The following is a 72,089-nucleotide window of genomic DNA, read 5'->3' as shown; positions in this document are numbered from 1 at the left end:
TAATTTTTTGCATTTAATTATTTTTCCATTTTAAGTAATTGGTTACTTCATTGGCATGAACTTTTCTTAAGGGTAATCTACACAATAGAATGAGATGACAAAAGTCACTGGATAACGTTATGCACACACACACACACACACACACACACACACACAGATGGCGATAGTATCGCGTACACAAGGTACAAAAGGGCAGTTCATTTGCACCCAGGTGAGTCATCTGAAAATGTGTCCGACGTGATTGCGGCCGCACGACGGGAATTAAGGGGCTTTGAAAACGGTGTGTTCAAAGTCTGAAGATGGATGCGTAGGACAGTCCATTTCGCAAATCGTTAGGTAATTCAACATTCCGGGATCCACAATGGTGAGAGAATGCCGAGAATACAAAATTTGAGGCATTGCCTCTCACCACGAGATCAACGCAGTTGCCGAAGTCCTACATTTAACGACCGAGAGCTGCGGCGTTTCCGTAGATTGTCAGTGCTAACAGACAAATAACACTGCGTGACATAACCGCAGAAATCAATGTGGGGGGGTACGATGAACGTATGCGTTAGGACAGTGCGGCGAAATTTGTCGTTGATAGGCTATGGCAGCAGACGACCGACACTAGTGCCTTTGCTAACAGCACGACATCGCCTGCAGCGCCTCTACTGGGCTCCTGACCATATCGGTTGGAAACTAGACGACTGGAACACCGTGGCCTGGTCAGATGAGTCCCGAGTTCAGTTGGTAAGTTGGTAAGCTTGTGTGTGGCGTAGAGCCCACGAAGCCATGGAACCAAGGTGTCAGCGAGGCACTGTGTAAGCTGATGGTGTCTCCATAATGGTGTGGGCTGTGCCCACAATGGATGAACAGGGTTCTCTGGTCCAACAGAACCGATCATTGACAGTAATGTTTATGTTCGACTACTTAGAGACTATTTGCAGTCATTTGTAGATTTCATGTTCCCAAACAAGGATAGCAATTTTATGGATGCCAAACGCGCCATGTCAGCAGGCCACAATTTTTCGCATATGGTTTGAAGAACATTTTGGACAGTTGCAGTGAATGGTTTGGCCATCCAGTTTTTCCGACATAAATCCATCGAACATTTATCGGACGTAGTCGAGAGGTCAGTTCGAGCACAAAATCCTGCACCGGCAACACTTTCGCGATTATGGACGGCTACAGAGGCAGAATGGTTCAGTATTTCTGCAGGTGAATTGTAACGACTTGTCGAGTTCATGCCACGTGAACCTCCTGCATTACACTGGATAAAAGGAGGTCCGACACGATAACAGGAGGTATCCTATGACTTTTGCCTCCTCAGTCTGTAATGTGCTAGGTGTGTAATCAACCTTTTTTTCAGTTAGTGTCTTCGTGGTGTACGAAACATATCAGGATTTTTTCTTTCTTCAGCGTCCATGTGGGCGAGCAATAATGAGGTTCCTAGTAAGTTTTGCATAATTAAGAAAAATGGTGTAATAATTTACACCTCCTGCTCTAGGCGCACCCCGTTCTGCTTTAAGCAGTCCGTCACAGTGGCATTGGCGATGTGCCGCTCTCGTCCACGCGAGCTCTCACATACGCAATGTGGATACCGAGCGAGAGACAAGCGCGCTGCTGTTGAGTGCGGCACGGAGCGGACGTTTATAACGGCTGGTTGTCGTTGCGCAGGGCTCAACACACACACAGCCGGCTTCCCCGAAGTTAACGGCCCATTACCAAGCCAGCGGCTGTCGCTACTGCGCCACCTTATGACTGCACAAACGCCAGCACGTCAATGTAGCAGCAATACGCGCATACTGGGCACTATGCCTAAAGCTCTGAATTCATGAAAATAATGTTAATCGATCTCCCGGCTAGTTGGGCATAACTTCCGTACAAAACCTGTACAGATTGTTTCAAAGCACGTTTTTACAAGTTCGTATGTGTTAGGTCTACAAAAACTAACGTTTGTAAAAAAAAAAAAAGGACAGAAGAAGCCTCAGGAAGGTAGCACACAATGGAGGTAACTTGTAAAAGCTTCGACTGATATTACACTCCTGGAAATGGAAAAAAGAACACATTGACACCGGTGTGTCAGACCCACCATACTTGCTCCGGACACTGCGAGAGGGCTGTACAAGCAATGATCACACGCACGGCACAGCGGACACACCAGGAACCGCGGTGTTGGCCGTCGAATGGCGCTAGCTGCGCAGCATTTGTGCACCGCCGCCGTCAGTGTCAGCCAGTTTGCCGTGGCATACGGAGCTCCATCGCAGTCTTTAACACTGGTAGCATGCCGCGACAGCGTGGACGTGAACCGTATGTGCAGTTGACGGACTTTGAGCGAGGGCGCATAGTGGGCATGCGGGAGGCCGGGTGGACGTACCGCCGAATTGCTCAACACGTGGGGCGTGAGGTCTCCACAGTACATCGATGTTGTCGCCAGTGGTCGGCGGAAGGTGCACGTGCCCGTCGACCTGGGACCGGACCGCAGCGACGCACGGATGCACGCCAAGACCGTAGGATCCTACGCAGTGCCGTAGGGGACCGCACCGCCACTTCCCAGCAAATTAGGGAGACTGTTGCTCCTGGGGTATCGGCGAGGACCATTCGCAACCGTCTCCATGAAGCTGGGCTACGGTCCCGCACACCGTTAGGCCGTCTTCCGCTCACGCCCCAACATCGTGCAGCCCGCCTCCCGTGGTGTCGCGACAGGCGTGAATGGAGGGACGAATGGAGACGTGTCGTCTTCAGCGATGAGAGTCGCTTCTGCCTTGGTGCCAATGATGGTCGTATGCGTGTTTGGCGCCGTGCAGGTGAGCGCCACAATCAGGACTGCATACGACCGAGGCACACAGGGCCAACACCCGGCATCATGGTGTGGGGAGCGATCTCCTACACTGGCCGTACACAACTGGTGATCGTCGAGGGGACACTGAATAGTGCACGGTACATCCAAACCGTCATCGAACCCATCGTTCTACCATTCCTAGACCGGCAAGGGAACTTGCTGTTCCAACAGGACAATGCACGTCCGCATGTATCCCGTGCCACCCAACGTGCTCTAGAAGGTGTAAGTCAACTACCCTGGCCAACAAGATCTCCGGATCTGTCCCCCATTGAGCATGTTTGGGACTGGATGAAGCGTCGTCTCACGCGGTCTGCACGTCCAGCACGAACGCTGGTCCAACTGAGGCGCCAGGTGGAAATGGCATGGCAAGCCGTTCCACAGGACTACATCCAGCATCTCTACGATCGTGTCCATGGGAGAATAGCAGCCTGCATTGCTGCGAAAGGTGGATATACACTGTACTAGGGCCGACATTGTGCATGCTCTGTTGCCTGTGTCTATGTGCCTGTGGTTCTGTCAGTGTGATCATGTGATGTATCTGACCCCAGGAATGTGTCAATAAAGTTTCCCCTTCCTGGGACAATGAATTCACGGTGTTCTTATTTCAATTTCCAGGAGTGTATATATTGCTATTCCCTTTATGGTCCTGGGTAGAGAAGATACGAAGAAGACCAGTGCATTCCTTCACGTCTTTGTTTAGCAAGCACTGTAGCATACGGAGGCATTTATCCAATTCCAGTGTAGAAGCTACAAGAGTAGTTTTGTCCATCACGGCGTGGTTTAACGATCGTTCCTAGAAGGGTTATCCAGCATCTTGCTGCCACCTACATATATTTCATGAAAACATCACGAAGGTAAAATTAGAGACATTCGCGTTCACACGGAGTTTAACCTACATCTGATCTTACTTCGAACAATAACGCGAGAAATGGCATAAGTACACGAAGAGTCTTCCAGCACACACTACGGAATGGCTTGCGGTGTGTAGAGGTGGTAGATGTAGATCGAGGAGGATAAATGTGATATAAATAAGCTTATGCAAGTGACATAACAAAAGTAATCGGATTACAAAATTGCGCATGATCACGGACTTCGAGAATTCAGTATGAAGTCACCAGGTGTAACAATCAAAGCCTCTAATGGTTCTGACGTGGAATCAGAAGGACCTCTGGGCACATTTCTGAGGAATCTCCCTCCACACAATTTGTAAGCAAATCAAAAAATCAACAGTGATCGACAGAGAACCGTCATGAACAAGTTGCAGACAAACCATAACACGAACACGACAAAACATAACACGAACTTTTATATGTTCGATAGATGAAGGTGCAGATCAGGCAGTGGTAATCCCTCATAATTTCAAAAATTCAAACATACCTCTTCACATGTGGCCGATCGTTGTTGTGATGAATATATCTCATGCGGAGTGCCCTGAAGAACTGAATATTTCACACATAACGATCGCTGTTTACATTACTCTTCAGACACAGTGGCCCAGGTCCCGTGGTGTATCCAATGTCGTAACTGGCTTTTGCCGCTATATGCCGGTCAGTAATGCGGCTGGCATATTTGTGGTCATCACTATACAGCAGCTCCAAGTGGGACCGGTACGGAAACGATATACTGGATGTCTGAAACAGATTGATCCGATTTCCCAATACTGTATCTTCCACGTGCATGAAGTAAAGGAACTTGGGGAAATTTTAACTTACGCATAGGACTACCAAGTTTTTATTCAAAAGAACCATCCGATTTTACAAGGGGGTGTCTTTTACATGCATCCATCTAAAACGTTGAGCTACTCCTTGTAATTAGGCTAGCCGGCCGGGGTGGCCGAGCGGTTCTAGGCGCTACAGTCTGGAACCGCGTGACCGTTATGGCGCAGGTTCGAATCCTGCCTCGGGCATGGATGTGTGTGATGTCCTTAGGTTAGTTAGGTTTAAGTACCTCTAAGTCTAGGGGACTGATGACCTCAGATGTCCCATAGTGCTCAGAGCCAATTGAACCATTTTTGTAATTAGGCAACTCATTTATCGATAACAAATGTTCAATGTACAGTTTACCGGACGCACGATACATATCCAGGCGTTAGTCAAACTAGTCCCTTACGTTTTCGAGCATGTCTGGTAACCTTCGTGACGAAGGGTGCAATACGAGATCCGTAAGTGCTATCGTCATATTTTAAGATGTAGGAAGTGCAGCGCCTACTCTGAACGAGCATCACACCGTACAGTTGTAACTGATTTTTGTATTGAAAAAGAGAACGCAAAACGACATTTGTTGCAGTATTATCGCCATCTCAACGTAACTCACGCTGCACAATGAACGAGCTACTACCGGCAATTATCTGAACCAGCAGCTCATGACCGGGGCAGAAACAAACTTCTAGTTTCGATGCGTATGTTAAAATTCACTCCAATTTTCGTTCTTCACTCGTGCAGAATATACAACTTTGTGAATTCGCAACTATTCGTTGAGAAACAGCCTGTATTTTGCTACACAAGTCGCCAGAGAGGACCTTTGTGTACTCTTCGCAGTCTTAGATGGCCCTGGTTTCTAGAAACTGGGGGATGAGGAAAATGTGTCTACACTTCCAGTACAGCGAATCACGCTAGGCCTGCGTGTATGCCATTCCATTAAAATTCTTCTCACTTCTAACTTGAACATTTTTCTATATATCAGTCAATTTCTGATTCATTCAGGTAACTATTTCTGAGTGTTGCACCTTTCGCAAACGTTACTATAAAACTTAAATTGAATATCAAACGACTGACGATTCGTTCTGAGTGTTATTTTTCCATTCTCAAGCGTAAAATTTCCGTTTCGTGAGAAGTTGCTTAAAGGGTGCTTCTACATCTAAGGTTTGTGATTTGAAAGAAAAGTGTCATCTCTGCGGACATCATGGATCTACAGTTGACTCGTAAAGTGTCATCTCTGCAGAGAGCGTGGATCTACAGTTGACTCGTCACTCCGAGTGCTCTCTGGCATATAAGAGGCGCACTAGTAGACCTGCAGGAGCGCTGAAGTAGAACCGAATAACGCCGTGATCGCTACCGTTTGAGGAGCGTGGTCACATAGATTTCCAGGGTCACATCAGAAGAAAATAGTCGGATGTCATGGCTCCTTATCTGGTCTTTATAAAATAAATAAAAAAAATGCTTCAAATAAACGGTGTACTCGTATATTGTGTTCAAAGGGGAAACTACAATAGACAAGGAGCCCAACTATAAGAATAAATCATAATGTTATTAAGATGTATGTTATAGAAGGGAATCTGGTACTACATAGCGAGAAAGAGCAACATATCTAAATTGCTTACCACTGAGTTCTCACAAGGAACCCCTGGAGTGCGAGGTCGCTGAAGGCCATTGATGTTTACGGCGTTCGACGCCCCGCATGTTGTCTATCATGCAACCACAACATTGGGTGCCAATGGCAACAGGGGGTCGGGACTGGAGGCATCCAATGGAGAGCACTTCCAGAGTTGCCAACTGTCTGGTTTTTTAAATAAAAACTTTGGTGTCCGGTCGAACGTCCCGACCGGATGTCAAAAGTTGGTTTTCGGGTCCCCTTAAATTAGGTTAAGTTCATATTTACAAATTACATTTTTTTAAAATTTTTACAGAAGCCAAATAATGAAAATGGAGTCAGTTAAACTTTTCAGTTTGAGTATCCTTTGGTTTCAATATTTTGCGTCAGATTGTGTCACGACTTGGGAGCATTGTGGATTTGTCGCAACGAATTGCAACGTATTTTGTTGGCACGTTCACTTGTTCGAAAAACAGTCAAAGAGGTAAAAAAGACTTTGTATTTTTATTACACCGCGGTGTCCGTTGTCAACTCATTTGAAGACCGCTTCAGTAAGAACAAACTGGGAAAGACAGACTTACGATAGCTGCTTGTCACTTCCACGTGGACAATAAAGTTGAGTTACAATATCAGATTATGACTATTTGTTCTTCTACACTGTTATATTATGTAGCGGCAAAAACAACAAACAAAACAAGCTGTGACAATGTTGCACTTTCGTTTTATTATCGGTGCTTCCAATAAAGACCTACTAATTTTAAAACGAATACCACTGTCGAAGAAATGAACGCTCCAAGTACATCCATTGTTTCGCGCCTCTGATTGTTGCAATGAAGTGTATTGTCGTGGCAGTATTAGGTGAACCGCACGTGGCATTTGTTTAGTCCAAAAGGTAAGTGTTTAAGAACGGCATTGTAGTGACTGAGTGATAGCAGTACGTAATATAACATCGTCTTATAGTGAGCTTCTCAAGCCGGCCGCTGTGGCCGAGCGGTTCTAGTAGCTTCAATCCGGAACCGCGCGACTGCTCCGGTCGCAGGTTCGAATCCTGCCTCGGGCACGGATGTGTGTGATGTCCTTAGGTTAGTTAGGTTTAAGTAGTTCTAAGTTCTAGGGGACTGATGAACTCAGATGTTAAGTCCCATAGTGCTCAGAGCCATTTGAACCATTTTGAGCCTCTCGAATGCAGCAGGCTAAGAAACAGCGCCGTGAGTGGCATTTCGATGACAGATGGCTGTAAGAAGCAGACTTTTCGGTGTGGTTTTCGAGACAAGATGAATATACCAGATATTGTAAAACATGTCGTGTAAATTTTACAGTGAAAGCCGTAAAGCATCATGCCAGTGCCAGGACTAATACTGATAAGGGCAGGATGTATTCGAAAACTCCACTCTCAAAGGTATTTTTTGCCAGCAGCGACTAGTCAGGAAGAGAAAGCGTCAGCAACGGAATTAATATTAACACATCATTGAGTGAAGTATCATCAGAGTCATCTTTCACGAGACTGTGTTTCAAGATTCGTATCATCGAAAATTCACTGTGGACAGACTAAAGCTGAAGATATAACGGAGAACGCATTGACTCCTCATTTTCTGCAACAAATTCTCAAAATCTTTGTTACAACTGCATTCTCGACTGCATGGGATGCTTCAACTAAAGAAAATATGAAATTATTTCCAGTTACTATTCGGTACTTCGACCAGGAAATGGGAACGACTTCAGCTTTTATAGATTTTTACGAAGACAGTGAAGAAACACCAACTTTTACAGCCAAGAAGCTTAAAGGGAGCCTCATTAAGACTGGCTTTTCAGGATCGCAACGTGTTGCTTATGATGCGGACATCCGTTCCGTCAGTTACGGGAGAAACCAATCTGTTTTCGTGGAGTTGAAAAAAAAATCTTTGAAGCATCACATCCTATTGCAGGACATCGTCACATGCATATACTGCACAATATACTGCGAAATATGAATTAACACTACTGTCATATGATGATGGATCGTATCGGTTAAGGTATTTAATGAGTTTTCTTGAAGCGCGCAGTAGGTGATTGAGCTGAAGAACTTTTTTCAGTTGCTGCAGTAAGTGTTTTCCACACTACTGCGCCATCTTGCTACGTGGTTTCCGACTCTTTTTTTCTGCTGTATATAGAGTGCTTCAGTAGTGGCCATAGTTGGAGTCCTATTTTCCAAGCCAGGGTGAACACAATACTTATTTGGACATCCGCAGCGCACGAAAATGACAATGGAGTGGACAATGAAGTAACACTCCCAGAGATTTACATTTATTTCGTCCACAATGTTATTTAATACGAGTATAAAACGGTGGAAAGTGATTATATAAAGATAACTGAAATATATTTTGCATTCCTGAAATTTTATACAGAAATTATTAATGGATAAACAAATAATTTCTCTGGATCAAGATATTACAAGAGCTGAAAAAATATCCGCAATACGAACAAGAAAAATTTGTCAGAGAAGCTCAGCAAGTCTATACTAGGTTTTGGAATATCTAGAAAAGTGGTTTTATTTCAGTGAAGATTCAATTTTTAAGCTTAGCTCTCAGTTAAATCTTTAAGAGCCACTTAAAATAGAGACTATAATGAAATTTTATAGATTATTTCAACATAAATATAAACGGTGATAAATTATTTTGTGAAATATGTGCACTGCATAACGTCTTACCATTTATTAAGGACTTAACAGACTTAAACATTTCAAACAAATGGGTGACTTTTTTAAGAAATGCAAAGCACATAACTTGCTCAAAGTTGCTCAACATGTGCTAGAAGTGCCACCGTTCAGTGCGTTTTTAGAACGGATTTTCAGTGTGATGCAAAATATCTAGAGCAATGAAAGGAACAGACAAAGTGGAAATGGTGAAAACTGAATTACTTGTGAATTTTAACTACCATATGATATGTGCTGAATTAGCAAAATTTGTCAAATTCAATAAAGGGAAAGAGCCTGATAAAGCTGTGAAGTCAGCAAACAAGTGTAACTTAAAAATATAATTAGCAACGAAACTTTAGGCTCAAGAAATGGCTGTATTCGCAGTATTAATAGCGAATATCTTGCTAAATAAATACATGTTTCCAGTTGTAGCATCTATTATGTATGTATTGTGTAATGTGTTATGAATAATAATAATAATAATAATAATAATAATAATAATTAAAACAGTAAAATAATAATAACAATAATAATACTTTTTTGAGTTGTCCAGTTTTGGCTCCAGTTAAAGTTGGCGACTCTATGCACGTCGTGAGGCTATGGAGCGTAGTTGAACTGCGTAGTCGACGAGTAACTCACAACAAAGCTATAGTATTAGTGGTGTTGATACAAAACTAAGCAATGGCAACAGTAAACAAAGCAAACGTTGGATTATATCTACAGCCCGCATCTCGTGGTCGTGGGGTAGCGTTCTCGCTTCCCACGCCCGGGTTCCCGGGTTCGATTCCCGGCGGGGTCAGGGATTTTCTCTGCCTCGTAATGGCTTGGTGTTGTGTGATGTCCTTAGGTTAGTTAGGTTTAAGTAGTTCTAAGTTCTAGGGGACTGATGACCATAGATGTTAAGTCCCATAGTGCTCAGAGCCATTTGATTATATCTACAACAACAGTGGCCGAAGTCTATATTTCGTCAGAAAGGAACCCAAGGAATTTTGCAGAGTGAGAAAGCAGTGGCAGATTAAATATTAGCGTTTCTGCAACATGAGCCGTTGGAATGTGTGGTGTCGTATATAGTCGACTGTGCGAACAATATATTGTACATGAGGAGCACAAGGAGGACGATAAGTGCTTAACAAGTGAAACTGCCATTGGAACAGGTATCGAGTCATGTTGTTCATCATCTTTGTCGGACAGTGAGCCGAAAATCCCGTCTCCAGTAAAACGCAGTAAAGGACAGTGGCTGTCCAACGAGCAGCTACTAAACATTATTACGCACATGGAAGATCACCCACAGCATAGCAAAAGACAGTTACGAACAGATTTCGAATAAGTCCGCAGCAATATGACTGGGTAGTGCATAAGAAAATCTACGGATACTCAGCGGAGGACAAGGCGCACTTGTTAGAAAAGTTGATGTTTTGCGCCTTTTACGGATGCTCGATACAATTTATGGGATGTGCATGACAGAGACCTAGTAAGATATGCATGTCAAACTTCGCGCGTCATGGATTACAGTGATTTCAAGGGAAGTAGTGGATGGTTGCATAACTTCGAACAGCGCTATGTGATTGGAAGACGTCAGATAACGAAATATCAAACAGACGATACACAGCAAACTGCGGAATCTGCCTGGAAATTTAATAAACAAACTTATTCCATCGTTCAGTAAGGAATTTTTCAGCTCCGACCAATCGGGATATGAAGAGGAAATGCATATGAAGGGAACTCCGGAAATTACAGGTACCAAGAGAGTAGTATCAAGATCGAGTAAAACCAATGCCTTAATGCATCCTTATACAATTATACCTAATGTTAATCTGTATGGTAAATTGGCTGTAAAGTTATTTATTGTGCTGCGAGAAGTTGAAGGTGCTCTGTCCCCTACCATTCTTCCTCGTGTTCGTTATCTTGAAATGGCAGTAGGGAATATTTACGTCACGGCAATCAAAAGTGGGAAAATAGGCGTTAGAGAACTACAAGTATGGTATGAGCACTGCTTTTGGCTGGTCAAAATAACTTGCTTCTGCTTGATTCCTGCTTTTCGAAGAAAAGTCATTCACCTTTAGAGGAAATTATCCCCCCTGAGACGTGTATGACATTGCAATTCATACCATCTGGAACAATTGGGCTAATTCAGTCTCTGGATGTTTGTTTTTCCCATGCCTATAAAATATAATATTGCACTATCTGCAGCTACGCCTTAAGGGTAGCCAGTTTCACGGTAAGCTCCATAACAGACTGTTTCGAATTTTGTTACATTTCATCACATTCTATCAGTTCTTATCACTCGTTATACCTATATGATTCTATTGCATTCTTTATGAGTGGGTACCCAGCTGACGCCCTGCACAGTTTGTAACTCCCCAGGAGCTCACATTCGGTCTCGATGGTGCGAACCTTTGCGATCAGTGTGGGACGCCATTTTTATTCGGTGTTAATGGTGCAAGTTAATGGTTTTTTTGAGCATTTCTTGAATGTCGACGATGCCCATTATGTGAAATGTAATACACGCGTCCCATAGAAGGTTGATCTCTGCACCTCCCGGACACTCATTTTCTGTTGCCCTCCTGATGCACAGGTAGAGTCATTAGCAGCGAATATTTTCCCCCTCATGATCGTTAACACGACGCTTTCAAATGAGCTTTATTAAAGATTGAACTTGCAACTACGTACTCAAGGGACTCCTTGTCGGTCTCATGAAGAAAACTGTTACAGTTAGTCAATATATGTTTCATCTGTCTCTAGAAATAACCAGGTTGTGTCAGGAAATCATACTTGTCGCCTCAGTAGGCTACGCTTCAAGTGTATGGGTGCGCGGGGTAAGATTAGTATGGCTAAACTATAGAGGAGAACACTATTGATGTTTACGGTAAGTGTAGGGCGATATCTGCGTAAAGTTTTCGTAATGTTAGGACTGTCCCCCTTTGACCTTCTCACTGAAAATGAGGTTACCCGATACTACACAGAAAGTAGAGACGCAGGAGACTCGTGATAAATAATACGATTAAGAGCAGACTCCAAGGAAGAAACTATTCTGCAGACGACGCTAGTACGGCAGGACGCATAGTATGCCGGTGCAACAGAATGATGGGTTTCTAATGGCGAGCGAGGCGGGGCAGACCTCGGGCTCTCAGTCGGCAGGACGGCGGTTCAATCCCCGCCCTGCTTCAGTTTTATTTTTCCGTGGTTTCCCTGAACTGCTTAAGGGAAATGCTGGACTGGTTCCTTTGGAAAGAACACAGCTGATTTCCCTCCTCATTCTTTCCCTACGCGAGTTTAGGCTCCACTTCTAACGAGCTCGTCGTCTGTCGGACATTAAACCCTGACGTTCCTTCCTTCCTTTACCTGTGTCTGTGATTTCTTCTCGAACTAAGAGACGCGCTTCAAACGAAAGTACATTTTCTCCTCATGAGATATGTTTCATTTTATTACGCATCTGGAACAGAATAGGACGAACACATAGTAGCAATTGTGGCTGCGGAGACTTTGGAATGCCAGGAGACGTTTTTCGGCACTTATTCGTTTGCGAGAATAGGGACTAGATAAACAATGTAGCTGAGGAGATACTCAAGAGCGATTGGGATATTTACTTTGAAAGACACAATAAGAGGAAGAGCTGTGAATATACAGAGACAGTAATGAGATATGTAAAAAGTATGCTGTAAGAAACTGTGTCGAACGTTGTAAAGAACGTCGCCCTCTAGCTATCGTACTACGCATTATCGTTTTACGGGTGCGAAATGTATGGGAATCAACGCCCCATGTGAAAGAGTGGTTTTATTGACGCCCTTCATACAACCCCCTGTGGCCTTTTCACGTTGATTCTGAGCGGTGGTGTGTCTGAAACGTTTTCCTCGGCCACCCATAAGAAAACCGCGTGATTTCAGCGTGGGTAGAGGTGGTTTCACCTCCATAGCTAAGGCGTCAAAAAAATGAGGCAGGGCAGGGATGAGACGACATTCCCATCGTGTGCCACGTGCATGGTGACGTTGGACAGAACTGTGATGCAATATGGTGCCCAATGTGCCATAATTAACCCAGTTGACAGCTCACATGAACTTGTCAGCTGTGGCCTTTTTCTCCCCTCATGTGTCGACCGCAATTTGCTGTCTGAAGCGTAGCCGATCCCGAGGCTGACGTCTCAGGGCGCAGTGGCTTTGCACCATTACAGAGGAAGGTTGTATACATCTTTGAGCCAAATTTCAAACCAGTGCGTCCGAATAGCAGTTACGGATTTAATTGGAAAATATATATCTGAAAAAAGTTACTGCGTAAATATATACAATAACAGTTGTTACAAAAACTATCTGGTTTACTATATATGTATCAGCAATAAATAAACAAATAAATAAATAAATTTTTGTTTTGGGGTCACGAGATAAAGCGATACCCTTTTGCAACCAGACCGCCAGTGACAAATAGTGTTAGACTTTCGCATTCGAAACACTAGCGCCACGAAAACATGTCATGCAAGTATGCGGTATCACTTTAGACACAGGAAGTTTCCAAATTCAGGATGAAAAACGTGCACTTCTGGATCAGGTTGGTTCAAATGGCTCTGAGCACTATGGGACTTAACATCTGAGGTCATCACTCCCCTAGAACTTAGAACTACTTAAACCTAACTAACCTAAGGACATCACACACATCCATGCCCGAGGCAGGATTCGAACCTGCGACCGTAGCAGTCTCGCGGTTCCAGACTGAAGCGCCTAGAACCTCTCGGCCACCGCGGCCGGCTTCTGGATCAGGGATGTGAACTGATATGCAAAGGCGAGACAGTTGAAATAGGCGTGAGAAATGAGTTCACTGTTGACACGGGTAAGCCAAGCGTCCAAACTTTTCCGCAAAAAGGGAATATACCGACTTTCAGCCCAAGGCTGAGGTATCTTACGAAGCCCGAAATCTGTGAATTGTTCGCACACCTTTGTGATAAGTGTGTGTCGTGGGTCGCCTAATGGCATCACTGTGAATAACCAGGATGGGGTAATGTCTAATAGGCACAAATGTTATTACCAGTCCCCTATCCCCTCTCCGCCGCACCGCCCCCCCCCCCCCAGCCCATTTTCATTAACGATCATTGTACGCTGACAATTGATTTGCCCACATCTTTGCCGAAGACTTTCACCTCATATATTAATGGCAAGTGGAGGACATTGTCCCGAAAGTGTTTATGCACAATGCTGCCATAAGTCCACTAACGATTCACTCTCGTAGCGCTGTGGTGAGTGCTTTTAAATATGATCTCCGCGTTATATCCACAGCAGCAGTGAAATAAAATAATATAGAAATCAGTACCAACTGCATAGAAATTGACCTACAAACTACTGTCCACATCCGTAAAATTAAATTTTCGTACGAAAATAATCAAGAATGCCGGCCAGTGTGGCCGAGCGGTTCTAGACGCTTCAGTCTGGAACCGCGCGACCGCAGGTTCGAATCCAGCCTCGGGCATGATTGGGTGTGATGTCCTTAGGTTAGATAGGTTTAAGTAGGTTTAAGTTCTAGGAGACTGATGATCTCAAATGTTAAGTCCCATAGTGCTCAGAGCCCTTTGAACCATTAATCAAGAATGTCATAAAAAATAAGAAACAAAACAATGGCAATAGTGAAAATGGAAGAGTTGTATCAGCATGCAGATCAATAAAATATTCACACTACCGTAAGAAATCTGGGCTTTCAGTTGGGGGAGGTAGTAGAGGAGTTCCAGCACGGATCAAATCTTTGTAACTGAAAGCCGAAGTGCGTGCCACGCCAGTAGGGGAAACGGTACCAAACACATCACTGCCATATTCCAACAGAGACTACAGCAACAATTCTACCATGGACAGTGAAATTTCGCAGATGAGGTAATTTAAGACACATTCCTTGCGGGCTTGGATGGTTCTAGACATGATATTGAACCGGACTGGGAATACGTGTAACAAATTCATAGACGCTTCTAAATAATGCCCTCGGAAATCAATCCCTCGAGGCCGCAGGTTCCGTAACTCCTGGGAGACACACGAGGAACAGTTGGTACACAGCGCACGTTGATGTCTTCGATGAAAATTGTTATGGTGAAGACTCTGTCACCTGTTCTCATTAAATTTCGTGTAAGAAAAGGAATAGATAATTTAAATTTACGAAAAAGAATGAACAGGTCCTACACCCGACAAGTATAAGCAAAACGAAGGATAAACGTATACGTTATAAATCAGAGTAATAGATTCATAATGGAGAAGTCTGAGTCTATGTGCTACTAAACGTCTTATTTTGGTCGGCATTGCTCGTTCAAAATTTGGAGAAGGAGGCGCTGCGTCAAAACAAGCGATAAAAGTTGAAATAGTCGAATCACATCTGTTACACAGACATTAACTTCTGTATCCGCAACTGTAATCAACAAATCAATATAAGGTTCTTGGCAGGAGGTACAGCAAATTGAACCAAATATTACGATGATACAGCGAATGAATGATTGCTTACATTCCATGCTCGTATTTGCTAATCCTCTCTGGACAGCGATTTAAAAAAAATTAGATATGGGTTTTTCTACAATGTTTAGACGTTTTTTTTTGTGTGTATGTGTGTGTGTTTGTGTGTGTGTGTTTGCGCGTGTGTGTGTAGCTTTAGATTTGGTTTTCCAGCAAACTTTTCAGCGAGTCATAGAACTCTTACCTACTGGATATACATTCTATGTTCTCAGTGACTTCGACTTGATATGATTCCAATTTCTTTCGTTAACGTACTGCAGTTTCCCTATATTGTAACTAACATCGAAGCTCGTTATTTACTCTACGTAATACCGAGTTTGTCTGCACGTTTTGTTACTCTCGGATTTTTGTTGGCGTAACTGTCTCCATTGATGAGTCATTAAACGTATGGTCAAATGTTTTACAAATTGTTCAAATGGTTCTAAGCACTATGGGACTTAACATCTGAGGTCATCAGTCACCTAGACTTAGAACTACTTAAACCTAACTAACCTAAGGACATCACACGCATCCATGGCCGAGGCAGCATTCGAACCTGCGACCTGTAGCAGCAGCGTGGTTCCTAACTGAAGCGCCTAGAACCGCTCGGCCACAGCGGCCGGCAAATGTTTTACAGTTATACGTCTGTTGAAGTACGGAAGTTTGCGTTTTTCTAGATTACGATCTAGTTGCCAACCTTTGTACGGGACTGGTGTTTTGTCAAGGCCTGGCCGGATGCTGGCTAAATTCGTACTCTGCATCTGCATGGCTACTCAGCAAATCACATTTAAGTGTCAGGCAGATGGTTTCTCGAACCACCTTCACAATTCTCTATTATTCCAATCTCGTATGCGCGCGGAAAGAACGAACACCTACATCTTTCGATACGAGCTCTGATTTCCCTTATTTTATCATGGTGATCGTTTCTCGGTCGGCGTCAACAAAATATTTCCGCATTCGGAGGAGAAAGTTGGTGATTGTAATTTAGAAGATTGCTCCGCAACGAAAACCGCCTTTGTTTTAATGATGTCCATTGCAAATCGTGTATCATTTCAGTGAAACTCTCTCCCCTATTTGGTGATAATACAGAACGTGCTGCCCTTCTTTGAATATTTCGATGTACTCCGTCAATCCTATCTGGTAAGGATCCCACACCGTGCAGCAGTATTCTAAAAGAGGATGGACAAGCATAGCGTAGGCAGTAGCACTCATGTGGATGACCTCGGTTATCTTTTCTAAATCGTACTCGATTGCAGTTCTTCAAAGGAAACCACGACATATGTGAAAAAACTTATACTGTAACCTTCCACCACGCGTAAGTTGAAGTTTTAGAAGTGTTTTTTGAGAACTTATGCTCCCGCCCCCCTATCCCTTACACAAGCGTCGACATACGCGAAAAAATTCCGATTATGCCCCCCCCCCCCAAATCCCTTCACACAGACTCACGACACAACATTCTTTCTACATAGGTCGCCAAAGAGACTGTATTAGGATGCAGGGAGAGCCAGGGATAAAACGAGTTTACTAAAGAATTAGCTATCTCTATATGTGCAGAAGAATTAACGACCTCCCAGTTGCTGCAGTGCTGGTAATGTAACTTGTGCTCACAAAGTAAACTTATCGTGTCGTGCCAAAACACTGTAGGTGTATTGCCGTAGTGTTTACCCCAATGTGTGTGTTGCGCCATACTCAAGTTAATGTTAATTTTTTCACCCTCTCTACAGAGTTACGTTTGTCTGTTATTTAGTGTCGAATGAATTTATTTAATTGAAAATGGTTTTCGTTGTGCATCTGATAAGAATACTTAAACAAATGTGTGGTTTACAAAATGTCTACTCGCACCTTAATAAATATACACTCTGTCTATACAAAATGCGATACATCCAGCGATACAAGAAGTGACAGAAGATGAGTAAGCCGTTCTGAGCCGGCAGCATATCAGGGAAGACGTCCAGCTGTTAGTCTGGAACCCAGAGATAACCTCTACAGTGGTGGTCCGTCGAGTAGAGCGCCGAAAGCGGAGATGGCGGCTTCCTTTTTATTTACTCTGGTGTCGGAGGCACGCACGCGGCCCGTATCGGCGCTAAAATGGTTACCCATTCGTCTCAGCTCCTCTTATACATTTTTATCCACTTTCCTTAACGCGTCCCCTGCCGGCTACGTCGGTATGCGTTGGAGAGTGGGCCTAGTGTTTGGCTCGTTACACTATACGTTCTGATACAAGGCGATAAAACGATAAATTAAGTAATCTTTACCAACTGCTTTAGGAATTTTGACATAATCTTCATCTAATACACGATTTCTTAATGTTATGCGACCAGCAACAGTAATTTTTTTGCTATTAATTGAGCAGTAGCAGGTTTCTCCATATATGCAGCTATCGTGGTAATGTTTGGTAGCCTTGATTCAGGTCCTTACCTATAGCAGATTCACGTGGTTGCTCCACTTCAGCGTCTGATCTTACGTACATTGCATTTTTGCTGGTATTTAAATTCAACTGTTACGGTTACTGAGTTCTTGTAATGTTGATTCCGCAACAAGAGTTAGCGGTGCGACGTACTAAATGATATAAAATGTACAATAAATACTAGCAGTCAAACATTCCCCTGATGATAATAGTTTCTTTTACAATTAAGCTTTTCCACTGATGATGGCACAGTGGGTTCCACCTCACAATAAATTTTTAATCTAATCAAGTATTTCATTGAATATTCCACCACCTAGATCGTTTGTAAAGGATGTCGCATAACTGTAAGTAGTGAATGATACTTCATAACTTTTAGGTAAATATCATAGTAGTCTGGTGTTAATTTTCATGTTTGAACACCGATTGAGAAAAGTAAAATTTTCCCATCCATACCATCGATACAACGATACATCTTAACGAATTTCACGAGAAGGTAACAAGCTACTTCATTCGTTCACAAGCTACAAGTTGCCTCAGTTTATCAGTGACTTTGTTGCTAAGGCATCCTATATAGAATACTAATAATAGATCAGTCCGACAGGAGGCATAACAAATCTACCGGTGATCATTTATGAGCATAAATCCGCTTCACTGAGTCTGTATGTTATCGAAGGCGGAAGCAAATGGAGTGAACTGTTCTGTTGGATTATTCTCGCAAGGCATCATCTGAACGTTGATAAACGTGAGAGGTCAGTTGGTCAGCTTGAAGGGGATCAAAGAGTTATCATTGCTGTGTTACAGAGGTGGCACAAAGTGCATGAGTGCAGAATGCTGCTGTTCCCAGAGAAAAAGCTACAACCAAGCATCAAGAGCGGAGTGCTAGTTCTACAACAGGCAGAGAAAATTGGTGCAACGGCAGGGGAACGAAAGGAAAGGTCCGCTACGCCTCCACAAATTGCGATCAAGCTAGCTACAGTCACGTACATTTCCTACAAAGGTATTCGCGGCGACGCCTTAGTATCTGGCGGTACACTAGAAGCATGGGTCAGATTGATTGTGCCAATTGCAAGGGTATGAGTTAGGTTCGGAGACAAATTTCGATCTAATGGACTGAGAGATAGTTTAGTGAGGACTACCTGCTGTAAAGACCCTGTTACGATACCCAGCACTCAAGCGAATGTGCAGATTGTCGTCCAGGGGGGAATTGTATTGTAGTGTACTATGTTATTGTACCGATTCTTTTCCGTGTTGCAGTGAACAGTGATTTCAGTCCCAGGGCTGACAGTCCGTTCAGACAGTGGGGAGTAAGAGCACGCTGCTTATGGACCGATATGTATATTTACCGGATGCGAATCTCGTACAATACGCACGGACCGCTGTCAGAAGACAGGGGTGAGCAGAGGATATTACCCACAGTGAAGTGTATGGTTGTACAGAGCGAGAGGGTATTGATAAATTCCACATCAACATAGTGGTGGGCCTCCCATAAGTATGCACATCGTGCCCTGCTATCGGCTATGTGTGTAATATTCGTTACTGATTCTCTGTACAGATGTAGTGTCAGTTTCTGTTACAGCATGATAATGTACCGAATGACCTCGAAGTCGAGGCATGTAGCCTTTTGCTCCCAGGATCCAATTCAACAAACCTATGATACCGTATAGCAATCGTATTTACGAATTACCAAGCGGCACACGAGTAAGTTTAAGCGTCCAATCCTCTATAGAATAAATTTCGGATCTTTTAGCTGAAATCTATATTGAATCGAAAAGTTTATCGTGAAATGTTCTTGGAAAAAACGACGTTTCAGAACCACCATCAGCTGCTGATGCAATAAACCCTCGTTAACTATCTGTTACGATTCAAGAAACATTTTCGGGTATTATAAAATTATTTACATCAGCCTATACGGCAATGTTCATAGCGCGGCGTCAAATGTAGAAGAAAAAAAAAGGAAAAAAAAACATCTCACTGAAATTGCTACCGAAAACATTTTTGATTTTATTTAATTTTCTAAACTTTCATTTTCGATGCCATGGTAAGAACGTTTCCATACAGGCAGATGTAAATAATTTCGTAATACGTCGGATGGTCGGTTGATAGTCACTCCCTGTGAATAAAAGTGTTTCGTAAGCAACTCTTAGTGGTTTAGAAATATTCATTTTTTTCAAATATTTATGAACTATGCGTCCCACTTGCAGACAATATATTTCAGTTACATTTTTGCGCAGTACTGAAAGAAGAGGCGGGAGAATAACAAGAATGTCATCGAGAAAAACCACCACTGCCAGAGTATTTTATCACTGGACCTAGCTCGTTTTAAAGTATTATGACAAAAATTTTTAGATGCCAACAACTGGTGTCTAATTTTACGTTTATGTCTCAGAGAAACGTAACCGCACTGCACCTAACGGTGAAAGCCTGTAATAGCAGTACAACCGCAGCTTCCCAAGCGTCTGGGTACCTACGGAGAGAAGATTGTTAAAATTTGACAATCGGCAGTCAGCTACAATAGTAAACACTCAATAGGAAAGCACTTTTAATAATTGGCCACCGTACATATTAGTATGATAAAGTAAGCAATTATTTAAATTAAGCTGAATCTCTAATTCTACCGCAGTAATTTTCACCATATCATTGATGTAAGATATACTCAAAAGACTTTGCCCCAAGAACGCAAATACATCTGGACATCAGTTTACTTGCTGAAAACCAATATTCGGGAGTTGAACGGACCTTGCCAGTTTAAATGTAAATGACACGAGAAAGATGTTTACAGTGGTATAAATGCGAATTGTTAGGGCGGCTGGGATGAGTGGAGTGCTGGATTGGGCCAGCGGTCTACTGCTGGAACAGGTGAAGTGAGGTGCCGCGTCGAGAGGCGAGGTAGCGCACCCCCCCCCCCCTTTCCCCTCCTACGCATCCCGTCCCCACCACCCACGCTCAGCCAGGACGGAAAACAAACAGCACCGGCGGCCCGGGCCAGCTCGGCACGCGCGAAACGCCCGCAGGGTCGACGAACTCTGGCCGCTGTCGTAGCCGCCTCCGCAGTCGCTGCTGGGACGCCCACCGGCGCTGTCGCTGGCTGCACGTCGCAGTCGGCGCGACAAGTAGCGCTTACCTGGCTGGACAAGCGGGGCTGCAGGTGCTCTATTAACTGTGTTGGCGCCTCATCTTATCTCTCCTTGTTACTCCTATCCTACTTCTGAATAATTTTATTTCACATGCCTGTAATCTGCTGTAAGAAGTGTATATTTCTATTGTCTCTTGTCAAACCACAATTTATGAAAGATGTTTATATTTTATTAATAGGATTAAGTAGGAATAATTAATATTTGTCGTGTTGGAAATAATTGTGGTAGCAGGGAATGTCTGCGCCAGAAAGCATTGTTGGCAGGAGAGACCGCACTTTAGCGTTCGTGGGAAGTCAGTAGTAAGCGAGATGTGAAGCGAGTCAGTAGCAGGTGTGAAGCGAGAGGTTGAGAGGAGCAGTGTGCCTGCCAGCCACCAGCTATGATTTACAAGAGATTATAAACGGATGTATAGAGACATCAGCTAACTATTATCATAAGAGGAACTAATATTATTGAATTAGTTTCTTTGAGAAACTCAAGACTACTGAAGGTAGGTTTGCGCAATGCTAGTTGTAAGATTATTGTAAAAAGTAAGTCCCATTTGAACGTTTGTAAAATAATTTCATTACCAACAGTAAATATTTGAAGCGTTTTCAGAATATAATTAAATTTTGCCAGCAATGTTGCATTACTGATTATAATCCATCCCAAAAACCATCAACGTAAAACTTTGCAAAAATTTTATTGTTGTCAAGAAAAAGTGTAACTATGAATGACGTAATTAATTCAAGAATAACGTCAGCTTTTCTAATAAAGAATAACGTCAGCTTTGGTAATAAATACAGCCACTTATTATGGCAGCCCACCAGCAGTTAATAGAGTATAGTAAACCAGAGTTAGTATATTCATGTCGCAGTTCGATGTAGCAGTCAGATGGCGATCCAGTAACAGTAAAAAAAAAAAACGTAAGGAGCAGTTTTGGGTTATTGCAGATAACGACTGAGGGCCACGACGACGACACATTCTATGTTTCGCCGAATTAAGCAGAAAATCACTTTTAATAAGCAGCAATTAAATTTGTATGCGAAGATTGAGAAAGAGAATAAATTTCAAAGGGAAGATTTCATTTGTTATTATTAGAAATCCTAAGGGAAGGATCATAGGTTATTGTAAAAGGGAAGGTTATCATTAACAAAAGAGGTATAGAGGAGACGGGAAGGTTTCACTGCTTACATCTTGTCTCTTCGTTACCAATGTTTCAGATGCTTAGGTCAGTACTGGGACGTAGTAACTTCTATATATTTCTTCTTTGTTTTTCTGTGGGACGTCTTTGCTCAAACTAAGCTCCTAACAATTCGCAGGGATGCTTCTTCCTTTCTGCCACATTCCCTGCTCTCTCATTTCTTCCATTTTCCTCTATTACACTTCCCAGCGATTTGAACTCTCCATCTTTTCAGTTGTTCATCTCCAATAGTTATTCCCCAAGATGCTCTATCTTTCTTTCTACTTGTAACCAGGATCTCACATTAAATTTCATTCCACACAGTCTCCACAGTTTCTTCCCAACCATCCGGCTGTTCCTGAATCTAATCCTCCCTATTTCCACAGATCATCAGGTCATCCGTGAACAACTATGCTTTCATCTTGTCTTCTCCAGTTTTTACTGTCGCCTTAGTCATTATCTTATCCAAGACAACAATGAAGAGGAGAGATGACAATGCACAGCCCTGTTTCACGCCACTTGTTTGTTGGAACCAATCGATCCTTTCATTTACCACTTTCTTAGAACTGAGCCTTCCACAGTGCATCTCATTCACTCTGCTTGCTGCCTCTTCTTCCACTCCGGTCTTTTCTAGAGCTTCCCAGACCGTTTTCGTACAGACGCTATCAAATGTCTTTTTTATATAGAGAAAGGCCATCACAAGGTCTTCACGGAATTCATAGTGGTGCTCCTGGAGCTGCCTCACTGCAAATATGAGATCAACAGTTGACCTCCCAGGTCTGAAGTCATGCTGTTCCTCACTCTACTTGTTTTCGACCCTAGTTAGGATTGTGTTCTCCAGGATTTTCACATGTACCATGGCACAGAGTTATATCAGTGTGACTCCCCTGTGGTTTCTACAATCCTTCCTACTTCCTTTCTTGAATATAAGGACAATTACTGCCCTATTTCAATCTTCTGGAGTCTTCTCATTCCACACCATCCTCATCAAATGATATAGCCACTGTTTTCCAACCTCCCCTGCTGCCTTTGCCATTGACACACTTACTTGATCCATACTTGGTGCCTTTCCTCCTTTCATTTTGTCCAGTGCCATCTCTTTCCATGTCAGGTCCTTTTCCCCCAGAATTTACTTCTATCTCCTTTATTACCCTTATCTCCATGTCCGTTCGGATTTAGTGTTAGACATACCAACTATGCTAAATGGTCCAGAGCATTTTAAAAATAATTTTCAGTTTTAATAATTATTTCACTAATGTAACTTTCACTCTATTTTCCTAAACGGTCAAAAGTTTATCGAATCCGCTCGTATAACTTAAGGTGCAACCCGCTAGTTTCCGAGACAAGGAGATTCGAATCCGCTCGCATAGCTTAAGGTGCAACCCGCTAGTTTCCGAGACAAGGAGGTTCAGGAACGGATCGAATCAGCGTGACGGATTAACGATCATTGGTTTGGTATATCAGCCAAACTGAGAGTGGTTTTTAGGTGGTTTTCCACGCTCGTTTAGCCAAATGCCGGGCTGGTACATAATTCCCGCCTTAGATACTGTGTTTTGAGTTCTGATTGTGACTCATCAGTGTCGAAAGAGATTAACTGTAATATACATTGATGAGTCAAAAAATTATGACCACTTGTTTAATAGACCATTATCCAACAACAAGCGGAGAATTAAATATTGGGAAATGCTAATGCGTACCACAACACAAGAAATGATCAATGAACAGACTGTGTGGAAGAGGGACGTAACTGTGACTGTACTGAAATAGAAATGGAAGTAAACGAGACATGTAGCGAAGTGAAAGGATGGCGGATGGAAGGGAGTTCTTTGTTGTATTAGGAAAGACCGACTCGATGACTTAATAGAAGGTGGGTGGATGACATCACAAAATATGCGTGAACGACCTGGGTGCATGTATCTGAAGGCCGCAATACATGGAAAAAACTAGAAGAGTTTCTAATACAGCAGTGGGTGCCAAATGTCTGATGACAATGCCCATGTCAAAGCATAGACTTGCATGTAGGTGTGATATACACTGATGAGCCGAAGCATGACGACCTCTCCACTCCGCGAGAATGAATACCGCCAAGTGGCGTTGCGAGCACGTGACAAGCTAATACATGAATGGGGAATCATTCTAGTGATGATACGGTTTGCACATAGGAAAACCCACTGACTTAAGGAACTTTGATAACGGGGTATTGTTGTAACCTGGCGCGTGGGAACGAGTATCTTGAAACATAGAAGCTGGTCGGCTGTTCCCGTGCCGCTATTGCGAGCATATACGGGAACTGTTCGATGGACGTAAAAACCAGGAGTAGACGAAAAAGTGCTCGACGTCCACGCGTAACCACAGAACGTGGAGGTCGGAGGTTTGCCTGCTCTGTAAGGCAGGATATGTGGCGACCTGTGGCGGATCTGAGGACAGTGCACGATGCTGGTTAGTGTTTGATAGCAGGTTGTTTACATCTCCATCTGTATCTGTACTCTGCAAACAAGGGTGAAGTGCATAGCAGAGGGTACGTCCCACTGTATTAGTTTTTAGAGTTTCTTCCCGTTCCATTCATGTATGGAGCGCGCGAAGAATGACTTTTTGAATGCCATCGTATGTGCTGTAATTAAGCTAATGTTGTCCGTACGGGAACGATATGCAGGAGGTTTTACTACATTTCTAGAGTCATCATTTAAAGCCGGTTCTTGCAACTTTGTAAATAGGCTTTCTCGGGATATTTTAGTCTATCTTCAATAGTCTGCCAGTTTATTTTCTTCATCATCTCTGTAACACGCTCCCACGAATCAGGCAAACCTATGACTATTCGTGCGGCCCTGTTCTGCGAACGTTCAATATCCGCTGTTAATCATATTCGGTATGGGTGCCACACGCTTGATCAATATTCGAGGAAGGGTCGCACGAGTGATTTATAAGTAGTCTCCTTTGTAGACCGACATTTCCCTAGTATACCACCAACAAACAGAAGTCGGCTACCTGATTTATCACGACTGAGTCTATGTAATCGTTCCGCTTCACGTCTCTACTGCGTGTTACACCCAAACATTTGTAGGAGTTGACAGCCCCAACTGCAACTCACTAACATTATATTCATATGATACTACTTTTTTCGTTTTGCGAAGTGCACAGCTTTACAGTTTTGAACCTTTAAAGCAAGGTGCCAATCATTGCACTACTTTGAAATCTTCAAAAATGTTCAAATGTATGTGAAGTCTTATGGGACTTAACTGCTAAGGTCATCAATCCATAAGCTTACACACTACTTAACCTAAATTATGCTAAGGACAAACACACACACCCATGCCCGAGGGAGGACTCGAACCTGCGACCGTAGCAGCCACGTGCTTCCGGATTGAAGCGCCGAGACTTTGTCACGGCCCGTGCTGCTCCCCCTCCCCCCGCGGCGGAGGTAGGAGTCCTCCCTTGGGCCCTCGGGGACGTGTGTGTGTGTGTGTGTGTGTGTGTGTGTTAGTTTATTAGATTCAGTAGCGTAAGCTTGGGAACCAATGATCTCTGCAGTTTGGTCACATAAGACCTTACCACGAATTAAAAAAAAAATTCTATATCTGTTGATGACTCTCCATCCAAGATAACATGCTGCGTTCTCTCTCCCAACACCCAATAAAGTGTTACACCTTAGTATTTGTATGAGTCAATCGATTCCAAGGGTGATTCACTGGTACTGTATGAACAGTCATACGATAACTACTTGTTCCGTTTTGTGAAGTGCTCAAGTTTACATGTCTGAGCATTTGAAGCAAGCAGCCAATCTTTGCACGTATTTGAAATCTTATCAAGATCTAAATTAATATTTATGCAACTTGTTTCAGATAGTACTTCGTTATAGATAACTCCACCATTTGCGAGAAGTGTGAGGTATCTGTTAATGTTGCCCGCAAGGTCTTCAGTATACAGAGTGAATGGCAAGAGTCCCAATACTTTTCCCTGTGCACACCCGACGTTACTTCTGCGTCTGTCGATAGCCCTCCATCCACGATAGCATGCTGTGTTCTTCCTAACAAAAGATTCTCAATCCAGTCGCAACTCCGCTCACGACGACTCCGAGTTGTTTCCCTGATGACGCAATTACATCGTCAATTACGACTTCATTGGGCAGCAGGTCATCGAGATTGGACTGTGGATCAATAGGAAAATATCGTCTGGACGGATGAATCACGTTTATTGTCACAACAAGACGATGGTCGTGTCTGGATACGCCGTCATCCACGCTAATCATAATCGAAAAATGCTCCTCTCCACGGATGCAGTTCGGTGTAGGCAATGTTATGTTATGTGGGACATCCGACTGGGCTTCCACGGGACTTGTGGTTGTAATCGAAGACTACGTGAACGTTACTGCGTATTACTTGCATTTCTTCACATTTGATATCTTCCCCATCAGGGGTGACAGGTCCGAGCAGGATAACTGACCGTATCACAAGGCCAGAGTTACGTTACAGTGGTTTAAGAAGTGTGACAGTGAATTTACATTAATGGCTTGGTCAACAAATTCGCCTAATCTGAACCATTTGGAACACTTCTGAAACGCTATCGGGCGCCAGCACCACAACCAAGACCCACCGGTCAGTAATTTAGGGGAACCGTGTGATCTGTGCGTACAAATCTGGTGCCAGATACCTCTGGAAACCAACTAAGGAGCTGTTGAATCTATACTACTCAAAGTTGCCGCTGTTTCCAACTGAACGCCTCAGTAAGAGCTCTTATTTCCCTTATCTTTGAATGGTGATCATTATGCGATTTGAAAGTTGGTGGTAATAATATATGCTGAACATCCTCGGTGAAGATCGGATTTCGGAATTAAGTGAGCAGCCCCTTCTGTTTAGTGCGCCGTCTATCTGCAAGAGTGTCCCACTTGGAACTTTCTATGAGATTTGTAACGCTCTCGCGATGGCTGAATGTACCAGTCACGAATCTTGCCGCTCTTCTTTGGACCTTCTCAATCTCTTAAATCAGATCCAACTGTTATAAGTCCCACACAGACGAACAATACTCCAAGACTGGACGAACTAACGTATTGTAAGCTATTTACTTTGTTGAAGGACTGCATCGCTTCAGGATTCTACCAATAAACCGCAATGTAGAGTTCGCCTTACCCGTTACTTCTGTACTCTGATCATTCCATGAGAGGTCATTTCGAATAGTCACATCCAAATACTTGGCGGACGTTACCGCTTCCAAAGACCGGGCATTTATTTTGTACTCGTACATTAATGGGGATTTTGGCCTTGTTATACGCAGTAGGTTACACTTACTAATATTGACAGATAACTGCCAGTCATTACACCACGCGTTTATTTTCTGCAAATCCTGATTTGTTCACAACTTTCGTGTGATACTACTTTCCTGTAGACTACATCATCATCGGCAAACAGTCTAAGGCCGCTGTCAATACCATCAACCAGATCGTTTATGTAAATCGTAAAAAGCAGAGGACCTATTGAAGGTGGACCAACATATTATTGGGCAGGTGGTAATAAAGGCTTGATTCATCAATGTGTATCCATTAGGGTAGAGTATTAGAGAACGCGTATGGAAGAGATTTGGTGGGAGGCTTCTGGAGTACATCTATAAAGGAAACAGTTTGTAAGACAGTAGTGCAATCAAGTGTTAAGTATTGTTCCAGCGCTTGCAGTCCTTAGACAGTATGTATGACACCAGATGTCGAAAGACATCAGAGATTCGCTTCAAAGATTGTAACAGGTTGGTACATCCCTATACCAAATTGTAACAGATATTATTTATGGAATTTTTCGTCGCTTCTTGACGCAACAGAAACATATTAATAACTTGAATACAAGGTATTTATTTAATAGCTCGTTATGAACCGGCTTTCGGCTTCTTGAGACATCGTTAGATAACTTAATACTGAACAGATAATTCACACAACTTCAGCACGAATTCATAGCTCTTCAAATATTCTTGTACAAATATATGTGACATTTTATGACTGTGTTGTTGTTGTGGCCTACAGTCCTAAAACTGACTTAATGCAGCTCTCCAAGCTGCTCCATTCTGGACGAGCCTCTTCATCTCTAAATAATTACTGCAACCTACATCCTTCTGAATCTGTTTAGTGTATTCATGTCTTGGTCTCCCTCCACGATTTTTACCTCCCACAACTCCCTCCAATACTAAATTGGTGATCCCTTGATGCCTCAGACTGTGCCGACCCCTTCTTTTGGTCAAGTTGCGACACAATTTTCTTGTCTTCCCGATTCTACTCGGTACTTCCTCATTAGTTACGTGATCTTCTCATCTAATCTTCAACATTCTTCTGTAGCACCACTTTTTCAAAGCTTCTATTATCTTTTTGTCTAAACCGTTTATCGCCCATGTTTCATTTCCATTTATGGCTACACTAGAGACAAATACTTTCAGAAAAGCCTTCCAAACACTTAAATCTATATTCGATGTTAAAAGATTTCTCTTCTTCAGAAATCCTTTTTTCGCCACTGCCAGTCTACATTTTATATCCTCTCCACTTCGGCATTATCAGTCATTTTGCTTCCCAAATAGCAAAATTCACCACCACTTTAGGTGTCACATTGCCTAATCTAATTCCCTTAGCATCATCTGATTTAATTAGATTACATTCCGTTATCCGCGATTTGCTTTTTTTGATGTCAGTCTTGTATCCTCCTTTCGAGATAACATCCACTCGGTTCAAATGCTCTTCCAAGTTCTTTCTTTGCTGTCTCTGACAGAATTACAATGTCATTTGCAAACCTCCAGATTTTAATTTCTTTTCCCTGAACATTAATTTCTACTTCAAATTATTCTTTGATTTCCTTTACTGCTTGTTCAATGTACAAACTGAATAACATCGGGGATAGGCTACAATCCGTCTCACTCCCTTTCAACCACGGCTTCCCTTTTATGCCCCCTCGACTCATATAACTGCCGTCTGATATCTATGCAAGCTGTAAACAGCCTTTCGCTACCCATATTTTACCTCTGCTACCTTCAGAATTTCAAAGAGAATATTCCAGTCAACACTGTCAAAAGCTTTCTCTAAGTCTGCAAATGCTACAAACGTAGGTTTGCCTTTCCTTAACCTATATTCCAAGACCTGATGTCCCCCGAGCTCGGCTTATACCAGTTTTCCATTCTTCCGTAAAGGATTCGTGTTAGTATTTTGCAACCGTGACTTATTAAACTGATAGTTCGTTAATTTTCGTACCTGTCAGCAACTGCTTTCTTTAGAACTGGAATTATTACGTTCTTTTTAAAGTCTGGGGATATTTCGCCTGTCTCGTACATTTTACACGCCAGATGGTGGCGTATACATTCATGTAGTTTTAATATTTGAATATACCGTAATATAAGTTTTATTTGTTCATTGTGTCTTTAGGTATTATTTATCCTTGTATTTTGTATCTATATAGTCATAAAATGTCACATATCTTTGTACAATAATCTTTGCACAGCTATAAATTCTCGTTGATGCTGTGTAGGCTAACTGTTTAATATTAAGTTATCTTACTATGGCCTAATAAGCCGAAAGCAGGTTCATAACGAACTATTAAATAAATATAATTATGGAACATTAATACTATGTAGTCAAGTTAGTAATATGTAACAGGTATGTTCAGGCATTTTGAATGGGAATATTTGATATTTATGCAATTTCGTTTTCAAGAAACCCTGTTGGGTAAATTTAAAGGATGTGTATTCAAGAATGATTTTGCGACGGTTATGCTTTCGCCTTTTATATTTTGCGTAGGGATCATTGGAATGAGGTAAGAGAGATTAGGGTGTTTACAGAGGCATAGAGACAGTCATTATTCGTTCTCTCAGTGCTCGAATTGAACAGAACGGAAACTGGCTAATACTGACAAAAGGGTTATCAGTCACAGCTCACACAATATACTTTATTGGCTAAACTGGTTCGACAGCTCTCGTAGGCCATATTACGTCTTAAACGATGGTCGTTTTATAACCTAGTAGGAGCGGGCATTTTCTCAGGTCTCGCACTACTTAATGAAATGCCCACTCCTACTCTAAGCTATAATATGGACTACCAAAACTGAGCGCAGTGTCTAAACCGGTTTAGCCAGTAAATTGTGTTGTATGAGCATTGATTAGTACCCACTGTAGACAAGTTTTTGTAAGCTCACAGACGCTCTACAAGGCTACATGGCAAATTTGAACAAATGGTAGTGCGAAGTATTCTCCACCACACACTGTTCAATGGTTTGTGGTGTACACGGCGTCATGTTTCGATGTGCGGGAGAAATCAAATGATGTAGACATATTTCAGAAAGGAATAAAAAAAATTATGTACCTATTTCCACGCAAACCAATGGTTAAGGGCCTTTCGCTAATTTTCTGTGGCTTGCAAACAAGAAATCAGAACAGCATAAAACTAACTAGAGTCTATTCATATGTAAAATGATCACATTATTAAGGTTTTTTGGAGATGGTTCCAATGGCGCTGAGCACTATGCGACTTAATTTCTGAGGTCATCAGTCGCCTAGAACTTAGAACTAATTAAACTTAACTAACCTAAGGACATCACACACATCCATGCCCGAGGCAGGATTCGAACCTGCGACCGTAGCGGTCGCTCGGTTCCAGACCGCAGCGCCTAGAACCGCACGGCCACTCCGACCGGCTTTCTTGCAGATCCTTCGTGTAAACGGAGTTCTTTTTCTGTGTAATGCACAAAAATTTCACTAATGAACCAAGTGAGAGAGGGTCATAACTTCGGAAATACCGACTTTCCTCGAAGCGTGACCAGCAGAGCTTATTCGTGAACGTCGTCGAGGGAACGTGGCGTACGTTTCCTTGTACGCATCCACCACTTATTGCTAACATGAAACGGGAAATCTTTCGTACGGCTGCCTGCTCGGGCCAGAGCCGGTTTACACGATTGTTACTATAAACAAGAAATGTTCACGTTATTTCTTGAACAAACCGTTAGCCAAACGAAAAACAAGGAAGAGGAATGTACGTCTCATTTAAGTGTACTTACTGTATCTGAGTTTCTGTGAGCTTAGAAAAGTCAACCTGAACATTTACGTGTAGATGCAGTATAGAGATATTTGCGGAAGATTACGTATTATGGAACAAAATAACGGTTTGGATTTTGGCGTTAGGATGGAGACTCAAGCAAAAACTCTAAATGGGTATTCAGAGAATATGTATAGATTGTGGCCTCTGGATAAAAGTAGATTATGAGGCAAACTCTCGGTTACAATCGAGTGTAGTGGCGTAGCGGTCCAGACATAAGGCTCTTTTCAGTATGAGCCATATTCATCTCCCTGTTGGGACTCTCGGTTTACCTCTCCTGTGGATTCTATAATCCACTTCACAAAACTATCAAAAGCCCGCACTGACTTCCTCTCCTATTCTTATTTAACGATTCTATTGAGTTATTTTTTCGCTGGCAGCTTAACAAGCTGGATTCTTCAGCAAAATTAGAAATTCCCAGGAAAATCCTTAAAATATAGCTGCAGCGTCGCCAGACCAGCAGCTCATCTTAATGAAAAGCTAGCCGGCTATTCAAGGAAATGAAATAATGACTTGGAGAGTTATGTCTCTCGGCTGTTAAATATGATTGAGCATGGTACGTCTGCACACTTCAGTGCACGAAGAAATGACAACAGAGTGACTTATAAACCGTCGAACTTTTCCACTTCTATCCAAGTAGATGAGCTTTTTGTTCCAGTAACAGCGATAACACCAAAATGAAAGCTGCAACGACCCTGCATAGTGAATATGATTACCGTATTACCGTTACTAATGCATCAAAAGCTATTGTACTGGCCGACATTCATGCGTAGAAAAAGTAAGAAAAGTGAGTCTATTAATAATATCAGTTGAGAATGGCTCGACAGATGGCGGCCAGCACAAGGCGCAGAGGCGAAAAAGAGCCTACGTTGCCCGCGTCAAAGGGGCAATCAATCCTCGCGACGTGACCACACAAAGTGATGAGAAAAATGAAGAGACGGGCGCTAGCCACTTGTCATACTGATCAGCCGCTTGTTAGAGCAGAGATCTTTATCAAAGCAGCTGTCACCGTACCACGCTCTGGGCGTTCCCAAACAGTGAAAACAGAAATTCTGTCCTGTTTAAGAATATAGCTTCATTTTCACAAACAGAAGAAGCCATAAAAATGAAAGAATAGCGTAGGAAGAAATTTCATTCAATCGCTTGGTTACGAAAAGAAACCTACCAGAAGAAATAAGCCGGCCGAAGTGGCCGTGCGGTTAAGGGCGCTGCAGTCTGGAACCGCAAGACCGCTGCGGTCGCGGGTTCGAATCCTGCCTCGGGCATGGATGTTTGTGATGTCCTTAGGTTGGTTAGGTTTAACTAGTTCTCAGTTCTAGGGGACTAATGACCTCAGCAGTTGAGTCCCATAGTGCTCAGAGCCATTTGAACCATAGAAGAAATAAAACGTCGAAGTTAGCGGGCTTGTGAGCATAAACACGAGACTTAACATCTGAGGTCATTAGTCCCCTAGAACTTAGAACTACTTAAACCTAACTAACCTAAGGACATCACACACATCCATGCCCGAGGCAGGATTCGAACCTGCAAAGCAGCGGTCGCGCAGTTCCAGACTGAAGCGCCTAGAACAGCTTGGCCACACAGGCCGGCACAGCAACATTAGGACAAGACTGAAACTTCCTGGCAGACTAAAACTGTGTGCCAGACCGAGACTCGAACTCGGGACCATTGCCTTTCGCGGGCAAGTGCTCTACCATGTGAGCTACCCAAGCACGACTCACGCCCCGTCCTCACGGCTTTACTTTCGCCAGTATCTCGTCTCCTACTTTCCAAACTTTACAGAAGCTCTCCTGCGAACCTTGCAGAACTAGCACTCCTGAAAGAAAGGATATTGCGGAGACATGGCTTAGCCACGGCCTGGGGGATGTTTCCAGAATGAGATTTTCACTCTGCAGCGGAGTGTGCGCTGATATGAAACTCGGTCCGGCACACAGCTTTAATCTGCCCACGAAGCTTCATATCAACGCACACTCCGCTGCAGAGTGAAAATCTCATTCAGGACGAGACTACTTAAAATATAAGGGACAAACATGCATGGCATGAGAGCTGTTACTCTCACTTTCTAAAATCTTTCTCACTCCAGAGACATTTTAATGAGAAAATAAAGAATATAGGTGTTAAATTTTACTTTCCAATTACGAGATGATTAGAGACGGAACGCAAGCACGGACCGGATCAGGTTGGGTCATCGACATCTGCTGTACCTTTTCAAAAAACGTTGCAGCAATCGAGCACTCACTTTCAATGATTTGAGGAAATCATGGAAATGCCCAGTCCCATTTCCAGACAGGAAAATGATTACTGCTTCTCCCGAATTTTCTGCGTGAGTCGCCACAACTGGAATTCCACGTACATAACTGTAAATATTTGCTGTATCACTGACTGCGTTAATTTTGGTGCGCCAGCGTGTTATTTAGTCATGTATTTCTGTGCACGACATTTATGAACTCGCAATATTTAAAAAATTCAAAAAGTAAAATTACATTTCAAATGAAATAGCATTTGATACAGTTACCATGATTCTTGAAATTTTCGACCGTGTTTTGCATAGATCTCGTCTCGTGGCATTAGTTTCTCCAACAAGCATCGATACTCTCGTGAATCCTGGTAAAAGCCGAGTCCTTTCATAGCAACTTCTCACAGTATTTATTTTTTAACTATGTATCTTTCTGGACATCAGTAAATAAATATAGAGCCTTATTTCCATCCTGTCGTGTCATCTAGTGCCTTTTCTGTTTTGTTCGCACATAAGATTTTTCAGTACGATTACTGGAGTTTTTCGCCTGTTTCGAAGGTTCATATTTTTGATATTTGGAAGGTGGACAATCCGTTTCCACACCTTCAGCTGATTCATTTATTTCTGACACTGTTTCACAACGGGGAAAAGATGCCTCTGCTTTCTTCAGTGGAAAAGCCTCGTGGATCGCTTCGGCAGCCGTATAAATCATCTCCTTCTAGAAATGAAGACTAATAAAAAATGTTATGTATCCTTTGTAATTTAATGTCAGTCCTCGAAAGTCTGTAGGTTATTAAATTTTGGTATAACCCGAAATGTAATGTAGAGTGCTAACTTCAAACTGGTTATCATGTTATTCCTTCGAAAACCATTTTGTTCATGTAAGTACGTGCATCTGTTTACCAAGAGCAACATAATGTCATTTAATTCCACGAAACGCCAAACGTGGACTCAAGACCCATAAATGAAATTCGAGTAAACTATTTCTCCGAGGAGGCCGGCTAGATTTGTCTACCGATTATATCGATTTCTATCTTAGCGGAATATTAATAGCAGCCGTCCGCCCCCGGTAGCTGAATGGTCAGCGTGACTGATTGTCAATCCTCTGGGCCCTGGTTCGATTCCCGACTGGGTCGGGGAATTTTCTTCGCCCAGGGACTGAGTGCTGTGCTGTCATCATCATCCCACTGCAGGTAGCCGAAGTGGCGTCAAATTGAAATACCGGCACCCGGCGAACGGTCTGCCCGACGGGGGCCCTAGCCATACGATAAGATAAAATGAATAAATAAATAAATAAGCAGCAGAAAAAAGCACCTATCGGAGCAAAAAAATGCGAATATGTTATTGTATATTTAAAACTTTCTGCCTGGAAACTTTGGTACTAGCTGCTTCATTCTACCTTCCTCAGCACCTTTAAAAGTTTTCCCAAAAATTTTGGCATGCGAACACATTCGCGCTTTTTTTAACTTGCAACTCACCTCGAAATCCCACAAGCTCCCCTAACCGCAGCTCACTCACACCCACTACTCCATCGCTGTAACTCGCTCACAGCCGTCCACTTCCAGATGCCCGTATCACTCCTTCACTCATTCAGCCCAATTCGTTGCCGTTATCTCTTTGCGTCTCTCCGTCATATTCTTCTGTCACAGCTACAGTCCCCTTCGTTCTGTTCTGCTACTGCAGTCAGTCTCCATTTTGCTCTCTCTTACTGCTGATATCTTATTGCTTCCTTCTAACTGCCGCTGTCTGTTCTCACTGTCACTATCTCTCCCTTCCTCGTTGTCATTGTCATATACTATGTCTGTCATTATCACTGGCTCTCACCCACTTCACTTTCTGTTTATTTCCCGCCATCCCCGTGGCACTGTCTCCTCACTCTTTTCCTAGCACTGTTTCGCCACGGTCAACTATTTCCATTGAGTTCCACTGCCACTGTGTATCTCTCTTTCTCTCTCACTGCCATTGTCTCCTTTGCTGTTTCTATAACACAAGCACTGGACCAGTACTTAATACTTTTCAGTCTCTTTCGCGTGGCAAAATTTCTAGAAAAATTGTTAAAGGTATTGAGGAAAAAAGAATGTGGCAGTTGGTATCCCACTTTTCAGTTACAATGTTTCAAATAAACAGGAACATATTCATATGAATAACATGCAGAGCAAGTATTGGTTTACCTGGTTTACTTATGTGAAACTGAGATAATGCACGATTAGTTTTACGCTTTAGGTGGCTTTAGTACTACAACATGGAGTTCCCAGATGATAACGGAGACATTTTTCAATGTATTTCACCGTGATCGTCACTTTATAAAATACGTTTCACCCCACACCGGATTTTACGTGCGTATCTTACGTGTACGAATAGGGTATATTTGAACCTCTGTATCTCGGAAAGGGGTGAGGGTATCAAGAAAATTTTTAAGATTGTTCGAGATCAGGAACTTCGGAACATATTGTAAAAATTACAGCCATTTTCTGTGCATAGCCGTCTTCGAATCCTCGGCTGCGTTTTGGTCCGCTGGTGAAGGCGAAAATATAGTAAAAAGGCTCTTTTCTTGGAGTTTTCCGAGGAGCTGCCCATGAACAAATGATACCTCCATAAATCAAGTCCAATGTAGACATCAAATTCAAAAAGAACCAACTGATTTGCTCCATTTGCCTAAGCAAGAGGGAGTGTGTAATATTAGGAGTTTGACACTGTACTGTGGTATAGTGACACTAAGATGATCCTTTTGTTGGGTATACAAAAGGCTCCTAGCTTAAGGGCTCCCCAAAACGCTCGACACAGTCTTTTTTTTATCACTAATAGAACCCGAGGTATGAGCACCGGAAAATCCCGTTATCATGCGCGAAGTTTTGGAAAATATTAGGTACGCATGCTGCCGCATTCATACGTATTTCTGAAACGCGCTAATATAAATTCAAATGACTTGCGAGTGGGTAAAACTACAATGGCACAAACAAAAGCAATTTCTCTTCATGGATGTATTGTTAGCCTTAAGACTTCTGTTAAACGTCGTATAGCCACCATAAAACACCTCTACTTCACCTTTCAATATCGTTGCTCAACTGCTATACAACTACTCGTCGTTGTTTGTTTCGAGAACTGGATTTAGAAGTGGCATATTTTCCTATCTCGCCTACGCACTCATTTCGAAATTTTAGCTCTCTCCAGCCACGAAAAACTGCGATTAGTGTGTGTGTGTGTGTGTGTGTGTGTGTGGCTAGCAACGCGGTTACTCGAGCGGCGAGGTACGATACCGGCTGGCGGCGGGTGGGTTACGCAAAGGGTGACGTCACGTCAGGTCACCGGATGACATCACGCTGGCACACATTGGCGGCGAGTATACGCTGCGCGCCGTGGGAATCGTCTCGTTCCACCAAGTATTCTACGCCCTAGCCGAAGGAGGCTACTGTCGCTGACTCTCGACTGTTGCCGCACATAAAGGCATCCGTAAAGGGGAAAATTTTTTTGCCAAAATTGCCCTTGTTATAGCCACGGATTTGTCAAACAAGCCCTTACATGTACAAACAGTTTGTCAGTTTAACCGTGCTTTGAAGTACGTGGTGTTCGTGCGTATTTTGTCAGTAGAAAGAATGCCCACAAATGCATACAAAGGAGTTCTGCCATTGACACTGGCAATGCGTTTAAAAAACAACAAGAACACGAGACGCTGGCCCAGGGAATGTCTTAAAATGAGAGAGAAATTTACCCATGAAACTCTGTGAAAGGAAATATTACACTCCGAGCCCGATGATTACAGCAGCTTCCTGCAAATGGGCAATGAAACATTTAATAACTTGTTAAGCCCCTCATAAAAGAGCAAACTTGTTTGTCAATTCGCTCTTATCTTGCCACGGATGTGTCAAACAAGCCCTTACCAACAAAATTTGTTAATTTAATCTCAATTTTCAAGCAGACGCTTTTCATGTGTGGCGTATTTTGGCACTGGTGGGGATTGGTTTACAAACGCAGATAAAGCATTTCTAACATTGCCTCTGGCACTGTGTTTGAAGAAGAGGTAGTAAGCAAGACGCTGGTCTAGCGAATGGTTTAAAATGAGGGAGACATGTACACATGAAAACTTGTTAAAGGAAATGTTCCACTCAGAATCTGATGATCAGACCAACTTTTAATAACTTATTTAGAGTTATTCGTCATACTGAAAAAGAAGACACAAGTATGCGAAAATTTACTCTCTTCTACTTCGTTCCTCATGACAGTTCACTTAAAATACTACAACATGGATACATATAGCCGACATTGTCCGTGGAACAATCGGAGAACTTCGATATTTTTTTATTTCATTGTACTCCCGCTTGTATGGTATGCGTAGAATATTTATTTTCTTCGCAAACTCTTCATGCATAATATGTGGCTGGGAAAGATGTAACACTGCTACCATTTGAATAACTGCCATCGATATTTTATTTTTATCCGTGATCATAGTTCCCATAGTTGCAGGAATTCACGATACAGTGAGATAAATTGTATTAAAACTATTTTTCACTAAACATATGCAACAAACCATAGACACAACGTCCGCTCTCTTTTCAAACTTTCCGTCAGTCAAAATTTCTCGCAAACACGGCAAGCACGAGCTATGCTTGACAAAGACGCTAAACATCACCGTAAATTGTCAAATGTTTGGCAAACATAGTAAAGTTCGACAGATTGTTTGATCGTACACGGAGAGCTTAAGATTTTAGTAAACTTAGATCAGATGGCACAAGGTTTCCAAGACCAGAGGCTGTGAATATTATAATACCAATTAGAGGTCTGTGTTATTCTCATCTGTGTTGCACAGGTAGTGCAGATAACCGCATGACAGCCTTCGTAACTCTAACTCCATTTTCTGCTATGTGCGCAAGTCACTCCTCTATTTACACTTGCAGTAAAAATGCAGGAGGCACAGATGCACTCGCCTTTAGTTTCAAGCAAGAGAGAGTTCGAAATCAACAATTTGTCTCAAGGGTCAAAGACTTATTAAGACTTTTTGAACTGTTACTTTTTTGTATGGACATTTATAAATAATAAAAAAGAAAATGCTGTTTTTTGGATGATAAATGAATTTCGCACCGGTGTGTGTTTTTTCGTTTTCTTCTTCTTGTGTCATCCGTCTTCCGACTTTTGATACGGGCCCTCACGAATTCCTCACCTGTGCCAACCTGGTTATCTCAGAGTAGCCCTCTCACCCAAAACACCTCCAGTATTTGTTGGGATATTCCACTTTCTGCCTTCGCCACAGCTTCCTTAAGTACAAAGAAAATTATTCCTTGATGCTTTAACACATGTCCTGCCGTCCCGTCTGTCTGCTAGTCGATATTTTCCCCGTGTTCCTCTGCTGGCCGATTCTGTTGTTGCTTCGAAGGTAGCGGTGTCCTTTCACTTCGTCTGCTTCGTGTGTGTTACACTAGCCAAAACAGAAATTCAAGCAGCCTGACGCACCGTGCGCCTCGGTACCCAGCGGAAAGACACCTCCTTCGCCGGCTTTTATAGGAGGAGGAGGGCGTCCTGGATATTGTGGACTACTTTTTATGCTAGGTACAGGAGTTGGAGAGAGTGACTGCAAGTGAATGGCGAGTCATTAGCTCTTTATGTGTTAGCACCACTGTCTTTTTGTATCACTAACCAGCAGTGAGATATGCAGAAAAAGTGTTCCGTCTTAGCCGGCCGATGTGGCCGTGCGGTTAAAGGCGCTGCAGTCTGGAACCGCAAGACCACTACGGTCGCAGGTTCGAATCCTGCCTCGGGCATGGATGTTTGTGATGTCCTTAGGTTAGTTAGGTTTAACTAGTTCTAAGTTCTAGGGGACTAATGACCTCAGCAGTTGAGTCCCATAGTGCTCAGAGCCATTTGAACCATTTTTTTTGTTCCGTCTTACGTTAGCTATTAGGCTCGATGTAACTTCAGCAGTCGTTTTCCTTAATTGGCTGGGTCACCATCTTGTAATCTTATGTCCTTTCCAAAACTGTCTTTATCAATAGTGCGTGGCCAATAACAATAACCCTCCTCTTAGTTATCACCTTCTATAGTCCAACTTTCACTCTCCACCTTGCCAACATTTCTTCGTTGCTTTTCTGTCTATCTACGACATTTTCAGCATTTTCCGATAGTACCATTGCACAAGTGCAACAATTCTTTTCTTTTGCTTCTATCCCGGGGTTCTCACTTCTTTTAGCTTTGTGCTTCGTACAGACACGTTGTAAGTAGGCTGTTCAGGTTTTTATGTTGGTAACGTCACCTAGCGCTCTGTATGAAAATCACGCACTGTGCTGTATGCAGTTTGTGGCTGGTTTGCATTGTTGGAATTTGCTATTGTAGTGTTGGGCAGTTGGCTGTTAACAGCGCGTAGTGTGGCGCAGTTGGAGGTGAGCCGCCAGCAGTAGTGGATGTGGGGAGACAAAATGGCAGAGTTTGAGAGCGGGTGATCTGGACGTGTGTCCATCACAGACAGTAAATTTGTAAGACTGGATGTCTTGAACTGCTATATATATTATGAATTTTGAACACTATTAAGGTAAATACATTGTTTGTTCTCTATCAAATTCTTTCATTTGCTAACTATGCCTATCAGTAGTTAGTGCCTTCAGTAGTTTGAATCTTTTGTTTAGCTGTCAGTAGTGGCGCTCGCTGTATTGCGGTAGTTCGAGTAACGAAGATTTTTGTGAGGTAAGTGATTTGTGAAAGGTATAGTTTAATGTTAGTCAGTACCATTCTTTTGTAGGGATTATTGAAAGTCAGATTGCGTTGCGCTAAAAATATTGTGTGTCAGTTTAGTGAGTTCCTAGATAACAGACTGCAGCACGTCATTCTCAATGGAGAGAAGTCTTCCGAAGTAAGAGTGATTTCAGGTGTGCCGCAGGGGAGTGTCATAGGACCGTTGCTATACACAATACACATAAATGACCTTGTGGATGATATCGGAATTTCACTGAGGCTTTTTGCAGATGATGCTGTGGTGTATCGAGAGGTTGTAACAATGGAAAATTGTACTGAAATGCAGGAGGATCTGTAGCGAATTGACGCATGGTGCAGGGAATGGCAATTGAATCTCAATGTAGACAAGTTTAATGTGCTGCGAATACATAGAAAGATAGATCCCTTATCATTTAGCTACAAAATAGCAGGTCAGCAACTGGAAGCAGTTAATTCCATAAATTATCTGGGAGTACGCATTAGGAGTGATTTAAAATGGAATGATCATATAAAGTTGATCGTCGGTAAAGCAGATGCCAGACTGAGATTCATTGGAAGAATCCTAAGGAAATGCAACCCGAAAACAAAGGAAGTAGGTTACAGTACGCTTGTTCACCCACTGCTTGAATACTGCTCACTGGTGTGGGATCCGTACCAGATAGGGTTGGTAGAAGAGATAGAGAAGATCCAACGGAGAGCAGCGCGCTTCGTTACAAGCTCATTTAGTAATCGCGAAAGCGTTACGGAGATGATAGATAAACTCCAGTGGAAGACTCTGCAGGAGAGACGCTCAGTAGCTCGGTACGGGCTTTTGTTAAGTTTCGAGAATATACCTTCACCGAAGAGTCAAGCAGTATATTGCTCCCTATTATGTATATCTCGCGAAGAGACCATGAGGATAAAATCAGAGAGATTAGAGCCCACACAGAAGCATACCGACAATCCTTCTTGCCACGAACAATACGTGACTGGAATAGAAGGGAGAACCGATAGAGGTACTCAGGGTACCCTCCGCCACACACCGTCAGGTGGCTTGCGGAGTATAGATGCAGATGTAGATGTAGATCAGAATAGGTAAAGAGCGAAATGTCAGTACGTTCAGTTCTGCTCAGCTGTTTGAAAATCAAATAATGTAAGAGGTTTATCAGCACAGTAATTCATTAATTTTTCAAAGGGGACGTTTCAACGTTCTTATATCAGTTCTGAAATTGTATGAAGCAAATAATTTTCTTTTGTTGTGGGAAGCTAATTTTGCTTGTTGTATTCTACTAATAATTACGTGCGTGGAAACATCTTCTCCGTATATGTTATAATCTCTACTAGCTACGATGCATTCCTCCAATCGTGTCATACGGAAATTGGAAGTTTTCTTGGGAACTACTACTCTACGATACTTCCACTCATAGTCATAAATGTCATCAAGGGACTTCACCGATTATGTAGACCGGAGCAGACGCTGTCCACACGTGGTGTACATGCCTGGTTCTCGTGCTGGCCACCAACATACTGAAGAGAGAGTTAGGTAAAGGACGTTATCCTACTGGAAAAAAGTATCTCCCTGACAAAGTAACCGAAAATACGGGTGTCTAACACTCTTTATTGGCTACAATTCCACGCAAAATGAAGTTCCGAGTTAGTAAATACATACACCGGTAATTGTTGTTCTCCTATTTGATGGCAGACCCACAACCTGGCATCGCTGAATATGGTCCTTTCGTACTAATATGAATTAATAATCTCAGGATAGAAACCGACCTGGCTCACGCCGGTCTGAACTCAGATCATGTAAGAATTTAAAGGTCGAACCAAATAGTGTGCGCCATCCATCATCTTCCCACGAGGTCGGGGAAGGGGGCGGGGTGGGAGCTGGTGGGTGGGGGGACGACCGCAACGTATAACGCAACATTCTATAAGTGGTTGCTTATGGTCCTATCAGACACCCTCGATACCGTATTTCTTCTAACTGTGGTGTAGTCGTCGTACGTTCAGCAAACTTGTGTAATGCAGCTGTCCAGCTGTTAATTTGTATGCCGCTGCCATCTGGAATCATGGCTACGAACAAACACACATACCTCGGACCACTAAAATCAGCGTTGATGCACAGCTGGCACCTCACGTTCGTTGAACCACAATTACTTTCCGCTGAAATTCAGTGGGTTCCTCTAACTGTGCTCTTCGGCATTGTCCTGGTATGTCTACAAAAAGCGTTACCCACAATGAAACTGTAAACATCCTGTAAGTCTTTCATGCAATGTGACTAGTTGCCATGGGATAGTAATGAATCATTTGCTAACGGCTGTAGAGCCGAATTGTCAAAGTATGCAAACTGAAATAAAAGAACGTTTGTGGTGCTACACCTCGCTTGCCCACTACTGCTGCTAGCTAGTGCATCCGAAGGGAGGTGATACTGTACCGTGAGGCCTCGGAAGTGTCTGACGAGATCCTAGTCCGCAGCTCGTGGTCGTACGGTAGCGTTCTCGCTTCTCGCGCCCGGGTTCCCAGGTTCGATTCCCGGCGGGGTCAGGGATTTTCTCTGCCTCGTGATGACTGGGTGTTGTGTGATGTCCTTAGGTTAGTTAGGTTTAAGTAGTTCTAAGTTCTAGGGGACTGATGACCATAGATGTTAAGTCCCATAGTGCTCAGAGCCATTTGAACCATTTTGATGAGATCCTAATTACAGGCGTGAATCAAGCGCTCACTTAAAGATCGATTATTCTAAGCTTATCATGTGGGTATAGGTGAACAGGGAGGGCCATACCATAATCATAACAATAGGAGGAGGCCAAGAATGTATTTGCTGATTTACAAATAAACAACAAAACGAACACTAAGCATTTAGCCGCGCCGGATTAGCCGAGCGGTCTCGGGCGCTGTAGTCATGGACTGTGCGGCTGGTCTCGGCGGAGGTTCGAATCCTCCCTCTGGCTTGGGTGTGGGTGTTTGTCCTTAGGATAATTTAGGTTAAGTAGTGTGTAAGCTTAGGGACTGATGACCTTAGCAGTTAAGTCCCATAAGATTTCACACACATTTGAACTAAGCATTTAAATCGCACGGATTCAGTGACAGGTTTTTTATGTGATCAAGTGCCAATTGGAAATAAAATTTCGAGCACGATACCAAGAAAGTTACTACAGAGTCGAGACAAGCGCGTGTGAGAAATGCCGGATACGAGGAGGAACAGTGGAGCATGTTCGCGCTTTGCCTAGCCTGTAGGCCTTAGCCTCTCGCCATGTTTTGCAGACGGCAGCTTAGAGTTGCTTCCGATCGTCTGAATCACGTAGATCATTTACATCTCGCGAATAGTAAACGTCATACTCGATTTTGAAAGGCTCTGAATACTCTCATATGCCTCTGTGGCCTTAGAGCCAGGCTTTCGCCAACGTGGTGCCTACCACAGCTTCCTCTGTGATGGACACCGACTATGAGGAAACTACTTGTTGGCTCACAGTAGTGAGGCCGAGTGGCCCTGCAGGGTCCCATTTAATAATTCGGCTCTAGCAACAAAACAGCAGACTGTCAGGGTAGCGCATAGTTTCTATTGCCAACCTAAACAGCTGTTCCTACAAAAAGGTACGTTCGTATTACAAGTGTGTTCTGAGGGTACTATACAGACCTATTCTTTGCCGTTACCTGGCTGCTCTTTACCGTCAATTATCTCCCAGAAAGATATCGCTGCGTTTCTGGGGTCCTTCTTCAAACCCAATGAGTATCTTTAACGGTGGCTGCCATCTTGGTGGTCACCAATAAGAGGCTATTTTGCTACTGTAGTCTATGTTAAAAACATGGTTCGGACTGTTGCTGTTCTGAATGATTGTAACTCTCAAATAGCATTTTAAGTCAATATTCTCACAAAATGTCCCTTATTTTTATGTAATTAAACCTTGAAAATAGTTGGATTTCACGATTTGGTCTCTTGATCGAAAAGGTTCTGTTACTGACTGCAGCTCCGGTGACGTCACTGGCTAGTAGCAGGACGAAGTTGTACATATGTTGTAGAACTGTTAGCCGAAGTTACTAGTGTTCTACCGTGCTTTTTCTGCAAACAGTTTAGTTATTTTTAAGGAGCAATGGAAAGGAAGTTTGTGAAGGCAGATAGTGGAAACCCTCCGAAAGTTGATGCGTTAATGTTGTGTTAATTCTTTAAAAACAACCCAGATTTTTATGTTCCGGAAATAGCAAACGTTAAAACTGCACTGCATGGTGACGAAGACGAAAATACAGTGCCAACGCAATATGTCACGGAATTATCTTAATACTGAAGGAATCAAGAACTGGATTATTTGCTCGGACCGTACTGAAAAGGTTTTCCAGTGCAACTTATGAAAGCATGTAATAATAAAACACAGTGTAAAATGTTTCATTCAGCTGACATTTCTTATGTTAATTGCTGTGGTTGTTGCCAAAACTATTAGTTTTCCAGGTACCTCTTTTCCCAGTTTTCACATTTTCAGACAGCGAAGTAACACGTGTGGGGAACTGCAGAGCATAATGATGTTGGTTTTCAACAGCTATACACACAGCAGTTTTTTTCCTCCAGGTCATTAATTTAAGCCACTGGAAAATTATGTCTATAAACTATGCATTTGACGCAGAAGAACCTTAAAGTTTCTGTTATCCTACAGACTTAACTGCTGCCGAAACACTAGGCAGGACCAACTTCCATTTTTTCCTAATGCCCTGGTCTTATTACATTTGCTTGCAGGTTCCAAGCAATGTTCAACTTTTCTCTTTGTCAAAATCATACACCTTTACAACAGGTTCAATGGAGACAGTGGCAGGTGGCAAATCACTAACCCCAATGACTTGTTCGGGAAGAATAGTATGGTCGAAAATTGTTAAATGGTTCTCAGATTCTTCGGAATAAGATTTATGTCTGGCATGTAATACAGTTTCTTAACACCACTCTCGTGATGCATCTCAAACTGATGACGTGTAAAAATAAGCCAATAAATTAAAATAGAAATTAAAATGTAATATGATATAGAATTTAAAGCTCCTGTCCAACGGCATTATGATTAAACTAAAGAAGACAATAGTATTAGGTGAAGAAGAACAGGAAGGAAATAAATTTGCTCCGATTGAGGATCGATCTTGCAAACACTGCATAAGAAGCCCATCACGCTACCTATTACACTACAACCATATATGTAGTGTTTAGTTACATCGAAATGATCCTGAAAGAAGCGACCATTATCACGATTTGATCTCTACGAGCGAGTTGCAACCATATTTGAGCATTTTCTCCTTCTTTGGAAAACTCAAAAACAGTTTTTCAGGAGTTTTCGTAGAGCTATTTCTCCGATGCCGTACTACGCACCAATTATAACCGATTTTCCGAAAAGTAAATTCCAGAAATTAGATGCCACTCTGAATGATTTTTACGGCACTAAGAGCAGTGTGCTAGAAAGTGACGTCACAGGAATTACATAACTTAAATGTAGCTTTCTAGCGAGCTGTCAAATTATCTGAAAATTTTAATTGTATTATGAGCATAAACTAAGAGAGTTAAAAATTTAACAAGATTTGCAGAAAAAGAGCCAAATACCTATTACAGTTTGAAACACACTACAAAGAAATTAACAGGACCCAGAACTATTTCTATACAGAGGGCATGATGATTTGTAGTATCAGTCTCTCTCTCACTTCAGGGGCAGACAAAAAAATTGAGAGCCAATATTCAGATTTTAATTTATATCAAAAATTATACTATCACGCGGCCAAATGGCGAAAGTGTTAGGTGACAGTCACTCCCAAAAATAGAAGACTTAGCAAGAGATTACGTTCCTGTTGTGGCGGTCTAGTGTACCAAGTTTAATGCATGCAAAATCACTCCCTGAGTAACTGACTGCACAACCGGTACTCGAAAGGGTAATAAAATGGTATTTGGACGAGAAATTGCAGCTGACTGTGGGTGCGGTGAGAGAGCGCAGGTAGCAGGAGCCTTATCCCCGGGCAAGCGTCACCTGGCGGTCCCCGATTGGTCGTGTCCTCATTAGCGACGTTAATCGACTGGAGCAGCGCAGAGCACAGTAGAGGCACTCCCTCAGTCTGCTGTTGCAGCAGCAGGCTCCCTGCCGCGCTGGCCTCGCCAGTCTCGGAAGTGAAACTGCCGCTGTCCGTCATGACATCACACTGTCATTTCGAGGGTGAGCCAGTAACAAGGGCCGGCCGGTGTGACCGAGCGGTTCTAGGCGCTACAGTCTGGAACCGCGCGACCGCTACGGTCGCAGGTTCGAATCCTGCCTCGGGCATGGATGTGTGTGATGTCCTTAGGTTAGTTAGGTTTAAGTAGTTCTCGGTTCTAGGGGACTGATGACCTCAGAAGTTAAGTCCCATAGTTCTCAGAGCCGTTTGAACCATTTTTAGTAACAAGGCAGCAGTGATCAGGTTACGAAACAGGCTGCAGTTGAAGATAAATCCGTACTCTGTGATGCAGTGTAACACGTGTGTAAGACCGGGCATTCCTTATTATATTAGGGCAAGACGGTGCCAAGTGGTCAGTGCTGGAAAAGTGGCCATTGCATACTTTTTTCCCCTGAACAGTGCTAATGCCTGCTGGGTGGTAGTCACGCTAGTTCTAATTGTTGTGCAGCAAAATAATTCCGACGTAAATGCCAAAATTTTTTAAAGTTCTACTCAGCGTGCTCACAACCGAGGAGGCAAATCAGAATCTCAACACGGTGTACCGCCGATGTACCGTAAGAGAGGGCAACAGCACCATTGCGACACCACCTCCGGGTGAGAGAGCAAACACCACAAAGCTACATAACAGAGCAGTATGAAGTAACACCCCGTAACTTCAAGCGCCAGAGCGACACTGCAATGGTCAAACGTCGAAAACAGCACTTTATTTAGACGTTTACCATATGATTCAGTAGTTTACTTGTTGAGACCAGTTATAAAAACTTTAACTGTATTTGCTCTGTTTTATTTATGTACTGCGTTGAGTCGTTGAGGTGGTTACGATGTCCCTGGGAGGAGGGAAAGGACATAATGCCTCTAATACGAGTATCTCTATTGAATCACTGCGACTTGGACCAGCCTCATTATCGACAGTCTTCCACTCACTGTCATTCTGGCGTTTTTGCGAAATTCAGTCCTTTGATTTCTGTTTCCTCGTGTAATATTGCCGAGGCTGTTACGCTCCGCTTATATCGGCCGTCCATTCACCTTTTTTACTTTCTCTAACTAATACGGGTAGGGGCTCATGAGGGCTCCGCTTATATCGGCCGTCCATTCACCTTTTTTACTTTCTCTAACTAATACGGGTAGGGGCTCATGAGGAAAAATGTTTCTGAACGACAGAATTAAGCTAGATAAATGTTCTAGTAAAATAACACGCCGCCAAAAAAAAAATCGAATCGCTGGATAAGAAAGGACATGGTCAAAGCAGCATGCACGTTAGCAATAGCTCAACAGAAGTTAAAGAACATGGAGTTTCCGGTGATCAACACCGTCTCCTGAAGATTTAAATTAGCTCCGTAACACACCTATCATTGGTTTATACACTTATGACACTGACGTGAAGCTTTTGTTGTGCCAGGCCAGATTATTTAGCTGAACTACTGTTAATGTTGACTCCAATATTCGACTTAGCTTGGCAATTTCCAGGTGCTTTGCTTGTAATATTTCTTTTTAAGAATAAGTATTGAAGTGTATTATTCCAGTGTTACGCTGTTGTTGATTGGCATTTGAGAAAGTATAAGGTTGTTATTCAGTGAAGGCGACCGACTGCCACAATCGCTAGCGCCTATGGATGAAGTGTTCTTTTGCCTTAGTGAATGAGGAGTTCGGTCACTTATTTCCTTCCGCAATTTGTTTTCGTCCTGGAACTCTCCTGAAAGTCTCAATTTTTTCGGTACACATGAGAAAAGTAAACTGCAAATTACGACCCGTGTCTGAAATCGTCATTCGCCGAGGCAACAGAGCATCGCATTCATAGGAGACAAGGCCTGTTCACGCAGCAGCTGGCTCCATTTTCTCCACTGGCGATCGTGGCAATCAATCGCGATCATTGAGTAACAAACAACAATGCGAGACGTTACGCCTACGGTGCTTCAGCGCACGAAGTCACGTTTGCTGTCGAACGGGCGGTCTAATGGTACGCTCCAGCGCCGATAACTTCAACTTTCTGCAGCGTCGTTGGATAACGTTTCCGGACACGGGTTCCTATCCCGGATCAGTTCCACAAAACACCCTCCGCAACCCCGCGAAGTTTGTCATAACATTTGTATTACAGCATGTAGAGAAATCGTTTGAGTCAAAACTTTTCGCAGGAAAGAGTTTTCTGTTATAGGCAGTCAGATGCGTCTTTAGGAGAACAAATAAACGGTTTAATAAAATATAAATTGCGCACTTTTGGGGATTTTTAATGCTAGATCCCGACTGATGGCCTAAGCCGGAAGGACGCAAATTTGCAGTAAATCCCCTGCAAATAAGAGCAACGGCACAAGACTCATTCTGACCTGGCGGCGACGGGCCATTTTAGGTCGAGTGCGGCGCTGTGGCAGCTGCAGACACACATCACTGTGGAGGAGACGTTCCGGAGGGCACAGCGGCAGCCGCCGTCAGGAGCGCGGAGTGGCGATTAGCCGCCGTTGTCGCCACGTCACGCCACGCCGCCTAATGAGAGGGCGGCGCCACCGGCTCCAATTTCACGCGCCGCGACCGCGCACAGGACTCGCCGCATGCCGGCGCACTCTGGCGGCGGACCTCAAAGGCGGTCGGAAACCACCGGCAGGGTAGGGCGGGTGTGCCGGCCGAGCCATGGAGTCTGTGCTGTGCGGCTGCCGTCCACGTAATGAACGAATTTATAAACTTTTTGGAAGCTGCTCAATATGGCAAGTGGATAAAAAGCTTCTACGTCTGCATATATTATCTACAAACCACTGTGAAATGCTTGACAAATAAACAAAATAATCCAGAAGAACATAAACCATGACCAACCATTAAAGCAAGTGAACCCGAGTTTCCCATTGTTGCACGTATTAGAGCTTCTTCACCACCCATTCGCGTTTGGAGAGCTGTAAGGATGTCGTTAAATGCCACTGCAAGTGCTGTCATTAGTCTAACCTCCTCTTCGCCGCTCCAGCGGTTGCCATATTTAGGTGTGTACTACTGGCTACCGGCTACTGAAACTTCGAAGTCGGCTTTCGCGGGTTACTTACATGTTTATCTTCAGCGCCTGCCAATTCAGGTTTAGCAGCATTTCCGGATGTCTTTATTCGTGCGCGTACAATATCCACTGTAGGCCCTGTTCTTTACAGACGAATGTAAAAACTGGTTCAAGCCGACCTCGGGGGAGATCAGTTTCGATTACGTAGAAATTTTGGAACACATGAGGCAATACAGGCCCTACGACTTATCGTAGAAGATAGATTAAGGAAAGGCAAACCTATGTTTCTAGTATTTGTAGACTTAGAGAAAGCTTTTGACAATGTCGACTGGCATACTCTCTTTCAAATTGTGAAGGTGGCAGCGGTCAGATACAGGGAGAGAAAGGCTATTTACAAGTCGTACAGAAACCAGATGGCAGTTATAAGAGTCGAGGGACATGAAAGGGAAGCAGTGGTTGGGAAGGGAGTGAGACACGGTTGTAGCCTATCCCTCATTTTATTCAATCTGTGTATTGAGCAAGCAGTAAAGGAAACAAAACAAAAATTCGGAATTAAAATCCACGGAGAAGAAATAAAAACTTTGAGGTTTGCCGACGACATTGTAATTCTGTCAGAGACAGCAAAGGACCTGGAAGAGCAATTGAACGGAATGGATAGTGTCTTGAAAGGAGGATACAAGATGAAGATCATCAAAGCAGAACGAGGAATGTAGTCGAATTAAATCGGGTGATGCTGAGGGTATTAGATTAGGAAATGAGACGCTTACAGTAGTAAATGAGTTTTGCCATTTGGGGAGCAAATCTCCATAGATCTTACGATGACACTATCTGGACATAATAATAGGGGACGCTTCCTCTATGTTAATGTGTTTACTATTCGCGCTCTTGTCATAAATGTGGGGTGGGGTGTCGGAGTTCTGACTTCTGATGCACTATGGAAAGAGGTTCCATGCAACCAAATAACGGTTGAGCTGGAAATGAAGCAGACAGTGCACCAGTTGGGAATATTTAGAATGGGATTATTATTTGCTTCACAACGAAGGAAAACCTTCCAGAAACTTTGATGAAAATCGGGGATGGGAATTAGTCTTAATTCATTTCTGGGACGATGTCTTAGACAAAAATTATGTAAACCTAGTATATGTGCAAGTCTATTCGGTTTTGTGTATACAGAGTGAAGTGGACGAGCTTTTAGGCACGTACAATGCAGCCGTGTTGCTGCTGCCGAACCCCAGGCGACGCTGACAGCGGCTCCGCTCAGGCTGTACTTCATATCAATAAGATCGAAATGACAGCGAATGCAAGATGAGGAGTGGTTGTACGCAAGGCCATCGGCTTGAACACGTTCTCCTATCATTTCGTCCATTATAATTTCGATACACTTGTCGATGTTAGCTGGGTGTAAATCAAAAGTCTTTTTATCTCGACGATCGATAGGCGAACAGTCTATGATGACAACTTCGGTGTATGTCGCGTATTGCTTGTAGGCCCCTGCCCTGAGTTCCTCGGACGAGGTGTGCTTATCTGTTTTCCAGACGTTTCGCCAGCACGGCTGGCATTATCAAATGTTCAATATCCGTTGCTGGAGGTGAACTGCAGTCCAGTTCGCGGCCGCAGATTGTAAGTACTTTTCGTGTCAATCTCTGAGGGTATTCTCAGGTCATTATCGGTGTGGTTCTCCCATTGGTACCTGCAACTGTCGTTCGCTGCAACTTGGGAGTCCAGGATCCGTTTAGCTTCGGGCTCCTTCCTTTTTACTGTAACTATGGACATGGTTGATAATTTTTATGACTTCCCTAAACAAGAGGGTGTTGCAGTTCTTCTCTATAGTGAGATACTCAATGGCGGCGAATTTTATTATTCGGTCGGTCTCACACAACTCATGCTTCGCCACTATCGATTTCTTCGCTTTTCCCATTTATGATCGGTGACTGGTGTTAATGGATCATCCAGTCACTCCAACATAGACTTTCCCAGAGGTACAAGTTATATGGTATACTGCAAACATTGCAAGTGGATCAATACCAGGATCACCGAACATAGACGGTATTACAGGTACTGGAGAAATCGCTTGTCGCGGAGCACGCACTATTGTGAGACCGATCTCATAATTAAATTCCCTGACATGGAGGTTATCTCTGTGAAGAAGCCCTGCCATGCCCACTTGTTCAGGTAAGCCATGGAAATCCACAAATATGACAATACTTTCAATAAAAAGGAACAAAGCCTGAAGGTAAACGGGACCTGGATTCCTGTGCTGCAGTAAACGACCGAAGCAAGGGGGGAACCACAGCGATAATGACGAGGGAAAAGCCCTCAGAGTCTTGCGCGACAGATATGTATAATTCCAGATCACCACCAGCGATGGAGAGCTAAGCTTTGACAATGCCAGCCAGACGTGCTGGCGGAACGCCCATAAAACTGTTAAACAAATATCGACTGAGGAAGCTGAGACAGAAGCCAACGGGCAATACGTCTAGACAAGGCCACGTAAAGCACTCCGTCTTCAGGCCACAAATGGCCCATCGGGACCATCCTACCGACGGCTCATCCTCATCCTCCCGGTCGTCATGATGGTGTTCATTGACCGGAGCCGCTACTGTTCGGTCGAATAGCTCCTCAATTGGCATCACGAGGCTGAGTGCACCCCGAAAAATGGCAACAGCGCATGGCGGCCCAGACGGTCACCCACCCCAGTGCCGGCCACGCCCGACAGCGCTTAACTTCGGTGATCTGACGGGCACCGGTGTATCGACTGCAGCAAGGCCGTTGCCAATGCCACGTAACTCTCAACAACTGGTGTACCTCTCACGCGCAGGCTACATGCCGCGCGCAGTACAACTTCACTGCTACTAAGTGTGACTAGAATTACGTGGTATTGAGATTTGCAACGTGATCTACGAGGAGTGTTTTTTAAGTAAGTGCCGTTTTGAAATTAAAAAAAGACGTGCTAAGATATCTCAATAATATTATTTTTACATGAAAGCTTGTATCTTAATTTATGCACTGACGCCATTACAGTCTGATTCTTCCTTGTTTACGTTGTGTACTGAGTGTTTAAGATGCCTCCGATAATCGTTGAGTCCCGCCGACTGTGAAGTACGGGCTGTTATAAGATTTCTTAGTGCTAAAGGCCTAAAAGCGATCGATATTCATCGTGAAATCTGTGCAGTTTACGGAGAAAACATTATGAGTGATGGAATGGTAAGAAAGTGGGTGAGAGCATTTAAAGAAGGCCGCACAAATGTGCATGATGAACAACAGAGTGGGCGTCCTTCAGTCGTTAATGAAAGTCTGGTGCAGGAAATGGACAATAAGGTGAGAGAAAACAGACGCTTTACGATATTCTCCTTGCGGGATGGCTCCTAATGTTTCTCGTAGTGTTTTGTATGGCATTGTGACCGAGCACTTGAATTACCGAAAATTGTGCGCACGTTGGGTACCGAAAATATTGACGGATGTGCACAAAACCAAACGTTTAGACAGTGCATTGACTTTCCTTGACCACAACGACTGTGATGATTTCTTAAGCCACACTGTTACGGGCGATGATACATGGGTGGCCTACGTCTCACCAGAATAAAAGCAACAGTCCATGGAAGTTGAGCAAGGGCATCGTTTTGCTGCAAGACAATGCCCGTCCACATGTGGCGAATCAGACCAAAGATCTCATCACATCTTTTCGATGGGAAACTCTATATCATCCTCCGTACAGCCCCGATCTTGCGCCCAGTGACTACCATCTGTTCCTGCACTTGAAGAAACACCTGGGCGGGCAGCGTCTTCAAGACGATGACGAAGTGAAAACAGTGGTGATGGAGTGGTTAACAAGTCAGGCGGTAGACTTCTATGAGGAGGGTATTCAAAACCTGGTACAACCTTATGACAAGTGCCTCAACACTGACGGAAATTATGTAGAAAGGTAGAGTAAGGTACAGGCTTTCATGTAAAAATAAAATTATTGAGATATCTTAGCACGTCTTTTTTTAATTTCAAAACGGTACTTACTTAAAAAACACGCCAGTTGGTTAGATCAGACGCTGTATATTATAGTTCAGCCGATGTAAGTTGACGCCTAACAGTTGCACTGGGCTGGGCGCAGCAGCTTCGCGGGCCTAACTCAACCAATAACGTAACTCGATTTAGTAAACGTCTGTATGGGAACGCCCCAGTGTTGTCACAGCTCTGCAGTCGGCTACTGTTTTCGCATGCAGCCGTTAGCGCTTGGCTGTTAGCTGGCAACAGCACTGCGAGCTTTCGGGGTTATTCTTACACCGCCTCTGTGCTCATCTTCTTACTGCTGATTTGTGCTGTTTTATATGCAGAATCGACGAGCTGTGTGGAACATTCCTCGGCATTTAGTCTCCTCCCACCCCTTAAACCAAGTAGCACACATTCGATCATAAATATACATGTTTCAATAGCTTCGATTTTTCAATTTATTTAGCTTTAAGTGCACTCATTTGAACGCACATACACTCTTAAGAAAAAAAAGACGCTCCACGAATGAATTATTCGAATGGGACCTGGACTCTCATTGACTGGAGTAGGATTGTCTTCAGTGATGAGTCCCGCTTCGAAATGAGCCCCGATGACAATGAAGACGTGTCTGGAGACTCCCCAGACAGTGTGGGATACCAGCCTGACTGTTGCCCGCCATATGGTTCGACAACCAGAAGTGATAATCTGGAGTGCCATTTCTTTTCATAGCAGGACCCATTCGTTTGTCATCCGCGGCACCCTTACAGCACAGCAGTACGTCGACGATATTCTACGTCCCGTTTTGTTCCCCTTCATGACAAGCCATCCTGGGGTTACATTTCACCAAGATAATGCCCGCCCGCACACGGTAAGAGTTTCTGCTGCTTGTCTTGGTGGTTGCCAAACCCTACCTCGACCAGCAAAGTCGCCATATCTCTCCCAAATAGAGAAATTCAAATCAAATGGCTCCAAGCACTATGGAACTCAACATCTGAGGTCATCAGTCCTCTAGACTTAGAACTACTTAAACCTAACTAACCTAAGGACATCACATACATCCATGCCCGAGGCAGGATTCGAGTCTGTGACCGTGGCAGCAGTGCGGTTCCGGATTGAAGCGCCTAGAACCGCTCGACCACAGCGGCCGGCTCCCAATTGAGAACGTTTGGAACATTATGGGTAGGGCCCTAGAATCAGCTAGGGATCTTGACGGTCTAACGTGTCAGTTGGGCAGAATTTGGCACGATATCGCTGAGAAGGAGATGCAGCAACTCTTTCAATCAGTGCCAAACCAAATAACTGCCTGCATAAGGGCCATTTGTGGACCAACGCGTTACTGCTTTGCTCATTTTGTGACGCTGTTTCTCTTGAATAAATCATCCAGTTTTTCTGAAATTGTAATGATTTTTTTGTCTGAATATGTACATGGCTTCTACTGATACCGTCCCATTCGGATAATTCGTTAGTGGTGCCTTTTTTTAAATTTTTTGTCTTAGAGTGTTCATGTCATCGTATAAGCGATTGCTCTGCTTGGTAAGCACACTTGAAAATGACAGTTTGAAATTGGTCAACAGTGGTGAATAAAACTTTCTCGCTCACCACGATTTCCTTTAATCGATGTTTGTTGGCGAGACACAAGAACAATAAAATACAATATCTAGAGATAAAAATCGTGTTTCTCTCACTGTGTCAGAATTAAGGGAGTAAAGTGCGGCCATTTAAGATCTCATCGGCTAGAACGAATCAGAAGTCATTAAGGGGAGGTTTACAATGTTTGGCCCGAAAAAAGCATGTTTTTTGAGAATTTTTTTCTCGGGATGTGTTATAGATATCAATGTCAAATTTGGTCAAAATGTTTATTGATATTTCCTCTACAAACTGGAATTTTTTCTACCGGAAATGTTGAAGAGCAAAGGCGGAAGTGCCATCGGAACGAAACAAAATTTCGATATATACCTCCACGCGCGATATGTCACAGGTCAACCGGCTCGTCTGAAATCAAAATTGAGTTGACGTTAGCGAAGTACGAGGGCGGTTCAGAAAGTAACCTCCGATTGGTCACAGTGCGGGTTGTGGGGGGAGTAGCGACGCCATCTGTGCGTTCACGCACTCAACAGGTCAGTCGGCATCAAGCCGTGGTCGAGTGAACGTCGTACCTGCGCTAGTTTAGTTTTTGTGGCAGTTTGAAATGTGTGCTGCAATAGAAAACCCCGCCAAATGTGAAGTGCGTGCTGTCATAAGTTTTTTTACAGCCAAAGGATATTCTGCAGCAGCTATTCATCGTGAGCTTTGTGCTGTGTACGGACCAAGAGTTATGAGTGAAGGAGTTGTCCGTGAATGGGTACGTTTATTTAAAAGTGGACGAGAAAACGTTCATGATGAAGAGAGGAGTGGTAGACCATCATTGGTGACTGACGAACTCGTTCAGACAGTTGATGCAAAAGTGGGACGTTATCAACCATCCACCTTACAGCCCAGACCTGGCGCCAAGTGATTATCACCTCTTCATGCATTTGAAGAAATGGCTCGGGTCACAGCGGTTTGATGACGACGAAGAGCTCAAAGATGCGGTCACAGGCTGGCTCCAGGCACAAGCGGGTGATTTTTATGCAGAAGGAATTTCAAAGCTTGTGAAGAGATACGATAAGTGTCTCAATCGCTATGGAGACTATGTAGAAAAATAGTGCAAAGACGTAGTTGTAAGATGTATATATTAAAATATTTTTATTTAACTTGGTGTATTTTTTTAAATCAACCGGAGGTTACTTTCTGAACGGCCCTCGTATATAAGACTGCTTAGGAGTTGTACCTCGCTTAAGTTATTTGGACTATATGAAACAAAATGGCGGCTATTTGAAAAAAAATAGTTTTTTTCATCGATTTTTCAACTTCGTCGGCAAAGTCAAAATATTTATAGTTGATGGATGGGAATAAAAGTGATACAGCTCCTAGACAGTTTAGTTAGCTTCGTCGGAAACAGAGAATCATGGCAATCGGTTCAGTACGTTTGAAGTTACCATACCGCACGATAAAAAAAAGTAATTTCGAGAAAAACGCGTTTGAAGTTTTGACTACATATAAATGCAATATTATGCAACTTACGTTCAATATGCTATTCCGGGTCCATAAACTAGTCCGTCCTCTTTCTCATAGAGGGCGTCCTGCTCGATCTGGGCCATTTGCGCTGCTCCAGAGCCGCTCGTATGCCCGGTGACAAGCGGTTTTCGGCCGCTTGAATCCGATGGTCGTCCGAATGCTTGGCGAACTGCGTCGAATAGAGTCCCAGAGTGACGTCCATCGTTGTCATAGTCTTCAGAATTGCTGAATATCCTTCGTTGAAGCTGCTCACTGCCAGGAAAGTGGCAATCACCACAGTCTTCGAACCAGAATGCAAATGCTTGGAGGCTAACTTCCAAACACACGCGTTCAAACTTTCATTTGAATTTTGTGTGTTTCCTCCCAAGCAGCGGTTCAATAACTCGTCCTCCGAAAGAAAAAAACTGATGCGTGAGAAAGGCCGACTTCAGGCAGGAGCATTTTTTTGTTCTACAGCGAATAACAAAAATTTGCGTCCCGTATTCGGAAAAACAGTTTCAGGGGTGGATTCGAAACACTTTTATGGATCCAAAAATGCAATTTAAACAGAATCGATTTTTTTGAACCAAAAGATAGTAAACATCGCCTTAAGACAGCTTTCAACACCAGAACAAGCCGTTTAGAAGCACTGTAGCTTGTGCAGTCAGTACGTGAAGTTCCAGACCCGGAGCACATTTACTGTCAGCCGCCCGCCACGTCGATCCGCACAGAGCGGGCGGTCGCCCTTGGCAGTGGCGGCGCGCTGGCGCTATCTACCGTGTACACGCGGCCCTATTGAGAGCGTCGTGACCGGCCGGCCTGCAGACAACCATCTGCGCCCGCCGCGCTTTCCCTTCCGCCACCGTCTGGAAACAATGAACGCCCGCTGCCCGACAAAAGGAGTTGTTTGCGCCTCCTGAAAGGCGGCGGCTTCCTGCGCTACGGGCGCTAGATGCTATCCGCTGCGGCGCGCTCTTCCGTATTCCTGGCGACGTGAGGGCGCACAGCGCCACAGCAGCAATTACTCTGATGAAAAGCCCAGCGCCGGACCCTGCAGCCGCGCCCGTCGCTTTTCAAATCTTGAGAAAGGAAGGAGGTCAAGTCGACGATAACTTGAGAAAGGGTGTCTTCTTCTGGAAGTCTGTTTGCGTTACCATGTTAAAACTTACCATGTGATCGTTAAATAATCAGCAACACATCGGCTACATATGTATCTACATTCCACAAGACACGTTACGGTGTGTGGCTGAGGGTACATCTGATACCACTGACATTTCCCCCATTCCCAGTTCCATTCACGAAAGGCTGTCGATAAACTTGGGTATGATCTCTAATTTCTCTGATTATCTCGTTGAGGGTGATTTCGCGAGGTATATGATGGAGGAAGTGATACACGTTTCCCGACTATTATCCGGGTGATGGCTCGTATTTTCAACCGTAAAACTCTCCGTGTTACACAACGCCTCTCTTGTACCGTCTGCCACTGGAGTTTGTTGAGCATCTCCATAATGCTTTCGGGCTTATTAAACGATCCCATGAAGAAACAAGCCGCTCTTCTTTGCTTCTACTGTATCTCTATCTCTTCTATTAATTCACCTGGGTAAGGGTCCCGGACTAGTGGGCAATGCTCAGTATTTTTTTGCGGATGAATTAAAATTTCTTAGAATTATTCTAATGAATCTCAACTCGACATCTTTTTTCCTACAGTTAATTTTGTGTGGACATTCCAATTCGAGTATTTCTGTACGGTTACTCCTAGGTGTCTTACGGTTGAATATTTTGTCGATTGAGAACAGCATCAGGAGGGCTCCGATTGTTGATAAAGATAAATAAAGCAGTTTACTGCGACGGTCACTTACATTCCCAATATGCGTTTCGTTTCACGTCATTTTCTTCAGGTGGAGAATTGAGTAATTACATTGCTGGTCTTCATGAAGAGCATAGACGCCTTTTCACAGCAGCACACCAAGTTGGTTCAAATGGCTCTGAGCACTATGCGACTTAACTTCTGAGGTCATCAGTCGCCTAGAACTTAGAACTAATTAAACCTAACTAACCTAAGGACATCACACACATCCATGCCCGAGGCAGGATTCGAACCTGAGACCGTAGCGGTCGCTCGGTTCCAGACTGTAGCGCCTAGAACCGCACGGCCACTCCGGCCGGCCGCAAACCAAGTGCAAGGTTGGTTATGTTGCGTCTTTTGGTGGTCATAAATCTGACTTTTCAATAAACCACTGTTAAACATACAAAACATGTATTTGTAAGAGTAAATTGTACTTACAAGGAAAGTAGCGTCGAGGAAAGTGCTGCATGCTGCCATTAGTTGCATGTGCTGTTCACTACACATTTGTTTACACTGTCACTTCAATGATGATATATATGTCAGAGATATACATTTTGCATTGAATACAAAGATAACTGAATAGTTTAATAGCTGGAACTTTGCTGTTCGTTTACCGTATATCACAGTCCAGCTACCATATTAAAATGGTTGTATGTAAATAAATGTTTTATTTTTTATTTTAAATACATGGATGGCCTTTAAAAGGATATGCACATGTACGAAAGCACGAGAGAATTTGATCAATGAGAAGAGCATAATTTAATTAAGCGAGTTGTTAATGGATTTCGATTTCTTACCAGTTATAAATTTAAAGAAGAAAAAGCTAAACAGCTAACAACATAATGATGCCTATGTCAGATATTAATCATTTACACTAGATTAAAAAATTTTTCCCTTATATGTTACATGTTTATAATTCTTACGTTTTCCTTGTGTTACTGGGTTGATTAAAGCAGATCGTACATACACATGGTATCTCTCATGAGAGTGGTCAGGCGTATCTTCTTAGATGTTACGGTAGATATTCGCAGTTTGCTTTTTGCAATGTGTAGCTCTAGTCATAACAAGCAAACGCTGCTAATAAAATCTTTCATGCGACGCCCAGTGCCAAGAGGAAATGTCGGTTTGTTTCACGTTAGCTATACGTAAAAAGAGTCTGGCATCTATATGCCCTCAAGCAATTTCATTCTACAGTTAAAGAGTTGTACCACCGCTAACATGGATAAATTAATAAATGAAAAATAGCTCCAACTCCCCCATTCTAGTTGGGTATCTATATGGCACACCTGCTAATTTTTATATGGTTGAAGTAAACCGAGCTCCTCGGGGATCTTATTTCGGACGGATAGCGTTTTGACTGTACTTATACCATTTAGTGTTGTAAGATGGCAAGAACTATGCCCCTTACATGAAGTCATTAAAGATCACCTAACTCACGTTGAGCGAACAGTAGGGCTGAACAAAATGACTGACAAGGCACAATGCATCTTGTAGAGGGTATAGTATGGATGTAGTGGAATAATTAATGTCAGGTGATGGTTTTAAAGTAATTCACATGACATGAAATCTACGTGGAAACGAGTCGATTTACTGGACGCTAGTTTACCCCAGGGAAGTATTTAGAATTGACCGTGGCCGGATGGGGAATGGCGAAGGGAAGCGACAATAGGCAGCTTAGGGTGGCTCAAGTTCTGAGAAAGCGGTAACGCGGCGCGGCCTCCAGCCGCCTTAAGATGAGTGACAGCATGGGTGGTTGACCCCGACCCCATGCTGATGTACTGGGAAACAGACGGAGAACTTTACGCCTGTTGATAAATGTCCGTAGTCCCGTTTTCTGTGAAACGTGCGAGAAAGCCCCACACAGCTACGGTGGAGCGGTCAACAGAGGTTAAAATATGCGTGTTCGTGACTATAGCAACTTCACGGTGAATTCACGGTCCGCAGAGCCTGAAGTAAATCAGGTGAAGAGCGACAGTATGAAATACGCCGGCCTCCGATGGGAACATAGGACCAAGGAATTTGAAGTACTTTCCTGGGAGTCAGAATTCCGGAAAACTTGGTGTTTGTTCAGACGCTAATCTTGATGGGTGGCCTGGGAGGAGCTATATAGCAGAAGTTGAGAAGAAGGGAAATTTTGTGGGAATTTGTTCACTTCCCAGAGCAGGAATTGGTCAGCGTTGGGAAGCGACACATAATTAACGCGACTTGCGCTGCAATTGGCGTAAGTGATTTTGCTGGAGGGGAAACCGAGGCAAAGAGCGGACTGTGAGAAGTCTCCGTAGAAGTCTTCCGTTCCCAGCTTGCCTAGAGTGCGGACGTGGCGCTCTTTACTCCGCTTGCCTGAGAAAGAGTGAGCATCTCTGCAGTTTAGGACTTATCAAATGGCACGATTGAGCTTGGAGATAGGAAGTTTTGGTTCAGCTACGTACTGAGCAAGACAGCTAGGAGTGAATAGACGAGCGCAGCCTTGCAGCACCACGAGGTCGGTCGACGTCCACACAACGACGCCGCTCCGCCACGCTGAATTCGGTGATATTGCCCCCTCTCCGGCCACTGATTAATTTGTTGGATCACCTCGGCAGAGTTTCCACGAGGGTTTCATGGGCCGTGTATTGTAGAATTCTTCTCACACTTCGCATTACGCCTGGGTTAGTCGATAGGAATTACTTTTGATTTATCGCGCTTTACTCCACGCAAACGCAATTTATTACCACTGCCTGTTAGGAGATTCATGTAATGTGTTGATTGAAGGTCGTGAGTTAAAATAAATCTGCGCTAATCGACTGCATCTGTTTTCAATCAAGTAGTTGAAATCCCAAGTCATTTTCTTAATTAATTTTATGTTCAACATTTGCATCTGGTGTTCAATAGCTGAATATAACATCAATGTGCACCCCTTTTTAATTAAAAGGGATCAATTCTGAATCAATTAATGTCAACACTGCCACCGCAGTTCAATCAGGAGTCACAGGGCCTTATTACTTCCTTTGCGTTATCCGATATTGCGGCAGTTTTGCACTCTCCGTTGATCTGTAAGTCAATTAGCTGGGGTGAACACACACCAAAACCAGATAAATGACGGGTGCGGTGTTACAGTGTTACGGCTAGAAATTTCCAGTTGCAGTTATGTTTCTACTGTTCTACACTAATGCACACTCAGCTAGCTATTCCATGTGGAACAGTCTTCGTGACTTAGTGAAATTAATTTTAATACAGTTATGTTTACTGGCAAAAGATACAAAGGAATATAGTAACCGAATGGGACTTAGGGAAACCACGATCAGTTCTTGATTGCCTCCCACTCTATCTACAACTTTTATCGAAAGTAGTGTTTCTGGGATTGGCTATCAGCGTCAAGATAATGGATTTCCCGTGGACTCTTAATGGCAGACGATGGAAAAGAAAGAATGAAGGAAGGAAGATTAAGTTTTTACACCCCGTTGACGACGAAGTCATTTGAGCACAAGCTCTGAATAGACACCGGCATGGGAGGGAATCGGTCGTGTTCTCAAATATGCCACTCCCGAACTCACCTTGAACGATTTAGGAAATCCATGGGAAACCTAAATCCGAATGGCTCGTGAGTGATTTGAGCCCCACTCCTCCCGAATGCGGCCCTAGCACCGCTTCATGCTATTCAGATAAAGAAGTTAGCACAAGAAAAATAGTGTTAAAATACTTGAAAGTAATAGGACAGTGAAAGACATATGCTTCCGAAATGAGTCACAGTAGTAAACAAATGTAAAAACAACTGTAGCAAAGACCTTTTTATAGTTAGTCCGACACAAGCATGGATAACTAGTTGTATTTTCTACTATGATATATACTCATATTTATTCCTTTTCCTACCAGTTATTTTCACCTTTATGCCAATTTTTATTTGGTAACACTTGAGTGGTTGATGGGATACGTATGTCCCACTGCGCAATGGTATGCTTACATCTCACGACTGTCGAATGCTAGAATCTAGCGAGGTGCTTTTGTAACTTGGAGAAAATACTACGTGCTGTGGGATGAATATATAGAAATGTGTGAGCGATCAAATGGGGATGAGTGTCTTTATAAGCAGCACTGAGCGTCTGTTTCAGGAAAGTGAGGTCAGATAACCATCTTCTCCATTCCAAGTATGTCTGAAGTAACTGACTGTATTTTCTTATACATATTAGACATAGTTTTGAAATGTTAAGACGCACCTCAGTAGTTCTGCTGGTTTGTACATAATCTTAATGTAGTGCGACATATATACTCCAGCAAATTTTATGGAATGTAGAAAACAGTGGTGTGTGATACGTCAAAGCCATCTACAGATGTTATGTTGAAAACTCGTGTGCAATATTTCATTTTTTCTCGTTGTCAGGAGAATAAATGTGTTTCGGTACTGATACTCTTTCCACAGCTGAAGTCCTGATAAAATCATTCTAAAATGAAAAATTTACCTCTGAATGTCCTAGGTCCACACGAAAACATGGACTTAGTTAGGTTTGTAGGACACATGGACACAGTGAAAGTGTATTATTTATCACAAAGGAGGATAATTTTTTACCTTTCATTTTTCAAATATATACAAAATAAATTTTAACTATGAAAGGGTTAATTTGTAGTAAGTAGCAATCTTTAGTCAGCTTTGACATATTCTGAGTTGTCAACTGTGAGTTCATTTCGGAAGCTTACAGCTCTTCTAAGCGTCCGCCACATTAAAATGTCTCGCGTGCTACAGGGAAACAAGCTTGATTCTGGAGCTGGAGGTCTTGCGTGGCGAAAAGGCATGCAATACACGCTCGGTGAAAACTCAATTCCAGTTCGGCAGTAACTGTGGTACGAGACTACACTGTGAATGGCTTGGCGGCTAAGCAGTTTAGTTGGTAACAGGCACCATCAGATACAAATAACTGCTAAATAATCACGGCGCTTACGCGCGAGAACGAGCTCACAAACTGAGTTACGCTCCGAGGAAGCACATTCAGTAAGTCGTGAAAGCCAAGCACATCGTTACCAATATTACTGTTTAGATTTCATATTGTATCTCAAAAACGCTGATTCACCCATGAAAATGGTATTTTCGCATGAAAATTGTTTAATATTTACACTAGGGAGCGTTTAATTTTCAGTCTGTTTAGTTTCATGTAGATAAACACAGCATTAGCGACTGATGTTGAAGTGTTGCTGGTGATCGATCGCAGAACTGCATTCTTTGAATCTCGATAATGGAAACGATGTTGATTGGCGAAGGCGAGGCGAGCTGGGGACGCAGAGTTCCTTATCATCAGAACGAGCGCGTGTGTGTACGCACCGCGTTCTGACCATATGTCACCAAACATGTCTCCGTACTTGCCACATTATGTATTGCCTTTAGCACGTAACACAAAGAGAGCGAAATTTACTCTGTTGATACGTCCCAAAAATCTTTTTCATGAATATTGGAGAAGGAGTCAGAAATAGTTTTTCTCCTGCCATCAAATTTCCCATCCACCTTAAGATTACATTAGATTAGAGATATTCAAGGACGCAGAACATATCATAAAACAACAATACGTAATACATATTCACGAAAAGAGAAAGAAATATGCCAATCTACCTTCCACAGATCCTAAATGAAATGGTCTCCACGGATCTGAAATAAGCAAAAAAATCTTAAACCTATTTTCGTTCAACAGATAGTAACAAAGCTACCACAAACACGTAAATATATATACGTGTAGTTCACATCGCAAAAGTAAGATAAGGGAAATGAAGTTACATTAAGCAGTCAGAGAATGACTGGGGACTTCTTAAATGTGTTACATCTCATTATAAAAAGTAACGGCAACAGCACTCAGTATGAGACCTCACAAAATTTTAGTTACTGAAAGTGACATTTATTTTCATATAATTTTTTTAACGAGTCACAACTTTCACGTCAGTTAAATACCGTTTTGCGCAAAACTGACACTGCATAGTTTTTGTATACAAAAAAACCTGTATGCTCATGGTTTTCCATTTGGAGGAGAGAGGTTCAAATTCCGATCCAGCCATCTTGAACCAGGTTTTTCACGGTTTTCTTGGAATACTTTTGGCCAATGCTGGTGTAATTCCTTCATAGGAGACTGGGCCGATACTGTGCCTCACCTGCACCGAGTCAGAACTCACGCAGTGTCACTGAAGACATCTACGTTATATGAGCAAAAATATCTGGACATCGTAAGCAGTTCGGATCTGACCGCTAGATGCCACGACAAGCGGACCCGCCAGTATAAAAAGAGGCAGGGCGTATTGCGCTGCCAGTAGAGAGGGGGTAACAACAGGATTGGCAGCTCAGGGGAGCTCAGTGACTTCACTGTATGTCACCTAAGTAACAAATCCATCATGCTACATTTCAACCCTTCTGTAAATGCCCAAGTTGTCTTTTGGTGATACCATCGTGAAGTGGATACGCGAAAGAATAACTATAGCTAAACGAAGATCAGACAGTTCTCATATACGAAATTAGAATTATATTAATACCTTCAAAAAAAAATGGTTCAAATGGCTCTGAGCACTATGGGACTCAACTGCTGAGGTCATTAGTCCCCTAGAACTTAGAACTAGTTAAACCTAACTAACCTAAGGACATCACAAACATCCATGCCCGAGGCAGGATTCGAACCTGCGACCGTAGTGGTCTCGCGGTTCCAGACTGCAGCGCCTTTAACCGCACGGCCACTTCGGCCGGCCTATTAATACCTTCAGCTCCTGACGGGCGTCGATATATATCAACGGGGAAAGGTGAAAATACACTCCTGGAAATTGAAATAAGAACACCGTGAATTCATTGTCCCAGGAAGGGGAAACTTTATTGACACATTCCTGGGGTCAGATACATCACATGATCACACTGACAGAACCACAGGCACATAGACACAGGCAACAGAGCATGCACAATGTCGGCACTAGTACAGTGTATATCCACCTTTCGCAGCAATGCAGGCTGCTATTCTCCCATGGAGACGATCGTAGAGATGCTGGATGTAGTCCTGTGGAACGGCTTGCCATGCCATTTCCACCTGGCGCCTCAGTTGGACCAGCGTTCGTGCTGGACGTGCAGACCGCGTGAGACGACGCTTCATCCAGTCCCAAACATGCTCAATGGGGGACAGATCCGGAGATCTTGCTGGCCAGGGTAGTTGACTTACACCTTCTAGAGCACGTTGGGTGGCACGGGATACATGCGGACGTGAATTGTCCTGTTGGAACAGCAATTTCCCTTGCCGGTCTAGGAATGGTAGAACGATGGGTTCGATGACGGTTTGGATGTACCGTGCACTATTCAGTGTCCCCTCGACAATCACCAGTGGTGTACGGCCAGTGTACGAGATCGCTCCCCACACCATGATGCCGGGTGCGGTCCCCTACGGCACTGCGTAGGATCCTACGGTCTTGGCGTGCATCCGTGCGTCGCTGCGGTCCGGTCCCAGGTCGACGGGCACGTGCACCTTCCGCCGACCACTGGCGACAACATCGATGTACTGTGGAGACCTCACGCCCCACGTGTTGAGCAATTAGGCGGTACGTCCACCCGGCCTCCCGCATGTCCACTATACGCCCTCACTCAAAGTCCGTCAACTGCACATACGGTTCACGTCCACGCTGTCGCGGCATGCTACCAGTGTTAAAGACTGCGATGGAGCTCCGTATGCCACGGCAAACTGGCTGACACTGACGGCGGCGGTGCACAAATGCTGCGCAGCTAGCGCCATTCGACGGCCAACACCGCGGTTCCTGGTGTGTCCGCTGTGCCGTGCGTGTGATCATTGCTTGTACAGCCCTCTCGCAGTGTCCGGAGCAAGTATGGTGGGTCTGACACACCGGTGTCAATGTGTTCTTTTTTCCATTTCCAGGAGTGTACGTGCCCCGACCGGGACTCGAACCCGGGATCTCCTGCTTACATGGCAGACGCTCTATCCATCTGACAGACCGAGGGCACAGAGGAAAGCGCGATTGCAGGGACTATCTCGCGCACGCCTCCCGCGAGTCCCACATTCTCACCTTGTATGTCCATCTACTACATTCGTAGTGTTCCACCACAACACACCAATTAATAGTGGAAGACATTCTTACCAAGTCCCGTAAGAGTTCGGGGAATATGTGTGCATCCGCACAGAAGAAGAAGGTCATGGCCGGTATTACCGGAACTATATTCTTACATTGATATGATGTCTGTTCTTTCGGACATGTCCGAAAGAACAGACACCATATCAATGTAAGTATATAGTTCTCATATACTGTCGGACAGGGACCGTCGAGCATTGCGGAGGGTGGATGCATAAAATCTCACAATATTAGCGCAAGGAAACACTCGTTTATTCCACAGTGCTACCAGCGACCAGCTAAGTTAAAAAGAATGGGGTACAGTGCTCGAGCAGCCCCCCGTAAGCCACACATTTCTGTAGTCACAGCTAAGCGACACTTGAGGTCGTGTAAAGAGAGCTGCCACTGGACAATGGATGGCTGTAAACGAGTGATTTGCAATGATGAATCACGGTATACGCTGTGGCAATACGGTGGAAGTGTGGCGAGTGGAAGGTGAAAGGTTTGGCGAGTCCCTCAAGAACTTTGCCACGTGTGTTCCGTGGATAGCATGTGGTTCTCGTATTTCGCTTAAGAAAATGACAAACGCGGAAGCATATGAACAAATTTTACAGCACTATGTAGAGCGTAAAGTAGAGGGCCGGTTCGGAGACGATTCCTGTTTGTTTCTGCATGACAGTGCAACCAGTCATGAAGCATCACGACTGATGCAATGGTTTGTGGACAGTAACATTCTTGAAATAACTCACCTGCCCAGAGTCTCGACCTGAACTCAATGGAACACCTTTGGGATGAGTCAGAACGTCGGATTTGCTCCAAACCCCAGGGTCGAACATCACTATCATCTCTGGTTTGGCTCTTGAGGAAGAGTGGCCTGCCATTCCTCTACAGATATTCAGATTTCTCACTGAGCGTGTCCCCAGCAGCTTTCATTCCACCAGAGAGGCGTAGGGTGGACACACCATACATTAATGCCCTCTGACAGGGGTCTGTATACTTCTGATCGTATAATGTACATCGAAAGGAAGTTAATCCTGAAGGTCCTCCTCTCCATCAGCTCGATTGATCACAATCGCTGTGTTGTTCCAAAGGTGCTGCGATTCAGGTGTATGCGATTGTAATCTTGTTTTCATTCCCATTAACCTATTTTTGTCCTAATTTATCACGAGTAGCAACGCAAAGGCGCAACATGTTTAATTTACGACTTTCATGCTACTGCTTCCCCATAAAAACGACGTGGAATGTTCTCCAAAGCACACGCGTCTTATACGACTTGTCAGGCAGGAGAAGAAGTGAGGATGACGTCAGCAAACAGCGAGTCTACTGTTACCTCTTGAAGTCAGTCAACGTTCATTCCTTTTAATTAAGCGACAAGAGCTGAATCACTTACACTCAAGAAACCATTTATTATGTCCCTCACTGACTTGCCGAACGAAATTAACACGATGATGTGCCCCAGCTGCACACATCGTCGCCTACTTTTAGTACCATGACGATGTTGAAGGTACCGAAATGAAAACAGTTCTGCACCAGAGTTGCCCATTTTCTTCTTAGAAAACGATGCGGAACAGTCGTCAATTTACTGGCGAAATTGAGATAATGAGAACACTTTTCAAAGAAAAAGGACTAGCAACAAAATTAAGAATTAAATTTGTGTCTCTAAAGGATATGAGGCATAGCATAGGCAACTGCAGAAAGATGTGAAGAAAACTGGCCAGATACGAGCAGGACTTGCGCTCCGAGGGTTACGTACACATATAATTACGAATACAGACAGTTCATCCATCCCGAGAATCAAGAATCGCTACGATTATTGCCTGTTATCGAAATCAATACTAGCAAGATAAGGATCCTGTGAATGCCAAAACTTTCGAGAATGTTTTAATTTTAAGTCTGAAGTCAGCTAACAAACGCCAGAGAAAGACTTTCTTAAGTGTTATAATTAAAAATTAGAAGTTTTCTGATTTTTTTTTTCTTTGCTTCTTGCCAAATGTAATGATTCTAGGTCAGTGGGAAGTACCATACAGATTTTCATGGGTGAGTTTGTGAGCATTGACATATGTGACGTAAATGGCCGTATCTTTTGACTGTGTACATCGACTGCACACCGACCAGCGCAGCGTCGCGGTACGGCATCATGAAGGCGCTGATCCGCTCGCCAGTGGAAAGAGCAGGCAGCGCCACACCTGCAGGAAGACAAGAGTTCAGTGACCCCTGTCAACACTGACTTAACCAGCCGCGCATCACTGGTTGGCCCCACTTCGTTCGCAGATTTCGGGAGCATCAGTACTACACTCATGCTCATAAATTAAGGATAATGTTCATACATGGTGAAACAACGCTCTGGTGGGCGGTTTGCGGGTTTAAATCACCTCGGGGTATGACCATGCGGTGCATTTGACCTGCGGTCGTCTCACTGTGGCGCTGGCAGCAGTCCACATACGCAGAGGTGTGTTGGTGCATGTCATAATACGATGCAGCGAGTAAGTGTGCAGACATTTTCAGACGTGCTAATGGTGATTGTGTGTTGAAAATGGATCAAAGAACACACATTGATGACGTTATGAGAGGTAGTATACTAGGGCGACTGGAGGCTGGACAAAAACAGCAGGTCGTAGAGCGAGCCCTCCGTGTGCCACAAAGTGTGAGCTCAAGATTATGCCAACGATTCTAGCAGACAGGAAACGTGTCCAGGCGCTACAGTACGGGACGTCCACAGTGTACAACACCACAAGAAGACCGATATCTCACCATCAGTGTCCGCAGACGGCCACGGAGTACTACAGGTAGCCTTGCTCGGGAATTTACCGCAGCCACTGGAACAGTTGTCTCCAGACACACAGTCTACAGACGTTTGGACAGACATGGTTTATGCACCTGGAGACTGCAAGGTGCATTTCATTGACCCTTCGTCACAGGAGAGAACGTAAAGCCTGGTGTCCAGAACACACTACATGATCATTGGAACAGTTGTCCCAGGTTATGTTCACGGACGAGTCCAGGTATAGTCTGAACAGTGATTCTCGCCGGGTTTTCATCTGGCGTGAACCAGGAACCAGATACCAACCCCTTAATGTCCTTGAAAGGAACCTGTATGGAGGTCGTGGTTTGATGGTGTGGGGTGGGATTATGTTTGGTGCACGTACACCCCTGCATGTCTTAAACAGATGAACTGTAACAGGTCAGGTGTATCGGGACGTCATTTTGCACTAGTATGTCCGCCTTTTCAGGGGTGCAGTGGGTCCCACCTTCCTCCTGATGGATGATAACCCACGGCCCCACCGAGCTGCCACAGTGGAGGAGTACCTTGAAATAGAAGATATCAGGCGAATGGAGTGGCCTGCCTGTTCTCCAGACCTAAACGCCATAGAGCACGTCTGGGATGCTCTCGGTCGACGTATCGCTGCACGTCTTCATACCCCTACGACACTTCATGAGCTCCGACAGGGACTGGTGCAAGAATGGGAGGCTATACTCCAACAGCTGCTCGACCACCTAATCTAGAGCATGCCAGTCCGTTGTGCGGCCTATGTACGTGTACATGGTGATTATATCCCATATTGATGTCGGGGTACATGAGCAGGAAACAGTGGCGTTTTGTAGGACATGTGTTTCGGGACGGTTTTCTCAACTTATCACCAATACCGTGGACTTACGAATCTGTGTCGTGTATGTTCCCTATGTGCCTATGCTATTAGCGCCAGTTTTGTGTAGTGCCACGTTGTGTGGCACCACATTCTGCAATTATCCTTAATTTATGAGCATGAGTGTAATATGAAAACGATACTTAGCCAGCGTTCTGCGAATAGTAATTGAGAGTAAATGTAATTGCATGTACTAGGGACAGAAACCACAGGAAATCATTTCATAAAGAAAAGCTAAGTTACGTTTCTTTCCTTATTAGAAACAAAGTGTTCCATTAATCTGCAAATAATTTGTACAGATCATTTTGGATTCTCGCCACCGGAAATCGCGACTTCCCTCCTTCCTTTTTTGTCGGTGCTGACTCCCACAGTAGCAGACACTACAGATTGCATTCACTTAAAAGCTTGACTTTTTTGCACCACCAAGGGGCCATAGCCTGTAGTATGTGACATAAATTTCTACTTGCTATTTCTAGCCGGCCGAGGTGGTCTTGCGGTTCTAGGCGCTGCAGTCCGGAACCGCGGGACTGCTACGGTCGCAGGTTCGAATCCTGCCTCGGGCATGGATGTGTGTGATGTCCTTAAGTTAGTTAGGTTTAAGTAGTTCTAAGTTCTAGGGGACTGATGACCCAAGATGTTAAGTCCCATAGTGCTCAGAGCCATTTGAACCATTTTGCTATTTCTATCCATTCCTGAGGGGTCTTAAACAGACGGACGGCCAGACAATCGGATAAGAAATGACATAAAGCTTCTTTGTCGTATGATAGAGTTACAAACCAACAACTTTGGTATTTTTTCCTTTAGTTGCACTGTGAAATGTTGCTCCTTGAAATCTTGCTTCTTGGCAAGTTTCATAATTACAGGTCAACGAAAGTACACTACGTCAGCCGCTGTGGCCGAGCAGTTCTAGGCGCTTCAGTCCGGAACCGCACTTCTGCTACGGTCGCAGGTTCGAATCCTGCCTCGGGCATGGATGTGTGTGATGTCATTAGGTGAGTTAGGTTTAAGTAGTTCTATGTCTAGGGGACTGATGATCTTAGATGTTAAGTCCCATAGTGCTCACAGCCATCTGAACCATTTTTGAAAGTACACTACAAGTTCTAATGAGCGAGTTGTCGAATATCAAAAAATGTGGCGTAAATGAGCTTGTCTTTTGATTGCAAAGACTTAGAGGCTTCAGTTTTTTACATTGCAAAGAAACCATAGACCTAATAATGTGGCATAAATTTTTATGTGGTACATTTACCCGTTCCTGACAAAAAGGGCTTTTAACAGTGGAACAAAGAAACAACAAAATGATCCTAATGGTTCACTTTATATTGTCTTAGGTGCAGAACTCTAAAAACAATGTCATGTCTTCAATCTGCATAGCAGCAATCGCTTTGAGAGCCTACAACCGAAGAAAAAAACCTCCATTGTGTTGTGGATGTTCGCTGTAGGACAGTGGCGCCGCCTGCTCCGGTATCGGGCGTACGCTTCGCGCTTCGTGTCGAGCCCTGAGTTATTTCGGCGTCCGGGCAGACGGCGCGCCGGAAGCGAAATTTGACCCATCTGACTTCACGGAGCATCCGGCCCGCTTCTCGGCTGGCGGCCGTGTTAGCACCGAGCGTCGACTCGAGCAAAGCCGGCCACTGGTTATTTCACACGGACCGTGCTCTAGAGGGAGCTGGGCGTGGGGTGCCTCTGCGTGTATCGCGAAACTTTGATAATTCCATCAGCGTCTCTGTAGTAGTATAGTTAAGAAACACAATTACACTGATCCCAGTTTCCTTTGTTTATTATAATGGTGATCTTAAAAGCTGGCCGCTGGTGGCCGAGCGGTTCTGGCGCAACAGTCTGGAACCGCTCGACCGCTACGGTCGCAGGTTCGAATCCTGCCTCGGGCATGGATGTGTGTGTTGTCCTTAGGTTAGTTAGGTTTAAGTAGTTCTAAGTTCTAGGGGACTTATGACCTCAGCAGTTGAGTCCCATAGTGCTCAGAGCCATTTGAACCATTTTTTTTTATCTTAAAACGAAAGCTACTTGACTTCAGAGCGTTCCACGGTAACTACCCTTCCGCTCTCTTTTCAATGTTTTAGTATGTTCTAAGCGATGCGATACTTGCCTGGCATATATGACTGGGCACTCACGCTGTCTCTGACAGCGTCAGAACTGTCTCATCATACTACCACCACCACCATCATCATCATCATCATCATCATCACCATCAACACTTTTCGTTCCAAAACCCTGGTACATTGTAGAAACGTCTCTTCAACTTTTCACTTTCTTCCACAGCTAGTCCTCATTTACTTGGTGTGACCTGAGTCGAATTTGTAAGGTCTGTGACGATCTTCCTCGCCTTTTCCTGGTGTCTTCCCTGGGACCTATCAATAAAAATAAACTCAAGGATTCCTGAGGAGGTCACTCTCTCATAGGCTCCAGTAGGCTTCTTTCTAATCCTAGCTGTTG

At 43.7% G+C, this 72,089-nt stretch overlaps 1 pseudogene; it reads right to left on the bottom strand.

Moving 5' to 3' along the window:
* Positions 1-51,705: 51,705 nt before the first annotated feature.
* LOC126206640 (5S ribosomal RNA) lies at positions 51,706-51,823 on the bottom strand (annotated as a pseudogene).
* Between the last annotated feature and the right edge of the window lie 20,266 nt (positions 51,824-72,089).

Source organism: Schistocerca nitens, chromosome 1, assembly GCF_023898315.1.
Source record: "Schistocerca nitens isolate TAMUIC-IGC-003100 chromosome 1, iqSchNite1.1, whole genome shotgun sequence".
NCBI lineage: Eukaryota > Metazoa > Arthropoda > Insecta > Orthoptera > Acrididae > Schistocerca > Schistocerca nitens.
The sequence above is the reverse complement of the archived record's forward strand: the minus strand, read 5'-3'. Positions and strand labels throughout refer to the sequence as shown.